General features: G+C 42.6%; 4 protein-coding genes across 5 annotated transcripts; 2 read left to right on the top strand and 2 right to left on the bottom strand.

The window, feature by feature from the left end:
- The first annotated feature begins 217 nt into the window (after positions 1 to 217).
- Positions 218 to 30,678, top strand: LOC112246818 (glutamyl aminopeptidase). 2 transcript variants are annotated; one of them, XM_024415370.2, is made up of 20 exons: positions 218 to 1,248; positions 7,493 to 7,634; positions 8,225 to 8,359; positions 10,197 to 10,317; positions 10,428 to 10,582; positions 16,451 to 16,564; positions 16,673 to 16,807; positions 16,908 to 16,973; positions 17,199 to 17,264; positions 17,398 to 17,558; positions 17,679 to 17,761; positions 17,877 to 18,013; positions 18,124 to 18,179; positions 18,285 to 18,435; positions 28,775 to 28,848; positions 28,947 to 29,051; positions 29,237 to 29,407; positions 29,620 to 29,760; positions 29,948 to 30,029; positions 30,211 to 30,678. In XM_024415370.2, exons 1-20 carry the CDS (start codon positions 614 to 616, stop codon positions 30,358 to 30,360), a joined length of 2,880 nt encoding a protein of 959 aa, XP_024271138.1. In that variant the 5' UTR covers positions 218 to 613; the 3' UTR covers positions 30,361 to 30,678. The 2 variants fall into 2 exon arrangements, with proteins under 2 accessions (XP_024271138.1, XP_024271137.1); XM_024415369.2 differs by having other exon boundaries at positions 219 to 1,248; positions 29,234 to 29,407.
- Positions 30,679 to 30,769: 91 nt separating this feature from the next.
- On the bottom strand, positions 30,770 to 36,075 carry rrh (retinal pigment epithelium-derived rhodopsin homolog). The gene is made up of 7 exons (XM_024415372.2): positions 35,668 to 36,075; positions 33,509 to 33,699; positions 32,719 to 32,818; positions 32,389 to 32,542; positions 32,113 to 32,281; positions 31,725 to 31,903; positions 30,770 to 31,575 (listed from the first exon to the last, which is right to left on the bottom strand). Exons 1-7 carry the CDS (start codon positions 35,771 to 35,773, stop codon positions 31,470 to 31,472), a joined length of 1,005 nt encoding a protein of 334 aa, XP_024271140.1. The 5' UTR covers positions 35,774 to 36,075; the 3' UTR covers positions 30,770 to 31,469.
- A 1,468-nt stretch (positions 36,076 to 37,543) lies between these two features.
- LOC112246861 lies at positions 37,544 to 44,066 on the bottom strand. Its single transcript, XM_024415435.1, has 2 exons — positions 43,997 to 44,066; positions 37,544 to 40,275 (listed from the first exon to the last, which is right to left on the bottom strand). The coding sequence occupies exon 2, from the start codon at positions 40,268 to 40,270 to the stop codon at positions 38,222 to 38,224; it is 2,049 nt and encodes a 682-aa protein (XP_024271203.1). The 5' UTR covers positions 40,271 to 40,275; positions 43,997 to 44,066; the 3' UTR covers positions 37,544 to 38,221.
- A 5,402-nt stretch (positions 44,067 to 49,468) lies between these two features.
- LOC121846996 lies at positions 49,469 to 50,735 on the top strand. Its single transcript, XM_042326257.1, has 2 exons — positions 49,469 to 49,666; positions 49,864 to 50,735. Exons 1-2 carry the CDS (start codon positions 49,555 to 49,557, stop codon positions 50,382 to 50,384), a joined length of 633 nt encoding a protein of 210 aa, XP_042182191.1. The 5' UTR covers positions 49,469 to 49,554; the 3' UTR covers positions 50,385 to 50,735.
- Positions 50,736 to 60,948: the final 10,213 nt, after the last annotated feature.

Raw genomic sequence — 60,948 nt, 5'->3', positions numbered from 1 at the left:
GTAAAAGTGGTCTAGGGTTTTAGCACCCCTAGTGGCGCAGGAGACGTGTTTTTAAAAGTGAGGTAGAATCTTCCCCCACCAGAAACGCACCCTCTGGGGGAGAGAGACAAACCCAACTGAAACATGACTTTGGCTTCCCTGTTGTTGATTAACAGGGAATGATAGAAGTTTAACCCCAACAGGGTATGCATAGCGGTGCACTGAGTTTTCTGTCTAGTTTATAAGGCTTGCCTCCAGTGTGTGGGAGTCCTTCTCTCTGTTGTGTTGTAGACTCCCCCTCCGCAACCCTCCTCTTCACCACTCCAGTTAACCTCTCTCCACCTCCCACAGGCTGCCCTGCGCTCGGTGACAGGCAGACAGAGCTTGGATCAACTCAGACCAATAGTTTTTCCTCTTAGATGTGCTTGAACTCTAGGGTCCTCTTATCAAGCTCTCCAAGAAACTGATCTGCAGTCAGTTTTAAATCAGTTTGGCTTTGTGCTCTGCTTCTGCTGCAACCCACTGGAAATCTGATCTGGAAACAGCTGTTTTCTCCCACGTTATTCTTCCTGTAGGGGATTCAGAGGATATCTGAGACCACAGCGTATGGTCTTGCGCCACCAAGCTGGGCACCATGGTTGAAAGCATGGACTTTGAAAAGGAGGAGAAGCGCTACTTCATCCGCGGAAAGCATGTGGCCCTCATCTGTGCGGTAGTGGTGGTGTCGGCCATTGCTGTTGGGCTGGGGGTGGGCCTCACGCGGCCGGACAGTACCCTGGCTGACCCGGCCCCCACAGAGGAAACCCCCAAGCCCACCCCCCCACCAGCTGACAGGGGGCCCTGCAAACCCTCCAACAACACTGACGGGGACTGGAAGAATTTCCGGCTGCCAGATTACGTGAAGCCAGTGCATTATGATCTCCATCTGGAGCCTGACCTGACCACTGACCTCTACACGGGGAGCGTGTCCGTGCACCTGGAGGTGAGCCGACCCACGAGGCACCTGTGGCTCCACATCCGAGAGACGTTCATCAGTGCAGTCCCCAGGCTCGTCCTGAAAACCCCACAGGCTCAGAGGGAGGTCACCGTGGCCATCAAGGGTTGCTTTGAGTTCAAACCACAGGAGTATGTGGTAGTCGAAGCGGCAGAGGAGCTTGTGGCCACCAAGCTCAGTGAGGTGTACATTCTCAGCCTGGACTTTCAAGGCTGGCTCAATGGATCTCTGGTGGGCTTCTACAGAGTCACCTACACAGAGAACGGAGCCATCAAGTAAGTCATTGGAGGCATGAATGTTTGGTAATAGATTGGGTGTATTTCAGTTTTTGTTTGACTCTGATGTAATATAATTTTTCAAAAATTTAACCATCCACCAGTTAGGGGAAGACAATATTTATGAAGACCGAAATTAATAAATGCATGAGAATGGTTTCAATGTAACTAAATCCCTCATGCTCAGTGTTATGTGTGCTGTATATGCTACTTTGTACCCATTTTAATAGATCTATAACCATGACTCAGATGTAAAATGTGGGAGAGGGAAGAAAATCTGCACAACTTCAGACAGATCCTCAGCCAAATTTCTTTAAGGAAAATGTCCTTTTGGGAACAAGTTTACAAGTTGTAATCTGAGTGTTGACCACTGAGTGTGTGTGTGTGTGTGTGTGTGTGTGTGTGTGTGTGTGTGTGTGTGTGTGTGTGTGTGTGTGTGTGTGTGTGTGTGTGTGTGCGTACATGCATGTGTATGAGTGCACATGAGGCCCAGCAGCTCACTGGAAAATGCCATTAATGTTAGAGAGAAATATTGTTCAATCTAGTAACTGCTGCTGCTACTACTACTACCACCATGACTACTATTAATTGTAGTATAACGACGTGCAGATTCTGACGGGAATGTACAACAATCCCTCATTGGGGATTTCCATCTTGGCAGATATGCTGCCCAGTATTCCAAGTAAATTGTTGGAACAGGTGGCAAGAAAAAGCAACTATTTAGAATGGTTAATGCAAAATACCATCTGTAAAGTGCTTTATATCACACTACAGACCTACTCCAAACATGGGTGTAATGGGATGAAACCACTGAGGGAAAAATGTACTTATTTTTCCCAGGGAGTGCAGTGATTCTTAGCATAAATGCGAACATGGTTAAACCTTGATAAGGTCAGAGTGTATCTGAAAATCCATAATTACCTGTTACAGATTGTCTGTTAAATTGCTGTTATACAAAGTTCAAATGATAGCGTCTATGATGTGTAGTTTTCAGTGTGTCAATAAGAACCTTATAGTCCAAAGGACTATATCTGACATTTTGGTCATAAATCAGTTATTCACAGAGTTGCTCTTTAGGTGGTCCTTTTACATGTGAAAAGAAAGTCCATTTATGATGTGAAAAATCCAATTTTATCTGCAATCCAATCACACAATGCTGAGTTGTCAATCAAAAATAATTGTATGTAAGGTGATACTTATTGAGTCATGAAAGAGGAAGACGTAACAAAACAGTTCTGCAATCTGGAATTTATACTCCCCTCAAAACTATACATAATTGCTGATAGTCCCTAGTCCTTGATTATTCATATCCTTGGTTCTGGTCCTCTTTCAATTACTTCAATTTTTTTCCCACCACTTTTTCAGAAGAATGACCATAAAGTAAACTCTTCATGGTAAAAACAAATAAATACAGATGATTAGAGCATGTTTAAAACCTTTAGGAGAAGCATTCCTGTTTTTGTCTTGTTCTATACTAATACATAAACCCCCTTGGAAGGAGGTGCACTTACCAACTTACCACATTTTATTGATAACTAGCAAGGAGTTTACTGACTGGGTGTCAGAGACCAGAAAAAATATCAGTTTACTCATCCAGAGCTAACCTTTAGCAATATTGCTAGTTATCTATCTGATCTAACGTTGAACAGGAATTAATATACACTAAACAAAAATATAAAGGCAACATGTAAAATTTTGGTCCCATGTTTCATGAGCTGAAATAGAAGATCTCAAATTTTCCATAAGGCCAAAAAGCTTATTTCTCTCAAATTTTGTGCACACATTTCTTTTAAATCCATGTTGGTGTGCATGTATCCATTGCCAAGATACTCCATCCACCAGAAATGTGTGGCATATCAAGAAGCTGATTAAACAGCATGATCATTACAAAGGTGCACCTTGTGTTGGACAATAAAAGGCCACTAATATGTGCAGTTTTGTAACACAACACAATGCCACAGATGTTTTATTTTGAGGGAGCATGCAATTGGCATGTTGACTGCAGGAATGTCACCAGAGTTGTTGCCAGATAATTTACTGTACATTTCTCTACCATAAGCCACCTCAACGTCATTTTAGAGAATTTGGCAGTACTTACAACCAGCCTCACATCCACGAGTATGGCTGATGTTAATGTTGTGAACAGAGTGCCCCGTGGTGTCAGTGGGGTTATGGTATGGGCAGGAATAAGCTATGAACACAATTACATTTTTATCGCTGGCAATTTGAATGCACAGAGATACCGTGACCAGATCCTGAGGTCCATTGTCGGGCCATTTATCCGCCGCCATCACCGCATGTGTACGACAGCATATTCCAGTTCCCACCAATATCCAGCAACTTCGCATAGCTATTGAAGAGGAGTGGTACAACAATCCACAGGCCACAATCAACAGCCTGATCAACTCTCTGTGAAGGAAATGTGTTGCACAGTTGAGGCAAATGGTGGTCATACCAAATACTGACTGGCTTTCTGATCCATGCCCCTACCTTTTTTTAAGGTATCTGTATTCCCAGTCATGTGAAATCCATAGATTATGGCCTAATTAATTAATTTAAATTGATTGATTTCCTTGAACTGTAACTCAGTAAAATCTTAGATTGTTCCATGTTTCCTTTATATTTTTGTTCAGTATATTTGATGATGTGATTAGAAAGAAGTAATGATATTCACTTTCATTTAATCATTAAATGTCTGTACTTTTCTATTAAAATTGCAATAATTGTAACATTCTGTGGCAGCTAGAACTTTATTGTGGAACCCAGATTGACATTTCAGAGCCATAAGGTTCTATTTGCGATTGCACCCCCCTAAAAACATGTATTTACAAATGTCTTTTGATACTCAGCACTGCAGGTACCTTTATGGGTTATGAAGGAAGAATTCACTACAAAACAGTTCTGAGATCTGGGATGTGAAAACTGTGATTGCGCAAATAGAACCTTAGTCCTTAGGTCTCGGAAGTAAAACTTGAAAGGTGGACAAGTGTAGTAAGCTACAGCATTGGCCATGATGTGTCCATTTTCTCTTTGCTTTTTAAACGTGTCAAATCAGAGGGCCTGTTGTACGGACCACTGGCAGTCTATGGGGATGCCACAAGGTTCAATTCTCGGGCTGACTCTTTTCTTTGTATATATCAATGATGTCGCTCTTGCTGCTGGTGATTCTCTGATCCACCCACGCAGACGACACCATTCTGTATACATTTGGCCCTTCTTTGGACACTGTTAACAAACCTCCAAACGAGCTTCAATACTATACAACACTCCTTCCGTGGCCTCCAACTGCTTTTAAATGCTAGTAAAACTAAATGCATACTCTTCAACCAATTGCTGCCCGCCCGACTAGCATCACTACTCTGGACGGTTCTGACTTAGAATATGTGGACAACTACAAATACCTAGGTGTCTGGTTAGACTGTAAACTCTTATTCCAGACTCACATTAAGCATCCCCAATCCAAATCTAGGATCGGCTTACTATTTCGCAACAAAGCATCCTTCACTCATGCTGCCAAACATCCTCGCAAAACTGACTATCCTACCGATCCTTGAGTTCGACGATGTCATTTACAAAATAGCCTCCGACACTCTACTCAGAAAATTGGATGCAGTCTATCACAATGCCATCCATTTAGTCACCAAAGCCCCATATACAGTGGGGGAAAAAGTATTTAGTCAGCCACCAATTGTGCAAGTTCTCCCACTTAAAAAGATGAGAGGCCTGTAATTTTCATCATAGGTACACTTCAACTATGACAGACAAAATGAGGGAAAAAAATCCAGAAAATCACATTGTAGGATTTTTAATGAATTTATTTGCAAATTATGGTGGAAAATAAGTATTTGATCAATAACAAAAGTTTATCTCAATACTTTGTTATATACCCTTTGTTGGCAATGACAGAGGTCAAATGTTTTTCCTCCATGCAGATCTCCTCTAGAGCAGTGATGTTTTGGGGCTGTTGCTTGGCAACACGGACTTTCAACTCCCTCCAAAGATTTTCTATGGGGTTGAGATCTGGAGACTGGCTAGGCCACTCCAGAACCTTGAAATGCTTCTTACGAAGCCACTCCTTCGTTGCCCGGGCGGTGTGTTTGGGATCATTGTCATGCTGAAAGACCCAGCCACGTTTCATCTTCAATGCCCTTGCTGATGGAAGGAGGTTTCACTCAAAATCTCACGATACATGGCCCCATTCATTCTTTCCTTTACACGGATCAGTCGTCCTGGTCCCTTTGCAGAAAAACAGCCCCAAAGCAAGATGTTTCCACCCCCATGCTTCACAGTAGGTATGGTGTTCTTTGGATGCAACTCAGCATTCTTTGTCCTCCAAACACGATGAGTTGAGTTTTTACCAAAAAGTTCTATTTTGGTTTCATCTGACCATATGACATTCTCCCAATCTTCTTCTGGATCATCCAAATGCTCTCTAGCAAACTTCAGACGGGCCTGGACATGTACTGGCTTAAGCAGGGGGACACGTCTGGCACTGCAGGGTTTGAGTCCCTGGCGACGTAGTGTGTTACTGATGGTAGGCTTTGTTACTTTGGTCCCAGCTCTCTGCAGGTCATTCACTAGGTCCCCCCGTGTGGTTCTGGGATTTTTGCTCACCTTTCTTGTGATCATTTTGACCCCACGGGGTGAGATCTTGCGTAGAGCCCCAGATCGAGGGAGATTATCAGTATGTCTTCCATTTCCTAATAATTGCTCCCACAGTTGATTTCTTCAAAATAAGTTGCTTACCTATTGCAGATTCAGTCTTCCCAGCCTGGTGCAGGTCTACAATTTTGTTTCTGGTGTCCTTTGACAGCTCTTTGGTCTTGGCCATAGTGGAGTTTGGAGTGTGACTGTTTGAGGTTGTGGACAGGTGTCTTTTATACTGATAACAAGTTCAAACAGGTGCCATTAATACAGGTAACGAGTGGAGGACAGAGTAGCCTCTTAAAGAAGAAGTTACAGGTCTGTGAGAGCCAGAAATCTTGCTTGTTTGTAGGTGACCAAATACTTATTTTCCACCATAATTTGCAAATAAATTCATTAAAAATCCTACAATGTGATTTTCTGGATTTTTTTTTCTTCTAATTTTGTCTGTCATAGTTGAAGTGTACCTATGATGAAAATTACAGGCCTCTCTCATCTTTTTAAGTGGGAGAACTTGCACAATTGGTGGCTGACTAAATACTGTTTGCCCCACTGTACTACCCACCACTGCGACCTGTATGCTCTTGTTGGCTCTCGTTACATATTCATTGCCAAACCCACTGGCTTCAGGTCATCAATAAGTCTTTGCTAGGTAAATCTCTGCCTTATCTCAGCTCCAAAGCAACACCCACCCGTAGCACGCGCTCCAGCAGATATATTTCACTGGTCATCCCCAAAGCCAACACCTCCTTTGGCCGCCTTTCCTTCCATTTCTCTGCTGTCAATGACTGGAACGAATTGCAAAAATTACTGAAGCTGGAGACTTTTATTTCCCTCACCAACTTTAAGCATCAGCTGTTAGAGCAGCTTACTGATCACTGTACCTGTACACAGCCCTGTAAATGGCACATCCAACTACTTCATCCCCATAGTTTTTTTGTTGTTGCTCTTTTGCACCCCAGTATCTCTACTTACACATCTATCACTGCAGTGTTAATGCTAAATTGTAATTATTTCACCTCTATGGCCTATTTATTGCCTTACCTTCGTACTCTTATTACATTTGTACACATTGTACATATACCTTTTCTATTGTGCTATTGACTGTACGTTTGTTTATCCCATGTGTAACTCTGTTGTTTTTGTCGCTCTGCTTTGCTTCATTTTGGCCAGGTCGCAGTTGTAAATGAACTTGTTCTCAACTGGCCTACCTGGCTAAATAAAGGTGAAATAAAAATTTTAAAAACCATTTCAAATCAAATTTAATGTCACATGCGCGGAATACAATTTCACACCTTACCGTGAAATGCTTATTACAAGCCCTTAACCAACAATGCAGTTCAGAAAATATTTACTAGAAAGTTTTAAAAAATAAATAAAATATATATATAATTTTTAAAAATTAACATAAAATAACAATGAGTCTATATACAGGGGGTACTGGTACCGAGTCAATGTGCGGGGGTACAGGTTAGGTACATTTAGACAGCCACAATCCAGTAAACACTGCATAGTTCAACATTAATTGCAAACAACATAATAGCAAAATGGGGAGGCTTAGTTGTTCATGGAATCATGCCATGTTTCTTTTTCTCCCAAGAAAAATTGCTGCCACCGACCATGAGCCAACAGACGCCCGCAAATCTTTCCCCTGTTTTGATGAGCCGAACAAAAAGGCCACTTACAATATTTCCATCACCCACGACAAGGACTATGGAGCCCTCGCCAATATGCCAATGGAGGTACAGTCTATGCATTAAAAAAATATCAACACAAGTACTACAAATTGCTCCTTATATAACATTCTATATTTAAGCAATAAGGCATGAGGGGGTGTGGTGTATGGCCAATATACCATGGCTAAGGGCTGTTCTTAAGCATGATGCAAAGCGGAGTGCATGTATACAGCCCTTAGCTGTGGTATATTTTCCATATATCACAAACCCCCGAGGTGCCTTAATGCTTTTATAAACTGGTTACCAACGTAGTTAGAGCACTAAAAAGAAAGGCTTTTTCATACCTGTGGTATATGGTCTGATATACCACGGGTGTCAGCCAATCAGCATTCAGGGCTCGAGCCACCCAATTTATAAAAATGCATAAATGTATCGACAACTTATTGAATGTATCACAAAACAGGTGGCATATAGTGTTACCGGTTAGTTTTCTTGAAACTGCAATGGGAGTCACACAGAGAGAGAGAGGCGAGTGAGTGTCATGAATGCAAGAGCAGGAGCCATCAATCTTCTACTCCGGGTCTTTGGTACTGAGAACACAACTATAAGATGCTGTCTGACATCTTCATTAAACCACAGAACCTCTTCCTTTCCAGGGCACCCCAGAAACGCTTCCTGGCAATAAGATCAAAACGTTCTTTCAGAGGTCCGTTCCAATGAGTACCTATTTGGTATGTTTTGCTGTGCACCAGTTCACGTTTGTGGAAAGGAACTCGTCCCGAGGAATTCCTGTAAGTACTTGCTATTTTTCTCAGCAGTCATTGGTCCTTCCATACCTTAAACTAAGAAAAGACTGACTGTATAACATGTTGTAAATCATATTGTATAGTCTACAGTTGAGAGTAAATGTTGTAACAATTTAAGCCTGTGAAGTTTAATGTTTTAAATGGTGGAAAAGCTACACTACATATTCACAAAAGTATGTGGACACTCCTTCAAAATAGTGGATTTGGCTATTTGGCAAATTGCATCTGGATGCAACGTCAGCACATGAACTGTTCGTCAGGAGCTTCATTAAAAGATTCCATAGCCGAGCAGCCGCACACAAGCCATTGATCACCATGCGCAATGCCAAGCATCAGCTGGAGTGGTGTAAAGCCATTGGACTCTGCAGCAGTGGAAACGTGCTCTCTTGAGTGATGAATCACACAGTCCGACAGACAAATCTGGGTTTGGCAGATGCCAAGAGAATGCTACCTGCCCCAATGCATAGTGCCAACTGTAAAGTTTGGTGGTTGAGGAATAATGAGTTTATTTTATTTTTACAGGGACAGTGCACTTTAATCAACGTTTCAGTAAAAGTGCCTGTTTTAGCAAGCTGGCAAATTTTCAGCCGCAGTCCCTGGGCAGGTTATTAAAAACAATTACAATATAGACAATAGCAACATAGGACAAGCAAGACATAGCATACAGACATAGAACAAAAAGCAGCAAGACAAAATTCATAAAAACAACAGTGTTTCCACTCCTCACAAGTTACAGACAACAGACATGGAAAACGGCAACACACAGCTAGGGACCATGTTCACAAATCTGATTGACCTTTAGCCATGTCTTCAAGCATTTTGTGAAAGTGTGATATGTGGTGCAGTTATGTGTGTCTGACGGCAGTGTATTCCAGACATGGGAAACTTTCACAGAGAAAACAGATTTACTAAAGGTGCTTTTCCTTAAGGGAACTATACAGTCACCTCTCATGGCAGACCTTGTGGATCTGCTGCCATATGTTTGGGTTTGGCCTGGGCTAGGCCCCTTGGGGGACGGGCTCTTCCTGTTTCAGCATGACAATGCCCCTGTGCACAAAACGAGGTCCATATAGAAAGGGTTTGTCGAGATCGGTGTGGAAGAACTTGACTGACCTGCACAGAGCCCTGACCTCAACACCATCGAACACCTTTGGGATGAATTGGAATGCTGACTGCGAGCCAGGCCTAATGGCCCAACATCAGTGCCTTACCTCACTTATGCTCTTGTGGCTGAATGGAAGTCTCCGCAGCAATGTTTTTTTATTTAACCTTTGTTTAACTAGGCAAGTCCATTAAGAACAAATTCCCCGGCCAAACCCAGACGACGACGCTAATTGTGCACCGCCCTATGGGACTCCCAATCACGGCCGGATGTGATACAGCCTGGATTCCAACCAGGGACTGTAGTGATGCCTCTTGCACTGCGCGACTCGGGAGCCCAATGTTCCAACATCTATGGGAAAGCCTTCTCAGAAGAGTGGAGGCTGTTATAGCAGCAATGGGGGGGACTGACTCCATATGAATGCATTTGATTTCGAATGAGATGATCGACGAGCAGGTGTCCACATACTTTTGTTCATGTAGTGTAAGTACAATGTTTTAAATGGTGTAGTTTATCTATCTTTGGTCTCTGATCTGCCTCACAGCTGTTAGTCTTTTGTGTTGAGTTTTCAGCCGTTAGTGACATTTTACAATGCAAATGTTTGTTACTGGACAATATAAAGAATTATACTGTCTTGATTAAATGTTAACACAAACACACTTACACATTCTGTAGTGTATACACACTTAACAACCCTGCTTTCAAATCCTTTTATTCCAGTTGCGAATCTATGCACAGCCTGCACAAATCAGGACTGCGGAGTATGCAGCGGACACGACAAAGGTTATTTTTGACTACTTTGAGGAATATTTCAACATGAATTACTCCATCCCAAAGCTAGGTAATTTGTGATCTCCTCTGTCTGTAAACTGTTGTGACCACTGGATAAAATTAATGAATAATGCGTTATACACACACATGGTTGCATAAAATGTTTTTCTCTTCTACCAGATAAGATTGCCATCCCTGACTTTGGCACGGGGGCCATGGAGAACTGGGGTCTGATCACCTACAGGGAGGCCAACCTCCTCTATGATGAGAACCAGTCCTCGTCGTACAACAAACAACGCGTGGCCAGTGTCATCGCTCATGAGCTGGTCCACCAGGTGAGAGACTCATGTCCCCAACATTCCCACAACAGAAACACTACCACAACAGAAACACTACCACAACAGAAACACTATCACTAAAGAACGCTCCAGAGTTCTTCATTATTCATGTTACAGAGGAAAACTACTGGAACACATCTTATAGTGGAAAATCAAGTCAGATCTAATATTTATAATCATAGAGGGACCCAAAGCTTTATCACCCAAGATTTTTATTACGGTATTGTGTCACCATGATGAAGCCTAAATGAGGATGTAAAGTCATGAGGCAACCATTAGCGGCAGAACTCAATGTTTAGAAAAGAGAACCACCATATCTTTGTTCCAATCAATACCTTGGAAAGGTTTTACACTGACCCTGAATTTGGTCATGAAAATACTAGTGTTCTATTGAAGTACGTCAGCCCTCCAGTTATCCATCAAACCTTTTATGATAGGCAACACAATAAGACCTTTTTCCAAGATATCATCTCTTTATTGTTCGGCAATAAGACGGTGATGGTGCTGTCCATAAAGTTTTATGAATTGTCCAAAGTTAAAGGACTGAGTGGCAAGTAAGAGCTGGCTGCTGTTTTCTTGTTTCCATAGTCTGTTAACAGGAAGGTGAATATCAGCATAGTTGCAACCAAACCAGAGTTAGAACCCAACCTGGTCTCAGAGCATTTCATGCTATTCTGTAGGTAAATCGGAGACACTCCAGCTAGTATGTGGTATGGTTACATACCAAACTTCAAGGCCTAGCAACCCAAAGTTTGCGAGTTCAAAAGTTATCACAGACAACTTCAGCATTATAGCTAATTAGCAACTTTTAAATTACTTACTACTTTGTAGCTATTTTGCAACTACTTAGCATGTTATGTTCCCCTAACCTTAACTCTTCCCCTAACCTTAACCATTTAACCATTTAACCTAACTCCTAACCCTAATCCCTAGCCTAGCTAACATTAGCGAGCTAGCTAGAATTCATGACATATCATACATTTTGCAATTCATAACATGTTTAATGTTTTGCAAATTCGTATCAAATGTTATTGGTCACATACACATGGTTAGCAGATGTTAATGTGAGTGTAGCGAAATGCTTGTGCTTCTAGTTCTTCTAGTTCTGCCAAACCCAGTGCAGTAATATCTAACAATTCCCCAACAACTATCTAATACACACAAATCTAAAGGGATGGAAAAATATATGGATGAGCGATGGCCAAGCGGCATAGGCAAGGTGCAATAGATAGTACAAGGTACAGTATATACATATGAGATGAGTAATGTAAGATATGTTAACATCATTAAAGTGACTAGTGATTCATTTATTAAAGTGGCCAGTGATCTGAGCCTCTATGTAGGCAGCAGCCTCTCTGAGTTAGTGATTACTGTTTACCTATCTGATGGCCTTGAGATAGAAGCTGTTTTTCAGTCTTTCAGGCCCCAGCATTGATGCACCTGTACTGACCTCGCCTTCTGGATGGTAGCGGGGTAAACAGGCAGTGGCTCGGGTGGTTGTTGTCCTTGAATATCGTTTTGGCCTTCCTGTGACATTGGGGCTGTAGGTGGCTTGGAGGGCAGGTGGTTTGCCCCCGGTGATGCGTTGTGCAGACCACACCACCCTCTGGATAGCCTTGCGGTGGAGGGCGGTGCAGTTGCTGTACCAGGCAATGATGCAGTCCGACAGGATGCTCTTGATTGTGCATCTGTAAAAGTTTGTCAGGGTTTTAGGTGACAAGCCAAATTTCTTCAGCCTCCTGAGGTCGAAGAGGCGCTGTTGCACCTTCTTCACCACACTGTCTGTGTGGGTGGACTATTTCAGTTTGTCTGTGATGTGTACGCTGAGGAACTTGAAGCTTTCCACTGCTGTCCCTTCGATGTGGATGGGGGGTGCTCCCTCTGCTGTTTCCTGAAGTCCACGATCATCTCCTTTGTTTTGTTGATGTTGAGTGAGAGGTTGTTTTTCTGACACCACACTCTGAGTGCCCTCACCTCCTCGCTGTAGGCTGTCTCGTCATTGTTGGTAATCAAGCCCACTACTGTTGTGTCATCTGCAAACTTGATGATTGAGTTGAAGTCTTGCTTGGCCCCGCAGTCATGGGTAAACAGGGCGTACAGGAGGGGTCTGAGCATGCATCGTTGTGGGGCCCCAGTGTTGAGGATCAACGAAGTGGAGATGTTGCTTCCTACATTCACCACCCGGGGGCGGCCCATCAGAAAGTCCAGGACCCAATTGCACAGGGCGGGGTTGAGACCCAGGGCCTCCAGCTTAATGATGAGCTTGGAGGGTACTATGGTGTTAAATGTTGAGCTGTAGACAATGAACAACATTCTTACATTGGTATTCGTCTTGTCCTGATGGGATTGCATCGTCTGTGGACCTGTTGGGGCGGTATGCAAACTGAAGTGGGTCTAGGGTGGCAGGTAAGATGGAGGTGATATGATCCTTGACTAGTCTCTCAAAGCACTTCATGATGACAGAAGTGAGTGCTATGGGGCAGTAGTAATTTAGTTATCTTTGCCTGAAACATGTGAGGAATGTAGACTGGGATAAGGAGTGATTGAATATGTCTGTAAACACACCAGCCAGCTGGTCTGCGCATGCTCTGAGGACGTGGCTAGGGATAGGCCAGCAGCCTTGCAAGGGTTAACATTTTTAAATGTCTTACTCACGTCGGCCACGACGAAGGAGGGGTGGAGTGCAGTCCTTGTTAGCGGGCCTCGATGATGGCACTGTATTATCCTCAAAGCGTGCAACGGTGTTTAGTTTGTCTGGAAGCGAGACGTCGATGTCCGTGATGTGGCAGGTTTTCCTTTTGTAGTCTGATTCCCTGTAGACCCTGCCACATACGTCTCATTTCTTATTGCGACTCCACTTTGTCCCTATACCGACATTTTGTTTGTTTGTTTGATTGATTGCCTTGCGGAGGGAATAACTACACTGTTTATATTCATTCATATTCCCACTCCTCTTTCCATGGTTAAATGCGATGGTCAGAATTCAGAATTGCGTGAATGCCGCCATCTATCCACAGTTTCTGGTTAGGGTAGGTTTTAATAGTCAGTGGGTACAACATCTCCAATGCACTTCCTTATAAACTCACTCACCGAGTCAGCGTATAGATCGATGTTCTTCTCTGAGGCTGCCCGGAACATTTCCCAGTTCGCATGATCAAAACTATCTTGAATCGTGGATTCCGATTGGTCAGACCAGCGTTGAATGGTTCTAGTCACGGGTACATCCTGTTTGAGTTTCTGCCTATAAAACGGTAAGAGCAAGAGGAGAAAGATGGAGGTCCTTGTATGCATCATGGAAGTTAGAGTAGCAGTGATTGTATTGCTCGCGTGAGTGCTGCAATCAATATTTAGGTAGCCTTGTTCTCAAATTTGCTTTGCTACAATAAATGCAGCCTCAGGATATATGGTTTCCAGTTTACAAAAAGAGTCCAGTAAAGTTCCTTGAGGGCCGTTGTGGAGTCTGCTTGATGGGGTATTTATACACAGTTGTGACGATAACTGACAAGAATTCTCTTGGGAGATAATATGGCCGTAAGGAATTCTAGGTTGGGTGAGCAGAAGGACTTGATTTCCTGTATGTTGTTATGATTACACCATGAGTCGTTAATCATGAAGCATACACCCCCGCCATTCTTCCCAGATAGGTGTTTATCGCTGTCAGTGTGATGCATGAAGAAGCCCAGTGGCTGAACCAACTCCGACAACGTATCCCAAGAGAGCCATGTTTCCGTATAACAGAGAATGTTATAATCTCTGATTTCTCTCTGGAAGGCAACCCTAGCTCTAATTTCATCTACCTTGTTGTTAAGAGACTGGACATTGGTGAGTAGTATACTTTGAAGCATTGTGCGGTATGCACGCCTACGGAGCCTGACCAGGAGGCCGCTCAGTCTGCCTCTTCTGCGGCAACGTTTTTTTGGGTCGGCTTCTGGGATTAGATCCACTGTCATGGGTGGTGGTCCGAACAAAGGATCCGCTTCGGGAAAGTCGTATTCCTGGTCATAATGTTGGTAAGTTGACGTCACCCTTGTATACAATAGTTCTTCATGGTTGTAAATAATAATTCTTAAGATTTTCTGGGCTAACAATGCAAGAAATAATACATTTAAAAAAATACTACATAGTTTCCTAAGGATTTGAAGCGAGGCGACTATCTCTATCGGCGTCACATTTTGCATATTTATAACATATTGTACGTTTTTCAAATTCACAACATAATATGAATTATAATTCGGAACATATCATACAAAATTGGGGATGGACATCCACAAATTAATACATACCATACGAAACTTAACATATACTAAATGGAGTGTCTCGGAGTTACATACAGAATAATACGAAATGCTTAGATACAAACAACCTGGATCACAATGATCACAATGTGCAGTTCAGACAGTGATCAAATCATAAAGTAATAAATACTGTTGGGGAAGCTTTTCTGAAATCATAGTTTACCAATTACTTCACACTGGAAGAAGTTAAGCTACACTTAAGCTACCCTTAAGAAAAATATAGTTTACTGAACTAAAGCTATTTTGAAAAAATGGTTCACTACATCCAAGCCACTTAGTGAAATATTATCATATCTAAATCTGAAATGTCATAGACTACAAATTTCAAGAAAATATCAATCTGGGGTCAGATGTTAACAGAATGTGTAATTTAGCCTAATAAACACAGAAAACATGTTTCAAGTGAGAATTAGGAAGGTCTGATACTTGCCTTATACTTCACGCATATTTTATTTGAGCAAAACAAGTAGTGTGTAGTTCCAGTAGTTAGCAACACCACCAAAACAAGTAATTAACTACTGACAAGACTAACAAGATTATAATTTGGTTCAACTAGTACCGAGCTACAGTAAAATGTTGTTTAATTACTAGTTGAACTACATGTAGTTCACAACTCTCCAACACTGGCAAGTAGTGAACTACATGTAAAACACTGTCATATTCAATCAGTAGCAATAAAACAAGCATGTAAATCCACACAAAAGGATATGTCATAAGATAATTGTTTAAGGTGAATGTGAAAAAGCTTGTTCGGTAGGATTTGAATTTACAAAATACCTGGTAAATACCAGTAGAAATTGTAGGTTTATTTGTGCATATTGTGCCTGTTTTTGTGCCTGTAGCTTTGTTTTGTGTTTTATATTGTATGCAGAGCCAAAGAGTGTTACACTGAATGTTTTGATATTTTGTGTGCATGAAAATGTATTTACAGTGAACGCCAAAAGTACTTGGACAGTGACAAATTCTTTGTTTTGGCTCTGTACTCCATCACTTTGGATAATCCTGAATGAATTGTGAATAATGATGAGTGAGAAAGTTAGAGGGATAAATATCATACCCCCCCAAAAGTGCTAACCTCCCCTGTTATTGTAATGGTGAGAGGTTAGCATGTCTTTGGGGTATGATATTTGTTCATCTAACATTCTCACTCATAATTATTCACGATTCATCCACATTAATGTAATAGTGTTTAGAAACATTAAATTCTTATTTACAATATAAGTGACTCCAAAATTACACAATACATTATTTACCATTAATTTCTATTGGGCACAAAATAATCTGAAGCAAAACCAAAACAAACAGCGAATGCATCCAACAAGTTTGTAGAGTCACACACTTGATGTAATCATTGCGTACTAGGAATAAGGGACCAAATGAAAAAATCTTGCCACCGTGGGTGGATGCCCTAATCAGGTTACGTACCCAATGCATATGGGTCTGGCAGATTTCTCAAATGGCAAATGTCGGGCTCCACATTTTCCTAACCCTGCCACACTCTCACTCATACACACTTGTTTTGAAATAAATTCAGCTGTCAGATAACTTTGCATGTTGGATTTTCCTGCAGTGGTTTGGAAACATTGTGACCATGGATTGGTGGGATGACCTTTGGCTAAATGAGGGCTTTGCCAGTTTCTTTGAGTACATCGGTGTAGAGAAGGCTGAGCCTCTCTGGGGAATGGTGAGTCCATCTGACAGATGCTGAATTGAGTGATCTGAAATGGAATTGTTTTAATCCCAATTCTGGTTATGAATAGATTCTACATCTACTTCGTTCTGTCTTTACCAGCGTGACATCATGATCATCAGTGATGTACTACCTGTCATGGTGGACGACGCCCTCGTCACCTCCCATCCAATCATTGTGGATGTGTCAACTCCGGCTGAGATTACCTCTGTGTTTGATGGTATATCCTACAACAAGGTAATCTAAAACCACCACGTTTCACTCTACTACATGGGATGAAATAAAATGTACTTCAATTAAATTTGTCTTGAAATTTGTTCCAAACATCTTCCTGTAGGGGGCATCAATTCTCAGGATGGTAGAGGACTGGTTGGGTCGAGACAACTTCCGAGATGGTTGTCGGGTAAGAATCCATTTAATTTGACGTAAAGTGGAAAGAAGTATCCCTACACCAAGTCTCTTGATCCCTATTCAGTCAATAGCAGAATAATTTGGTAATAGTGAGTGTTAGGGACATGCAATTACTTCCCTGTTGAATTAAAATTATGATTACTGTCAGATACGTAGCTTGCATTTTATTTATCATAAAATCTATGGATGGTAACCTGTTTTTCTCTCCCTTCAACAGAAATATTTGAAAGATTTCCATTTTCAGAATGCCATAACAGCCAACTTCTGGGCATCCCTTGCTAACGTATGTTTGTCATATCTAATTTAGTCATAGTAGTTTCAAGATATCAAAGTTGATATTATTGTTGATATTATTGTTAATATTTCAATACATCTAGTGTACTTGTGTGTTACACACTAACATTTTTGGGTTGCAGGTGAGTGGGTTGCCTGTGGCAGATGTGATGGACACATGGACCAAACAGATGGGCTACCCGGTATTGGACCTGTCTACTGCCAGTACTCAGACCAAACTCACCCAGCGCAGATTCCTGTTGGACCCCAATGCTGATACCACCCAGCCACCCTCACCACTCAGGTCAGTGATTCAACACACTATTAAGTCCCTTTGTGATCGTTGGTTGATTTCCCGATGGAAGTCAGCTATATTTCTTAGGATAAACCTGTAAATCCTAAAAGGGCTATGCTTTTCTTTCAGCTACAAGTGGACCATCCCTGTTAAGTGGCACTCAGTGGATAGTAATAAGAATATGTCCATCATGTTCAACAAGTCCAGTCCAGGTAAAGATACTTCTGTCTAAACACTTTTCTTGACCTTTTTAAAATTACAGTTCCAGCCTCTGGTGACAACATGTATTTCATTAAATTGATATTTGTCTCTCACACTAATATCTAGAGCAAGTCTTAGCTGACTATTTCCCTGCAACGGATGGACTCCTGAAGATCAATAACGACCATATCGGATTCTACAGAGTCAATCACCATGACAGCATGTGGCGCACCATTAGTCAACAGCTTCAAACAAATCACAAGGTAAATATCAATCAAATCTGCTACTATAGTATCAGAGGTAATATTACGTTTTAATCTTACCAGTTCATAGGTTGCACTTATCTTAATCGGCAGGACACTTTCTTTACTAGGAGTTTGACGCTGCTGACCGATGCAGTTACATAGATGATGTCTTTGCTCTGGGAAGGTAAACCAACATTACCGACATTCACTTGAAGTACATCTGTCAATTCAGTTGCTCTGAGCTTTAGAAAACTGTGATGAAATGTCTTGTTCTTATCGGCCTCATCAGGGCAGATGTTGTCGATTATGGAAATGCATTCAACCTGACAAAATACCTGACCAATGAGACTGAGTACATCGTCTGGGAACGTGTGTCTTCTTCCATTGCCTATGTGCGAGACATGTTGTCTGACGACACTGTTCTTTACCCTAAATTCCAGGTGGGTCTGTTTTCCACTTCATTTTTGTATATAGTGTATATATATATATATTTTTTTTTACAGGTGAATTATGCCCTCCGCTGGCCAACTAGAACACACACCAAATAATAATCTTGGGAGTTTGCTCATACAGGTAACTGCCAAAATAAAGGAAACACCAACATAAAGTTTCTAAATAGGGCATTGGGCACCACGAGACAGAACAGTTTCAATGTGCCTTGGCATAGATTCTACAAGTGCCTGGCACTCTATTGAAGGGATGTAAATAGAGGTCGACCGATGATAATTTTTCAACGCCGATACTGATTATTGGAGGACCAAAAAAAGCCGATACCGATTAATCGGCCGATTTAAAATAAAAAATAAAAATGTTTTAAAAAGTACAATAATATATATATTTTTAAAGTATTTGTAATAATGACATTTACAACAATACTGAATTAACACTTATTTTTAACTTAATATAATACATCAATAAAATCAATTTAGCCTCAAATAAATAATGAAACATGTTCAATTTGGTTTAAATAATGCAAAAACAAAGTGTTGGAGAATAAAGTAAAAGTGCAATATGTGCCATGTAAGAAAGCTAACGTTTAAGTTCCTTGCTCAGAACATGAGAACATATGAAAGCTGGTGGTTCCTTTTAACAGGAGTCTTCAATATTCCCAGGTAAGAAGTTTTAGGTTGTAGTTATTATAGGAATTATAGGACTATTTCTCTATACCATTTGTATTTCATTACCCTTTGACTATTGGATGTTCTTATAGGCACTTTAGTATTGCCAGTGTAACAGTATAGCTTCCGTCCCTCTCCTCGCTCCTACCTGGGCTCGAACCAGGAACACAACGACAACAGCCACCCTCAAGGCAGCGTTACCCATGCAGAGCAAGGGGAATAACTACTCCAAGTCTCAGAGCGAGTGACGTTTTAAACGCTATTAGTGCGCACCCCGCTAACTAGCTAGCCATTTCACATCGGTTACACCAGCCTAATCTCGGGAGTTGATAGGATTGACGTCATAAACAGCTGCTGGCAAACGCACGAAAGTGCTGCTCAGTCAGACTGCTCTATCAAATCATAGACTTAACCGTTCCATATTTTATCTAACGGGTGGCATCCATAAGTCTAAATATTCCTGTTACATTGCACAACCTTCAATGTTATGTCATAATTAAGTAAAATTCTGTCAAATTAGGTGTTCCAAACACTGACTCTGCGTGCAATGAACGCAAGAGAAGTGACAAAATTTCACCTGGTTAATATTGCCTGCTAACCTGGATTTCTTTTAGCTAAATATGCAGGTTTAAAAATATATACTTCTGTGTATTGATTTTAAGAAAGGCATTGATGTTTATGGTTAGGTACACATTGGAGCAACGATACGCACCGCATCGATTATATGCAATGCAGGACACGCTAGATAAACTAGTAATGTCATCAACCATGTGGTTATGATTGATTGATTGATTGTTTTTTATAAGATAAGTTTAATGCTAGCTAGCAACTTATCTTCGCTTACTGCATTCGCGTAACAGGCAGTCTCCTCGTGGAGTGCAATGTAATCAGGTGGTTAGAGCGTTGTACTAGTTAACTGTAAGGTTGCAAGATTGAATCCGCCAAGCTGACAAGGTAAACATTTGTCGTTCTGCCCCTGAACGAGGCAGTTAACCCACCGTTCCTAGGCCGTCATTGAAAATAAGAATGTGTTCTTAACTGACTTGCCTAGTTAAATAAAGATTAAATAAAGGTGGAAAAAAATGTTTTTGTCCAAATCGGTGTCCAAAAGTACCGATTTCCGATTGTTATGAAAACTTGAAATTGGCCCTAATTAATCGGCCATTCCGATTTAATCGGTTGACCTCTAGATGTAACAACATTCTTCCACGAGAAATCCCATAATTTGGTGTTTTGTTGATGGTGGTGAAAAACGCTGTCTCAGACACCGCTCCAGAATCTCCCATAAGTGTTCAATTGGGTTGAGATCTGGTGACAGACAGCCATGGCATATGGTTAAGATAGTTTATGCTCATCAAACCATTCAGTAATCTCTTGTCCCAGTGGATGGGGGCATTGTCATCATATGGGGGCATGGCCATGGTAGCCAAAATAATGGCCTGCCCATCATAGTTACAGAGCATTCTGAAAGTATTCAGACCCTGACTTTTTCCACTTTGTTACGTTACAGCCTTATTCTAAAATTGATTAAATTGAGTTTTTCCCTCAGTCTACACACAATACCCTGTAATGACAATCAAAAAACAGGTTTAAGATTGTTTATGCACATTTATTTAAAAAAATAAAACCTGAAATATCACATTTACATAATTATTCAGACCTTCTACTCAGTACTTTGTTGAAGCACCTTTGGCAGTGATTACAGCCTTGAGTCTTTTTGGATATGACACTACAAGCTTGGCACACCTGTATTTGGGGAGTTTCTCCCATTCTTCTCTGCAAATCCTCTCAAGCTCTGTCAGGTTGGATGGGGAGCGTTGCTGCACAGATATTTTTGGGACTCTCCAGAGATGTTTGATCGGGTTCAAGTCCGGGCTCTGGCTGGGCCACTCAAGGACATTCAGAGACTTGTCCCGAAGTCACTCCTGCGTTGTCTTGGCTGTGTGCTTAGGGTCGTTGTCCTGTTGAAAGGTTAACCTTTGACCCAGTCTCAGGTGCTGAGTGCTCTGGTGCTGGTTTTCTTCAAGGATCTCTCTGTACTTTGCTTCGTTCATCTTTCCCTCTATCCTGACTAGTCTCCCAGTGCCTGCCCCTAAAAAATATCCCCACAACATGATGCTGCCACCACCATGCTTCACCGTAGGGATAGTGCCAGGTTTCCTTCAGATGTGAGGCTTGGTATTCAGACTAAAGAGTTCAATCTTGGTTTCAGACCAGAGAATCTTGTTTCTCATGGTCTGAGAGTCCTTTAATCCAAGCGGGTTGTCATGTGCCTTTTACTGAGGAGTGGCTTACATCTGGATACTTTACCATAAAGGCCTGATTGGTGGAGTGCTGTAGAGATGGTTTTCCTTCTGGAAGGTTCTCTCATCTCCACAGAGGAACTCTGGAACTCTGTGAGAATGACCACCGAGTTCTTGGTCACTTCACTAACCAAAGCCCTTCTCCACTGATTGCCCAGTTTAACCGGGCGGCCAGCTCTAGGAAGAGTCTTGGTAGTTCCAAATTTCTTCCATTTAAGAATGATGGAGGCTACTGTGTTCTTGGGGACCTTGAATACTGCAGATTTTTTTTGTGTTCTTCGCCAGGTCTGTGCCTCGACACAAATCCTGTCTTTGAGCTCTACGGACAATTCCTTTGACCTTATGGCTTGATTTTTGCTGTGACATGCACTGCCAACTGTGGGACCTTATATAGACAGGTTTGTGTCTTTCCAAATCATGTCAAATCAATTGAATTCACCACAGGTGGACTCCATTCAAGTTTATAGAAACATTTCCAGGATCATCAATGGAAACAGGATGCACCTGACCTCAATTTCGTCTCATAGCAAAGGGTCTGAATACTTATGTAAATAAGGTAGAAATTTGATTTATATAAATTAGGAAACATTTCTAAAAATCTGTTTTCGCTTTGTCTATATGGGGTATTGGGTGTAGATTGAAGAGGATAAAATGCATTTAATCCATTTTGAATAAGTCTGTAACAACAAAATGTAGAAAAAGGAGTCAATCTTTTTGAATGCACTGTACATATACAGCTCTGGAAAAATGAGACTTCTGCAAAATGATCCGTTTCTCTGGTTTTACTATTTATAGGTACAGTTGAAGTCGGAAGCTTACATACCTTAGCCAAATACATTTATACTCAGTTTTTCACAATTCCTGACATTTAATCCTAGTAAAAATGCCCTGTCTCAGGTCAGTTAGGATCACCACTTTATTTTAAGAATGTGAAATGCCAGAATAATATACATTTATTTCAGCTTTTATTTATTTCATCACATTCCCCGTGGGTCAGAAGTTTACATACACTAATTTAGTATTTGGTAGCATTGCCTTTTAAATGGTTTAACTCAGATCAAACGTTTCAGGTAGCCTTCCACAAACTTGCAACAATAAGTTGGGTGAATTTTGGCCCATTCCTCCTGACAGAGCTGGTGTAACTGAGTCAGGTTTGTAGGCTCCTTGCTCGCACACGCTTTTTCAGTTCTGCCCAAAAATTTTCTGGTGTTTTCTGATAGTGTTCTTCGGCTTGCAAGTCACCCCCTTATTCCTCCAAACATAACAATGGTCATTATGGTCAAACAGTTGTATTTTTGTTTCATCACACCAGAGGACATTTCTCCAAAAAGTACCATCTTTGTCCCCATGTGCAGTTGCAAACCGTAGTCTGGCTTTTTTATGCAGGTTTTGGAGCAGTGGCTTCTTCCTTGCTGAGCGGCCTCTCCGGTTATGTCGATGTAGGACTTGTTTTACTGTGGATAAAGATACTTTGGTACCGGTTTCCTCCAGCATCTTCACAAGGTCTTTTGCTGTTGTTCTGGGATTGATTTGCACTTTTCGCACCAAAGTACGTTCATCTCTAGGAGACAGAACGCGTCTTCTTCCTGAGCGGTATGACGGCTGCGTGGTCCCATGGTGTTCATACTTGCATACTATTGTTTGTACAGATGAATGTGGTACCTTCAGGAATTTGGAAATGGCTCCCAAGGATAAATCAGACTTGTAGAGGTCTACAATGTTTTTTTCTGAGGTCTTGGCTGATTTCTTTTGATTTTCCCATGATGTCAAGCAAAGAGGCACTGAGTTCGAAGGTAGGCCTTGAAATACATCCACAGGTACTCCTCCAATTGTCTCAAATGATGTCAATTAGCCTATCAGAAGCTTCTAAAGTCATGACACCATTTTATGGAATTTTCCAAACTGTTTAAAGGCACAGTCAACTTAGTGTATGTAAACTTCTGACCCACTGGAATTGTGATACAGTGAATTATAAGTTAAATAATCTGTCTGTAAACTTGTGTCATGCACAAAGTAGATGTCCTAATCGACTTGCCAAAACTATAGTTTGTTAACAAGACATTTGTGGAGTAGTTGAAAAACAAGTTTTAATGACACCAACCTAAGTGTAATCTAAACTTCCGACTTCAACTGTACATTCTAAAATATTATGGCACTGCCATAATATAATATAATTAACACAGCACCAACAATCCAACCTTGCTGTTACAGAAAAGGAAGGTTAAGTATGTAACCACGGTTATGTGAGTTATTTGGATCACTCCAATATATTGGTATCACTCCGCGATACATCCGAGGTGAGGATTTACAGATTTATTCCTGTGTACACCTGTATCACGGCTGTGGTCCGCCCCTATATATAGAACCCATGGCCGCGACACACATTCTCTACATCATTTTTAAGGCGCCTCTAGCGCCGTAGTGGATTGGAGTGATCCATATAGCTCACATACGTAACCTTCGTTATGTTTCACTATATTGGATCACTCCAATATAATGGTGTACCGGTACCAGACTTAGTCGGTGCTAGAGGTAACTGGCCAGCCAGCGGCGAAGTCCCAGTGCAGGACCAAGATGCAGGGGCCGTCAATGTGGAAGGGGGGTCCCGGCACAGTCCCCGGAAGGGCAGGTGATGCCCAGGACCGCTGAACCAATCGCAAAGGGAGGTGCCACCTTTACCCGATTGTACCTAGCAAAGGTGCAAAAGGAAGCCCAGCTGGCCGCAGCACAAATATTAGCGAGGGGCACTCTTCTCATTAGAGCCCAGGATGCAGCCAACCCTCGTGTTGAATGTGCCACCACAGATCCCAGCCCTGGCCTGCCAGCCAGGCGGTGTGCTGTCGAAAACGTGTCCACGATCCAGTGATAGAGCCTCTGCTTTGATAGCCCGGCCCCCAGGACTCTCTCACCATAGCAGACAACGAGCTGGTCTGTTGATCTCACTGACTGTGTCCACTCCACATAGGCAGCCAGTGCCCTTACAGGGCACAGCATGCCGGAGGGAGGCCCAGACTCCCCCGCCACTGCCGGGGGGTCGTTAGCACACAGGATAAAAGGGATGTTCACATGCCTGTCTGACAGAACCTTTGGGAGGAATGAAGGGTTGGGGCGGAGAGATATACCCCTCCCACCGGGGTCCAACCGGGACCACTCAGAACTTACCGAAAGAGCATGGAGTTCACCCTCCCTCTTCATGGAAGTAATCGCTACCAAGAAAGCCACCTTCATAGAGAGGTGTTTCAGGGAGGCAGACTCCAATGGTTCAAATTGCGGCTTTGCCAAAGCAGCCAAAACCACATCCAGCTCACCATTGAGCGGGTCCTAGCTGGATGCAAGCAACGAACCCCTTTCATAAACCTGGAGAACAAGGGATGGCGCCCCACTGGCCTGTCCATAGCAGCCAAATACCCTCTGTGTAGAGGCTGCTAAGCCCTCATCCAAACGAGACTGCAGGTATTGGAGGACATCCTGCTCCTTGCATGACTCGGGCACCACCTCAATACCAGTACGCCAAGAGCAGAACAACCGCCAGCGCAACTGGTGTGCTGCGGTTGTAACCGGTGTCTATGCACTCTGCATGGTGTTCATTACACCCTCCTGTAGTCCTAACATGGACCATTGGTGTCTTTCAGTGGCCAAGCCCAGCAGGTCCTGTCTCAGGGGAAGTTGCCAAGGTGTCCCAGACAACAGGGACAGGAGAAGGCTGAACCAGGGTTGTCTGGGCCAGTATGAGGCCACCAGAAGCAGATTATGCTCTGCCATCCTGGTCCTGTCCAGCACAGCCTGGATCAGGAGAAAATGGGGGAATGCGTAAAGCTCCAGGCCTGGCCAGGGGCCCTGGTGGCTCTGACATGGAGTACCACCGGGGGCAGTGCACAGGGGGCAGTGCCCATTGTCCAGGAAGGCAAACAGGTCCAGCTGCGCCCTCCCGGACTTGTCCTGCAGGTGCTGCACCACCTGGGGATGTAGGCTACAGTCCCAAGGTGACGGGCCCTCCCTTGAGAGCATATCCGCTGCCACATTCAGGATACCAGGTACGTGCGCTGCGTGTAGACGTTAGACTTCCCTGAGCCTAGAGAAGGAGCTTCCGTGTCATAAGATGGAGACGGTGGGACCTCAGTCCACCCTGATGGTTGATGTATCAACCACCACTGTGGTGTTCTCCGTTCTCACAAGGACATGTCTTCCCTTCAGATGTGGAAGGAAAAACTGCAGGGCCAGCAGGACAGCTCTGACATCTAGTGTATTGATGTGCCTGCCAACAGCTGCTGGCCGACCTTCCCATGGTCACACCCCCCAGCCGATCAGGGAGGCGTCTGTGCTGATCAGCTCCCAGCGGCATATCCTCAGCATTTCCACCCCACCTGAGAGAAAGGAGTGACAGCGCCACCTCAACAATGCCCTGAGGCACTGTGTGGTCACCCACAGCTGGGGGTGACGGTGGCACTTCGGGTGCAGCCGGTGGGAGTTGAACCACTGTTGAAGAGGCCGGAGATGGAGCAGGCCCAGGGGAATCAACAACGAGGCCGCCATCAGCAAGCCCAACAGGCGTTGGCAGGTTAGGGCGGATACCACTCACCCCTGCCGAAAGTGGTCGAGGCAAGATAAGATCACCTGAACCCTTCTGGCGGGCAGGCGTGCTCTCATGAGGACTGAGCCCAGTTCCATGCCAATGAAGGCCACCCTCTGGGTGGGCGTCAGATGACTCTTCTTGACGTTTACAGTAATGCCCAGCCCGCCCATGTGGTTAAGGAGCATGTCTCTGTCTGACAGGACATGGGTCTTGTTCGGGGCACAAATTAACCAATCGTCCAGGTAATTGAAGATCAACAACCCTCGGGACGTGAGAGGTACCAGGACAGCGTCCATGCACTTTGTGAAAGTCCGGGGTACCAAGGAGAGGCCGAAGGGAAGAACCATGAATTCGCAAGCCCTCCCTTCGAAAGAGCTGGGTGAACAGGAACATGGAAGTACGCATCCTTCTGGTCCATTGTCACAAACTCTGGTCCCGGGACACGGCCTTCAACATGCAGGCCGGGGACAGCATGTGGAACCTCAGTACCTTCAAGTACCCATTGAGGTTGTGGAGGTCCCAAATTGGTCGAAACGCTCAGTCTCATTTTTGGGACCACAAAATAAGTGGAGTAGAACCCACCTAGCTGTTCTGATGTCTCGATCCTGCGAATGGCACCCTTGGCCAGGAGTGAGGAGATCTTCCAGCCACAAGGTTTTCTTTTTCAGGGGGTCGGCCACAGTGGTGACACAAAGGACCCTGAAGGATGGGGGCCGGCACCAGAATTAGAGTCGGTACTCCTGTGGATGCACACGGAGTCATAGTGTAACGCTAACGAAACAAAAACACGACAAACCACGGGCGGAAGATACAGATCAACAGAGCACAGCGAGTGGAGCACTCAAAATGAGGGGCTGGCCATGTGGCCAGCTGCTCCAGGCTGCAAACAGCCAGTTAGTATACTTCCACGTAATATATTACACATACCAGTGACTTACCAAGCAAACTTCAGAAAGTTTGTACCTCAAATCATACAGACGTCCGCCGAGAAAATGAAAGAGAACGTGTGTCGTGGCCATGGGGTCTATATATAGGGGTGTACACGGGAGTAAATCCTCACATCGGATGTATCCCTCCACCGTGGAGTGATACCAATATATTGGAGTGATCCAATATAGAGAAACATAACAACCCAACTATTGACCCAATGCCTGCAACGCAACAATTGGGTCATCAAAACAACCCAGAATTTGTTTTGTGTGTAACTTACATCTTAAAGCCATGCATGCAAGAAGCTTCGACCTTTCTGGTGCACACACATTTCTCTGTCCTCAGTTTGATTGAAGGCCTCAATCTGTATTTTTACCTTGTAACTGATTGCTTCTAAAATGAGAGAAGTAACAACAGTATCAAGATGAGCTAGCTATTATTAGTTTAAAGCAATTCAAATCTAATTGTTTCAAAGAATGAATGGGCTACATTTGAGAATAAATGCATTTGTTCACCTTATCAATCCTGTAGACAATACACTAATTTATCACAAAACTGTTATTAGTGATTGCACTACAACCATATTTCCAGGGTGTTGGTGCATCCTCCTCCTAGCTTTTTCCAACACCACGGGTTGGGGAGGAGTATCTATCCACCTGCAAAAGTTATGTTTTACCGATGTCATATCAACTCATATTGTTGCTACCTTAGTTTAGCTGTTGTGCCAGCTAACATGCTACTGATGTCACGCCCTGACCATAGAGAGCCCTTGTTTCTCTATGGTGTAGTAGGTCAGGGTGTGACGGGGGGGGGGGTGTTCTAGTTTTAACATTTCTGTTGTGTTCTAGTTTATTTTTCTATCTTGGTGTTTTGTATGATTCCCAATTAGAGGCAGCTGGTAATCGTTGTCTCTAATTGGGGATCATATTTAAGTAACTATTTTTCCCACCTGTGTTTGTGGGATATTATTTTGTGCATGTGCACCACGTAGTCACGTTTCGTTGTTCGTTCATATTAAAGATGTGGAACTCGACGTACGCTGCACCTTGGTCCAGTTCTTACGACAACTGTGACAAGTGAACCTTGACACTAGCTTATTGACATGCGTATTGGTCTTAAGACAGAAACGCATTCACCTAAAAATAAGTGTTTAGGCAAATCATTAGCTAGCTAGCTAGCTATCACAATAATTGTCCAAAAATATGATAGCTAACGTTAGCTAGCTAAGCACTAGCCAGTCAGTTGCACTGACAGAAACTGGTATCAACAAAATGTTTCACTCTATCTCAAAAAACATGACATTCCTAACTAGGCATAATTTAGCTAATAAAATGTTAAAGTTCATTAGGAAGTCTAATTAGTAAGTTAGACACTCACAGGACAACTGGTAGCTACCTAGCTAGATAGCTTGGTTTCCATTTTACAACAGATGTTTCTAATCCCCCTGATTGGTCATCAACGGTTACTGGTCTTGGAACTTGTTGCCATAAATTCAAGTTGAATCTTGAAGATAATTTTTTTTTTTTTTAACTCTGGCGAACCTTTTGCTAAAGGTTTGCAGCAGATTCACCACTAGTGACAAATATTGCAAACTTCTGGCAACATTTTGTGGCAGACTATTTAGTTTGCATCAAATTTGACACAAACCTGCGGGAAGTTTGCCTCAACAAACATATTTTTTAAGGGTTACTTTGTCAGTTACCTGTACGTATGAGATAATAATGCAAACTAGAGAATAGGTCTAAAACATGTCCCTTGTTTAGCTCCATGTCCCTGGTGGGGTGTTTTGGGGGAAACTCCCTAAGGAGGTTTCAGGAATACACTAGTCATGTCTCGTCGCTTATTTCCCCTACAGAAATTATTCCGTGAGCATGTGCAGACTATCTCCAGGCAGCTGGGATGGGACGACAAGGGAAGCCAGAGAGATAGGTGAAACAAGGAGAGACAATCTACTGTATTTGATAGATCATGGGCGTATATGCTGGATATTGATCGTAAAATGTATTGTCTATATGGGTTTTGTATAGGCTGTTGCGTGAGACAGTCCAGGGAATTGCTTGCCAAATGGGCGACCAGGAAATGCTAAATGAGACATCTGTTTTATTTGACCAATGGATCTCAGGAAACATCAGGTAAATATTAGTCTTGAATTAAATCATTCAATGACAATGATCTACTTACTAATCCAGCTGCAGTACATGCTTATGTTAGGCCTAAACTGATGGACACAACTAACTACTTTATTAGCGTTCCTATTCCTAAAAGCATGTTTATTCCACTAAGCCCTAATGATAACATGACCTTTGACCTCCAGCAGTGTTGGGGTGAACCTGCGCCTGTTGGTGTATCGCTATGGCATGAGGAACTCGGGCACTGAGGCGAAGTGGAACTTAATGTTTGAGAGGTACAAAACAGAGACCTTGGCCCAAGAGAAGGACAAGCTCCTGTATGGATTGGCATCCGTGGAGAACATCACTCTTCTGTTCAAGTAAATAAAAAACATTAATTATCTTTAGAAATTATTTTTTACATGCATTATTCAAAATTGCTTTTAAACATAATCCAGTGAAAAGTTATTTCTAGAACCCCAGTACATTTGTTGGCAAGAGTGTGCAAAATTGTTTCTAGCAAACATTTTAGTTTATTTAGCTAGATATGACTTGAGATAATGCTGCTTGTTAGAATGCCGTTGTTTTTCAGCTTACTGGAGATGTCCAAAGATGAGAGTATTGTGAGGACTCAGGATTTGTTCACTGTGGTCCAATATGTCTCTCTGAATCGCTACGGCAAGACCATGGCCTGGGACTGGGTCACCCTCAACTGGGACTACCTAGTGAACAGGTGAGCCCATTCTCTGAGTCACTTCTCTGAGTCTGAATGGAGAGTTACTGAGTCCAGAGTCATTGAAGTGATAGTGAATGAATGGAATGCTGTAAGTAAATTTACTGAATCAGTAGCAACTGAGCCTAGAGTGACTGAATCATGTAAATACTGTGACAGTTTTCAATTTCCTTTTGTTTTGTTACAGATACACTATCAATGACAGGAGCCTGGGGCGCCTGCTGACCAGAATCAGCACCACCTACAATACAGAGCTACAGCTGTGGCAGGTTAGAACAGGGACATACTACTCATAGAATTAGAATAAGTAAATCAAACAATATACCACTTCAGTTGAGACTAGCACTGGTGTGCTTGAATTTAAGATTGACCGTGATATCTGTTGTGGATTGTCTTTTTATGGTGACTTGATTTATGACTGACTATGTTGACTGTGTGGTTGTGTTTTAGATGGCACACTTTTTCAAGCTGAACCCTAATGCCGGGGCTGGGGAGATGCCTAGGCAGCAAGCTCTAGAGACAGTGAAGAACAACATCGAGTGGGTCAGGAGAAACAAGGCAGAGATCAGCTCTTGGCTGGAGAGCAACGTCGCCTACTGATGACATCAGGTCAACAAGACTAAAGAACCCATGCCTAATCCAAATATAAAACCTTCATGCTGTTTCCATTCATGAATGAATTCAACGGCAGTGAAAGCACACCACAGGACTGCCTTTCTAAATCAAGTATCAAGTCCCTATGTCCTGCATATGCTGTTGTGCAAATCAAACACACTTTTGATGTGATTGTAACTCAGTGAGCCGCTTACTCTTTACTCAAGTGGAATCCATTTACAGTACTTAGTACCTTTCCTGCATTACCTATGGTATATTTGTGTTAAATTAAGGACAAATAAAATTAAGGACAAATAAAATAAACATTTTGACATACAAATATTTCATTTCTTATTAAGTGCTTGGACAGAATTTGAGATGTCATATTCAAATAACCATGATTACTTTTAATCTTGGGTCAGGTATATTGATCTATATGTACAGATGCATTTCTAAATAATGTTTCAAACAATGCAAAGTTTACAACTGTATATACTTTTTTAGAATGTACAACTGTATTAGAAAAAAAGAAGACCGTATATGCACTTACTGGGAATACTGCAGTCTGGATAAGTGTTGCCACAGGAATGGAAATAAAGAAAGTGTAATGTTGTACACAAACATACTTTATTGTTTGTTTATGCTAATATTACACTAAGGTAAAACACATTGGGAAGACAATGGCTAGAATGTCATAAAAATAGCAATTTACATGGTAAACCCCAACATATCAAAATAAAATCCAGTTAATATAGAAGCACCTACCCACGTGGTCCAGAAACACTGGTATTGGACAGACTCTTCATTGATGTACAGCAATGTAGGGCAAAACTGTAAGGTTGATGATGTCTGTGTCTCCAATTACATAAAACGACTTTCGTATATTTTGAGGTACCTATAAATAATGGGTGACTTGGGATGTACCTCAGTACTCTTGAATTTAGTATTTTCCAGTTCTCTCATGACCACTGGTATGGTCTAAAAAGCTTGGTAGGTTGGGATCTTTTAAACTTTCTTACATGTATCCCATCCTCTAACAGTATACTCAATGACAAGTGTAATCAGAGTTTGGGGGAATAAAATCATCATAGAATGTAACATCTAGCAATCCTCCCTCATTGGGTCAAAGGGAGCTGGGAAATCGTCATGGGAACCTGGTTGTTGATGGTGATCCGTTGTCGGGTTTGACATCGGAGCATTCCTGTGATCGCTCTTCTGAACCTGAATAGAAAGTATACAAGGACAGGATGTTAATAGGTTGTAACTACTACACACTGTGTACCTATACTGTAATTACACTTTAAATACACATAGGTATTATGGTCACTTCTATAAAGTGGGATCAACAAGAAGAAGGGGCGAAAGCTTACTTTTTGTTGGCAATAACGTAGATGCAGGGGTTGTAGAAGGTGGAGGACTTGGCAAAGAGAGGACCAATGATAGCCATGGGGGCAGGAATCTTTCTGGGGTCCCCAAAGGACGCCCATAGGCACACTATGGAGTACGGCGACCACGCCACCAGGAACATGACAATCATCACTATCGACATCTAGCCAGCAACGACAGATCAGAGAGAAAGATTCATGTAGATGTAATATACTGTACATAACCTTCTGCAGATTGTTATAACCATAGAATCCTAGAATCCTGCGTGTCAGTCAAACTGTGAGGTTAAAATGGTCCATATTGAGAGGCAAAGCTGGGTTAGAAGAAGAAACATGTGAACACACAGGACTGTATGGAGAAACACTGGCTTACCTTAGTCACATCCATCTGGTCTGACCAGTCCATGTTAATGCTGTCCAAGCGGTTGCTGGCTTTGTATCTCTTCATGGTGACAGACACACTGTAGTAGCAGTAGAACATCATTGACAAAGGGATGAGGAAGTTCACAGCGATTACTGCCATGGTGTAGGAGACAAAGCCCCTGGAAAAGAGTCACTGTATATGTTTAATGACATAATATTAATTTTATCTTCACGCCATATAATCCTTGAAATTACCCAAAGTTATTTTAAGTGCGTCCCAACTCACGCATCATTATTTCTCCAGTTGATGGTGCAGGTGGCACCAGTTGGGTCAGGGGCATAGCCGGCCCAACCCACCACGGGCATGGACGACCAGAAAACTGCGTTGAGCCATGCAGCCAGAATGAGGAGTGTGTATGAGCGGGTGGTCATCTTCTGCCCTGGAGACCAGTAGGAAAAGCAGGGAAAAGGCTTAGAGGTCATGCAGATGTATTAGCCACTTGTCAGTTCACAGAGATTAGCCTATCTTTTACCAGGTCAATAGTAGCTACTACCAAGAGACTACAGGCAGATGAACTACAAACCTCCATGGAAAGTAATAGAAGACTGTAAATACCTATGTCAGGTCTACAGATGGTTAGGTAGCGGTCAATGGCCACCACTGTCAGCAGTCCAATACTGGCCATCCCAAAGAAGATGTTCAGAGCTGCATAGATCTGGAGGGGAAAACAGTCAGCAGCATCCCTCATTTCAGAATCTGTTTAGCAGGATAAAAACATTGGTTTCACGTGGTCTGAAAACAAAGAACAGGTGAAATTGAGTGGATACCCCCACAGATTTGACTTTCTCCTGTCCAGGTCTTTCAGATCTCCTAAAGGAGATTAAGAGGAAGTCTGTTTACACTATTGAGATACAACTTGGGAGCGCTCCTCATAACCACAGACTGGACTTGGGCCTCAGTCAGCATATCTAATCAGAAGGCCATTGTCAATTTCACCAGCCCACCTCATGTCCAATATGTGGTTCTCAAACTCAAGGCTTCAGCCCCGGATTAGTGTCACATGGCACCGAATTCCTGATTTCACACAGCACCTCCTAAACACCATAACCTCAGATCATTAGAGAAGTCTAGAAAATGTTGTAAGAAATGCTATTTTTGGCTTGGCCACGTGAGGTGTTAAACACTGAGGGGCAGTTCAAACCAATCCAGCAAACGTTAAATCCATGTTCCTGCACTTGATATAGAGTTAATATGTGATATAAAGTTAATACAAAGCATATGAAGTTTGCCTGATTTTATTTCGTATATTTTCATAGAGTACAAATATTTTTTTCTTCAAGTTTTTCAAATGGCAGGTTCATTCAAACAGTACCATTAACTAGCACAGTGGGCTCATTACACCAACCTGACATCCAGTGTAGCCAAACTTCCAGCTCCCGTGGAGGTCAGAGGCAGCAGACATGGGATAGCCAATGCCAGCCACTCCAATGTCAGTGAAGGCCAGGTTGATGATGATGGCATTGGTGGCATTTCGCAGCTCCTTGAACTTGACAAACATCACCAGTACCACAATGTTGCTGGCCAAACTGATGACACCTGGTGAAGAGAAACCTACGCTTGAAATGTTTATGTTTCCCAATCAGGGCCGAACTGGGAAAAGAATTCGGCCCTGGTATTTTTTCCAAACCATCCCACATCACTGGGTGAGCCACCAATCTAAAGATTTAGGCTATTTTGCAAATTAGGGCCTGTCATATGTGTTACCCTGTCAACATAGGACTACAGAATTTCCAGATTATTTTAGTTCAATGGAGATGAATTAAATACATCTTTATGTGTACTAATTTAAATTTGGGGTTCAACAGCTGAGGAAGTAGAAACTCAAAACACATTAACTAGATTGCTAACTCTAAATATAATACCCACTGCTAGTAGCCATGTATTCATCCAACAGTAAGTGTTATGCCCTAAAAAAACATTGCAGTTGTAGGCTATTACCCGTGAGACCTAGCTGCCCTCCTAATAGCCATTGCACATTTTGCGCACGCTTGCAGCTCCATATCTCAAAGCCAAATCAAATATCTTGGTTGTAAAATAGTTGCTATTGAGCTGAATATTGAAAGTTGAGAAGCTTCCAAGGCTGTGTTTTTCCTGCAATTGCATTTAGAAATGTTATACCATCAGAACGCATTTTTCTCGAGCGTATGGGAGGAGGAGGGTGCCTCACTCATCACAGCAGCAGCCCCCAGCAAAACAGACACAGTGGCAGGGCAGACACTTTCATTACAGGAATCATGAGGATAATGCACTTAACCAAAAATAGGACATTTTTGAGTGAGGTGACAATGTAGAATGTGCTCTTTCTAAGTTTATCGGCACCAACTTCCCGTTGCTTAATATCCATTATCTTGGCTGTCTAATTGATGACAGAGTCGGAGCAGGTCTCTTTGATAATGCTGCGTCTAACTTCAAATGTGAGTTTGTGTGACCTCAGCTCAGAAAACTGATCATTCAAAAGCTCATTGTATTTTGTTATAACAGAGAAATTTTGCAAAAATCGTAAAAAAATTATCTTAACAGGCCCATGACCTTTCTGATAAATGGGTGTTAGCCTACTCAGCCTACTCAATTGAATGGCTCTGGTGTCATCTTTATTATTCTCGAAAATTGTCCCTTCTGGTCCCCTCTCCCCCCATAAAAAACACCTTCTGTTCTAGTGAATCAGACTAGAATCTCAGGCCTAGCTATACCAGACACAGCAGCCATTCAAGTGATGTTGCCCAACAATAGTTGAGCAAGACTGTTTCACAGGTAAATTAATGCCAACTCATGGGGAAAACTTATTTCAAAAGGCCACACTTGCTTGGTAGGCCTACTTGTTACATAATGACACCAGCCGCCTGAGCAGTAAGAGTGTGCCAGAGCTAGATTGGCCTCTTATGAATGAGAAAGACTGTGTGGGGTAGGCCTCATTGAGAAATGCTAACAGCACCCAGAGACAAGAGACATCTTTGGCCCACACACACTGATGAAGTGCAGAGGTCATGTCAGGTGATTTACCATACAGAGGGGAGAGAACACGCATCTATTTGACAGCTGCACCTTTCCAAAAAAAAAAAACATTTTGGTTTCCCAGTGATACCACTGCTATAGCAATCATCAATCCATGTTGAAGTAACTCTAAATCACTTATGTAGATTATAACAGTAGTATTACATTTTTTGACTAATATTGTCATAACTTGTCACACCAAGGGAGAGATGCTACAAAGGTATATTATTCAGTCAGGCATGAAGAGTTTACAGTACTGTATAAATCAATCTAAGAAGACATCAACAATCCATCATCTAAACTCTATCACAGAGGGAGCTGTTTTATCATCACAACAATTATGAATTATGTTGGAAAATAATTAGAATAGCAGTTAGAGTAGCTTATAAATAATTCTGAGAAACACATAAACACACAGAAAAACATGACAAACAAAAGACAAAACGACATTACCTATCCTAAAATAATTCAGTTGATTGACAGTGTTGTGGATGCTATGCAGTGCATTTGTACCTGCAGTGATAAGGTATGCCGCCACTATGTTGTGCTCCAATTGTGAAAAGGCACTTTTTCCTCCGTAGGGAATGACATCCCCTGTGGTGTTGACTCCAGACTCCATTCCAGTGTTTCAGTTGCCTCAGTGAAAAACACCCTATACACTAACAGTGAAATAATAGGAATATTCTACACCAGCAAGATACCTTCCAGATTCTTTTTGAGTCCACAGTAAAAAAGTGGTCCATGCAAAAGGATGGGAGCCTGTGAATAAGAAAGCTGAAACCAACGCTACCTCTCCTCCAAAAACAGAGAATGAGGGAGATTCTGGAAAGTTTTTGAGTCTCCGAATAGTGTGTGTGCATGTATGCATGTGTGTTGGGGAGTATTAAAGGATTAGAGCGAACTTTCTCCCCCTTCTTACCAAATACTGGGGAGGTTGTTGTTTGTGCGTAACATGGGTAAGGGGAACACAAGAGAGGCTTACAAGTCACATGGAAGCTTTTCATAATGGAATTGAAACCCACGTGAGTCCTGACTGAACATTAGAGCTGCATAGGGGAACAGAAATAAGGCAACAATTGCAGTTGTGAATGCAGTGGAGTGATATTGTGTCTGAAGAGCCTTGTTATGCAAAGTTATTTAAATGGGTGGCTGTATGTGTGGGTTCAGTTTGGGCCCTGACCAGTTTCTGTGCTTAACAACCCCCAGTCCCTTTCTCTGTGACATATAGCAGGATTGTATTTGCAGATCAAAAATGTGTGGGGACTAAATGTCGTAATACTATAATGCAGAATTCACTACCATGTATCTAACACTATTGCTATGGCTATTGTTACTACTGCCACAATGATTACTGTTTGTTGTTACGACTGACTTTTTAAAGCAGGGAACCAATATTGATGTTCTGATGATACAGGGTTGAACTCACAGTTACTGATGACTAAAGAACGACCATTACAATAGACTAGGTGCCCCATCAACAATATTGGCCTTGCAGTGATGGCTAACTAGGCTTGAGGCCGCTGGATAGCTGAGTGTCCAATGAGAACAATGACAGGTGAAGAGGACGGGACACTTTCATGATGGATGAGCATGGCAGTTTGGCAATTTGGCTCAAACCAGTTGTTAGGAATTTTATGAATAATGACTAAACAATATCTACATTTTAAATAGAACTATAACTAATGAAACTTATACTCTGTTTTATTATATGTGATTAATAATATTAATTCATAAGGAAGGGATTGTGGAGCATAAAACAGGAGGTAATTCAATTAAATAAATACCATTCCAACCAGGTTGGAGAAGACTGGAATTGTGGGGTTTTAAGTAAGCAAAAAGGGTCTTTAACCTATGGTTGAACCGACTCAACTTAGCTCAGGGATGTTTAGATAAGGCAGAGAGTGTTTTCCTGGGTTTTCCATTATCTGAAACTGTCTTCTAAATGGTGATGGATGAAGGTGAAGATTCCAGAAGTTAATACATAAGTGTGTGTCTGGAGTGAGCGAGCTAGTGGGTTGGAATTAACTTTTCAACTTGTTGGGTCCTGGTTGATAGGAGGAAAAACGTTTTATACCCTATGACGTCATATTTTGTATATAAACTGTTGTTCGTGGGAGCGCATGGGAGCGCGCTCCGAGAATAAATACTATTATCTCATTTTGATAAGACTGGTCTCTGTCTATTTTATGCAAATAGGAATCTTACAAATTCTTATAAAATAGACTGAGTGATTTAATTAATGTATAATTAATAGGAATGATGAAATTCCAGGGACACCGGTATACTGTCTGAATAGAATTTATCACCAATTACAACTGATACCGCAGCTTTAACACTTGACTTTATTGAACATGCATTAAGCAATAAATTCAACATCCGTGACATTGTTAATCTTTTTAACTACATCCTCCCCACAAAAAAAACAGATAACAATTTATTAAACACACACACACACACACACATACAACATATATCTTACTTTAATAAGAAAATAAGTGTTTTTTTGTCATTGAAATAAAAACAAATATTGGACTAAAATTGATTTATCAGTAGAAATAATACAATAATTCAAGAAAATAAATGTTGACAACAAACTAAGAGACTAAGCCATGGAAGATGAAGGCTGGGCATCTACATGACACGTTTCATTGGTTTGGCATTTTATAAAGTTTTATTTTTGAACAAGGGTTTATTACCAATAATCATATAGTTGGAGTCTCCTGCCTTAATCATATTCTCATTGGCTATTATTAGTATAGGAAGATATATAGTAGCCTACTTGAATATTATCCAAATGTTGTCCAAACAGCAACAACAACAAAAAATGTATAAAACATTCAGATTTTTGCAAAAGGCACAGCTAGTTTCCATAAAGCAGTTCCAGGCACTGATTTTACAGAGAGACCTCAATTCTGATATTTTTCCACAGATTGGTCTTTTGACCAATCAGATCAGCTCTTTCACCAATAAATGGGCAAAACATCAGAATTGGGCTGCATGTGTGAACACAGTCTTTAAGGCATGGGATGGGGGGGGATTGATTAGACTCAACTACCTCCATAAATCTTCATTCAAACTGATCAATATCCTCTGGGTTGTCCTGGAATCCAGAGGCCACTATCTCTCGCAGTTTATTTGTTTCCTTTTCAGATGGTGGGGGTAATACTGCATTTAGCTCATATTCAATTTTCTCAAGTCTTGCTTTGGTCCTTGTCTTGTGAAGTTCCTTGTTCTTCAGGACAAGAGCTTTGATTTCATGTTCGGCGTCATCACAAGATGCAGCCAATATTTGCCGTTCAGCTTTGAAACGTGGGTCTTTGGGATCCAAAGCCATGAGTCTTCCTAGGCTGCCAACTCTGTCCATCAAGTACTTGCTGGAGACCTCAGTGTAGGTTCCAGAGATCATATTCACCAAGTGTGCAATGTTGGAAGCTTGAAATGCCTGTTGGTATATCATGTCCTTCAAGAACATACTTGAGTCATATTTCAGGTGTGGATTCCTGGCTGTTTTGGCAAAATCCTGCAGGGATGTCTTCAGACAGGTGTCAATGATGTTTGACACCATCTGGAAGAATTGCACCATCTTTTGCCATTTCTCCTGCAGCTCTCCCATTGCATTTAGACCTTCAGCCAGCATCCTGATGGTGGTGTCAAAGTCAATTTCCTCTACTTGAAGTTCTCTCATTTTGTTGAGGGTTTCGGCTAGCCTTATTTTCTTTTCCTCCATTTTTTCCAGGGATTTTTCACACATCTCGCTGGCTAGTACAAGCTGAGCTTTCATCTGCTCTATGCGGAAGTGGGCATTTTCTGTCGCAGCCTGACTTGCAGATCCTGAGCTTGCGCTTCGTGCTTTGCTCATTCCGGGCGGATTAACAGAAAAGGCAGATGTTTTTGTGTATTTTTTTCCTGAGGAATCAAACTTCTGTGCAGAGGTCATTAGCTTCCTGATTCTCTGGATCAGTTCTTTGTTCTTGACCTCATCGTCATGCTTGCCCTCAGGAGCCAATGCACTTAGGTCAGAGCAGATGGTAATGCCCTGTTCACAAATTTTCTCTGCCTGAGGTTTTGCGGGACATTGGTCTACGTCTTTTATTTTTGACAGCACATCTTCAATTCGTGTCTTCAACCAATCAGGAATCAACTGTCCTGTCTTTTCATCTGAAAATGTTGACCATTCGATTTGATCCTTTTGAATAAGGCCAACTAAGGATTGGGCAATAGTAAGAAGCATAGAAAACTTGCTAACTATATTGTTTGTTGCAAACATGTCTTTTGGACTTCCTGATGTATCATATTTTGTATGTGTATCACTACTGTCCACTGCAATTGTGGCATTTATTGCTCCTACAATTAAAGAGTTAACACAATTGGTTAATCCCTCTACAAAGTTCATTCCGATGACGTCCCATCCTGACGGCATGGAGTCGATAGCCTTTTGGAAGTTTGTATTAGCCTCTTCAAGCTTCTTGCCATATTTATTAAATGCCTCTTCAGCTTGTCTATTTTCCTCCTGTAGCATGGTTTTCTTGCATTTTTCGTTCTCCAGCATCTCCCTAACCTCTTTCAGGTGACTGCCATATTTCTGTTTGGCGCATGTGCAGGTCTCTAGAAGCTCTGTAATCAATTCAGTGACATCAAGGAACTTACTTTCAACAGATTTGGCCAGTTCTACACAGCTGGTTGATATGTTGGCAATGCTATCTAATGTATCAGGGAGAAGGCTTTTAACAAGTACATCATCATTCTGGAGAAGTATCTGTAAAGTTCTCTTGATGTATGTTGGCACATTTTGTGTGTGTAAGAAAATCTGGTCCATGCTCTTGTGGGCTTGGTTAAAGGCTCGCCAACCTGAATTGCACACCTGCATGAGACAGGCACGGAATGAATCAGGATATTTGATTAACTTGAAACCACCTTCTGGATTTCCATCCCTGATAGAGAAGTCTTGGTTGGAGGAGATGAAGACTAGCTCACCCAAGAAGGCTATTGACATTGGGGCTGGAGTCAAGTAGTTCTCCCAGTTAGCATGAGCTTGAGTAAGGATTGCAGTGTCCTCTCTGCATTGAGATGCCTTGGTTAAGCTACTTGTAGCTTTGATGAGCTCCTTGGATGCCATGGATCCTAAGGATATATAACAACTTATTTACTATTGACATTTCTATTTACGCTGCGAAGAAGCAAAATCGGTATCACTTTATAATAATGTTCGGTAATAAACCATGTATAAGGCATTTACAAACTGTGTGCTCACAATGTACTAATCATTACTCCCACATGTGTTATGAAGCTAGTTATTCACACATTTATAAACTACTTTTAAATTATGCATTAACGACTCATAAGATCATTCATAAGATGTTTAATATAGGTCTTTATAATCCATTTACTAAACATTATCAGTCTGTTTGCAGTCCCTAGTCTATAGTAAGCTCTACAGTATGTATACTTTATAAAGTCTTTATTAACGTTTTGAATGTCCAGTGTAATTTCTCACAAAAAGATGGATGAAAAAAACAGGTTATTTGGATCCTGGATGCTGATTGTTTGACAGCAGGGAGTTATTCATCACAATCCCGCAACGCCTGTTAACAGTTCCATTTGATTTATCAATACGCATCCACTGTCCCACAGACCAGCCAGGCAATTTAAAAACTTAATCTCCTCTGAAAAGAAGCTTCTAGACAATATTTATCCATGCTACTTGTTGTCTAAACCTTACTGCATGCCTCTCTGACCTGTGCAAGAATTAGGCAGGTTTTTTTTGTGATCTCCCCCATACCATGCATATGATAAGACTGACAGCTTTTCTCAACTAAGGCGATTCATTTATCAGGATCATTATAATTGATATATCCAAAGAAATGGCAATAGAAAATGCATAACATTTGCTGTAATTTTAGCTGCTTGATGTGATTGTGTGTTAGCTTTAGTTGGCCAGCTAGCAAAGGAGAAGTAGCTAACCTCCATAGCAACTTTTTTGCTTAGAATGTCCATGCCAATACAATGGACAACCAGCTCATTTGGCTGGCAACTTCAGAATCTCAGAAGTAACGACTGGATTTTGCCTGGACTATATCGTAGGGTGGAAGGATTAAGTAAAACAAATTTACTCATTAAAATAACGTGATTCATGAAAACATGTCATTAATCTTTTTATAATAAATTGGCAATCGTTTTATAAAAGCAATAAGGCCCTCGAACCTGGGAATTATCGTGAATAACACCCTCCTTAGGGTTGTTTCCCCCGGACCTCACTTAGAACAGCCTTAGAGCAGCCCTTAGTCGGGAGTTATTCACACAATAATTACCAGGTTCTCATGACTTATTGCTTAATTTTATTCCAAAACAGTCACAATGTTGTAGTAGTGTGATGTGTAATTTCATACACACTATGCTGAGTAAAGTTTTGTCTGAAAATGCTAACATTAGCATTTGTTGGCAGTGACTTGTGAAGTGAAGTGGAATGCAGTCACTCCTTAGAGCAGTCCACAGACTACAAGGTGAGGAAAAAATATCTAAATACATTATTTTGCTGAACTATCCCATTAGCTTGAAGGGTTACTACCTTTAAAGGCCCACTAAAAGTGCAGTCCAACAAAGCAAAGTGTGAAAATACTCTGAGGTCAAAAGACTGAAGAACTGGAAGTATTTCAAAGTTAGGCCTACGCATGTACTGTAACATGTCTATCTGCAAATACATGTACCTTTAAATGGCAATCACATATTAGTACAACCTAAAATAGTTTTTCGGCTGTCCTCATAGAATAACCCTTCGAAGAACCCTTTTTGGTTCCAGGTCGAACACCTTTGGGTTCCATATACAACCCTTTCCACAGAGGGTTATACATCGAACCAAAAGGGTTCTAGCCGGAACCAAAAAGGGTTCTAGCCGGAACCAAAAAGGGTTCTCCTATGGGGACAGCCGAAGAACCCTTTTGGAACCCTTTTTTCCAAGAGTTTAGTAATGAAGGAATAACAATCCACTAGAGAAAAACTGGCCGGTCTGGCCGGTTGTTGTCTGTAGGGAGAAGCATCATGCCCACAAGGGACACGTGCCCCCTCAGATTTGTCCTGTTTTAAAAATGTTCAGGTGTTAAATTAATTACTACTGTACTTAACTTTTTAAGCCCACGTTTTATCATGATATTTTTTAAAAGATCTGTCAGTGGTATTTTGCAGAGGGGGCACACTGTATCTGATACCTGATGCTCCTTAAAGTCATTGGCGTAACATAGTTTCTCTGACCCCCCCTTGCAAGGGTGGAGTTCGCTCTAACCCAGTTGTAACTAACCTGATTCAGCTTATCAACCAGCTAAATATTAGAATCAGGTGTGCTAGATTAGGGTTGGAGCGGAAATCTACAGGACGGTAGCTCTCCAGGAACAGGGTTCCTCTCCAGGAACCCTGCTCTAGTGTGTGCAGATTGCAGGGAAAAAAAACTTTTTCACCTGTTTGAAAAATGAAAAATGATCCTCCTATCTCTCCTCCATCCTCACTTACTTCATGCCCTCTCTAAAATAATGGGTGCATGATGCCCCTGTGTGTAGGCTGCATTTCCCTGTTTTATGAATAGTTTGCGTTCTGCGAGGTGATACATTAGCAAAACCTTTGCAATACAACACTTCTTCATGTCCTTGCAACAGTTGTTTTACAACAGCTTTAGTGAATAAAATATTTTATACATTTCCTTACACATCCTGTGTTGTGTGATTAGTCTATTACCTTTGATATGTTCTAGGACATTTTTGAGACCTTAATTAAGGAACATCAGGTACTGCTGGAATGTCTACCAGTGGCATGTCCATATTTTTGTGATAAATTACACTGGTCACGCAAAACATTTATAAAGTACTTTTAAAGTAATAAATAACCCTTACTTCAGATAAGGGACTGCAAAATCGTTATTAATAATTAGTAAATGGTTTATAAGGACTTACATTAAACATCTTATGAATGATCTTATGAATCATTAAAACATAATTAAACAATTGTTTACGAATGTGTGAATAACCAGCTTACTAACATTTACAAATATGCGAGTAATGATTAATCAATTGTGAGCAAACTAAAAATGTTTTACAAATGGTTTATTACTGAACGTTATAAAGTGTTACCACACAATTATCTAAATGTATCATAAACTTGAACTAAACCATGGTTAACGGAGAATGTTCTTATTCTTTGACTTAAAATGATGATAGATGGAAAATTAAACATTGGACTGTATGAACTTAATGATAAAAGTATTAAACTTGGTCCACTAATGTTAGACATCGTTAAGAGTTAAACATTAAAAAAAGAAATGTTTGTACTGTCTGTGTTTTTTCTCTACAAATATCTAAACATTTTCGCTAATTTTCAACTTTTCCTAGGATGCTGTTTCATACAACCCATTCTTAAATTTGTTAACTGGTTATTCACCAATATCCAGAATAACCTGGCAAGGAGTTTGGAAATATCGTAATGCTAGTGGAAAAATAATTTATTAGTCATAAATTGGTCTCTCAAAAGAGACCTGGACTGTGAAGACTGCCAACAAAAGTAGTTATCATTATGTTGAAATTCTTAACAATTTGCTTTGATAACAGACGTTATATTCCTAATTTTAAGCATTTCACAGAAGCGAAAAAATAACTAAATAGCTTTGAACTGGATACACTTTGCAAATTGGCAAATTGTGTGGCAAGCAGTTTAACTGCAATAGAAAAGCAATCCATCTAAATGCAGAACATGACAGTTGAAACAGCGCAAAACAAGCCAAATAGCCAGCAAGATAGTCATGCTATAAATTATTGATTTATTCTGTTCCACGTGTTATTGTTTATTGGCTATTCCATCTTACCACTAAGCAGATCTCTTCTCCAGAGGATTTGCGATTGTTGGTCTTGATGATCTAGGTTGTGGGATATTTTCAGTCCACACTGATTATATACCTGCCATAAGGGGCATTTGCTCATTTAATATACCGAGGTAAAGCCAGTTTCAAGTTGGATATTCGACGGATATTCGCGCTTTCAAACCTCAATAGCTTTCAAACCACTGAAGCCACAGCCTCCAAATAAGTGTCATGATGTTGGAAAAATTGCGCACAACAATGCACAGGTTTTATTTTCACGATTTGGACATTAATATGCTTTCCAAAGCTAATAAACATGTGGAAATGTGAGCAGCATTTTGTATTCCAAGTTGAATTAGTTAGGAAAGCGTAAACAAAGTGCAAACCTTTTTTACATTAACATATCAATACCTCCTTGGTCATGTGACCTGGTGACTTCAAACAAGGTTCAGAATGTCCACTGACTACCCTTCTATATTGCACACCCTTTAGTTTGTCAATTTTCATCTAATGTGGTTTTACATGAATTATTCAAAATGTAGAATTTCAATAGCTCCTTGGTCATGTGACCTGGTGACTTCAAATAAGGTTCAGAATGTCCACTCAGTGGCCCTACACATAGCACCACCTTTCGTTTGTCCATTTCCATCTCATATGGTTTTACATACATTTTTCAAAATGTAGAATTTCAATAGCTCCAGCATGCCAACTGTGGTTCCATGTGCTGTGCCTAGGAATGAAGACAAAATAGTTCAACAGAGCAAAGAACACAAACTGGAAGTGCAGTCTTTGTTGTTGAAAATGTATGCTATACCCCATCCACACTGAAGAGGCTCTGAAATGTACATCAACCAGAAAGTTAAACTGTGAAATGTTTCATACTTAATTGAAGTTAAGTGTCTGTTGACATTTTGGAAAAGATTAAAGGTCTACAATTTCTGTTAAATATGTCAATAATACATTTTTATTCATTGATTTACTGGCCACCATTACTGTGGTTACATATTCAGTATATGTATTGACCAGCAAACCCACTGCAGCCTACCTCACTATCTCACTCTCCATCCCTGCTTTGGACAATGCTTTGGACAATGACTCTCGTACTTTGCACTTTTCCTTTATGGTTGATATTAACGACGAAATAAGATATTATCTGTCTCTCTCCTATTGTGTACCACAGTTAGATACTGTGGAAAAATAACAAAAACAGGGAAAATAAGTACTTAGAATGACCAATTATTGTAGATAAATATTAAAAGGGTAAACAAAACACTGGACTGAACCCCCTAATTGTCATACTAATATTAATCTACAACAATATAGAAGATACATGACTAGAGGTTATGCAAACTGGGTGTATATCCACTGCATGCTTCTTAGGTGTGAAATTCAAATGACCAAGGATCTATTGCAAATTTGAAACTATGAAAAATGTACGTTACACCTTGAGATTTTACAGTACACAAACAAGAGTGTGCAATATAGAAGGCTATTCAGCGTGCATTGGGTCACATGACCAAGGAGCTATTGAAATTCTAAATTTTTAAAAATTCATGTAAAACCATATGAGATGAAAATGGACAAACTAAAGGGTGTGCGATGTGTAGGCCCACTGAGTGGACATTCGGAACCTTGTTTGAAGTCACTAGGTCACATGACCAAGGAGCAATTGAAATTTTACATTTTGAAAAATGCATGTAAAACCATGTGAGATGAAAATGGACAAACCAAAGGGTGTGCAATGTGTAGGGCCACTGAGTGTGTCACGATCGTCGTAATGATGAGACCAAGGCGCAGCGTGAATAGAGTTCCACATTTTTTTAATGAACTGAAACTCACCAAAACAACAACCAACTGAAACGTGAAGATACTAGTGTGCACACAGGCACCTAACTGTAGACAAGATCCCACACCAGAAAGTGGGAAAAAGGGCTACCTAAATATGATCCACAATCAGACACAACGATAAACAGCTGTCTCTGATTGGGAACCTAATCAGGCCAACATACAAAAACCCTAGACATACTTCCGGCTTCCTACACTGATCCCTCCGCTTCTGTGGAACCGGACCGTGGATCATCGCCGGAGTCTCAGAACTGGGAGCCACCGCTGGAGGATCTGGACTGCAGCGAGTCGCTGAAGACTCCGGACTGGGGACCGTCGCTGGAGGCTCCAGACTGGGGACCGTCGCCGGAGGCTCCGGACTGTGAAATGTCGCCGGAAGCTCCGGACTGGGAACTGTCGCCGGAAGCTCCGGACTGGGAACTGTTGCCGGAAGCTCCGGACTGGGAACTGTCGCCGGAAGCTCCGGACTGGGAACTGTCTCTGGACTGTGGAGGCGCACTAGAGGTCTGATGCGTGGGACCATTACAGGTGGCACCGGGCTGATGACACACACCTCAGGGCGAGTGCGGGGAAGAGGCACAGGACTTACTGGACTGTGTAGGCGCACTGGAAACCTGATTCGTGGGACCGGTATAGGTGGCACCGGGCTGATGACACGCACCTTAAGGCGAGTGCGGAGAGGAGGCACAGGACGTACTGGTCTGTGGAGATGCCCTGGAGACCTGGAGCGTAGAGCTGGCACAATGCGGCCTGGATGGATGCTCACTTTAGCTCGATATGTGCACAGGACGCACTGGGCTGTGAAGGCTGTTCATGGGATTTATATGTTTAAATGAATGATTAGAATACTCCACCCTGAAACTATATAATTGTATGAAATTGATTAGAATCATAAAATTATAATTAATGATGTGTGTAGTTTTAGTCAGTAAAACAATACATCTGTACATTATGTCTCTATAGCATCTTAAACACAGACTGTCTGAGCAAAATTCGGTGCTGACCTTGGCTAGGGGCCACTGATAGATTTGGTCTCATGGCCTCCCCAATCTTGGGGGAGGATAGGGAGTGCTTCTCACGGTCTCTGTAATCTATGTCGCCTGGGTAGGGAGACAGTAAGTGCGCAGGATACCTACTGTTTGTTTGGAAGTATGTGCGCCGCTATAAAATGGATGTCTTTGTATTGTGGACTTCAGAACGTTCTCGTGAATAAACATTTGACTATTAGGCTGGGCCACTGTCTGTTTTCATTTCGACCAGTATCTTACAAATTCTGGGTTGCAGACTGAGTAGTTTATGAACATTGAGAACATAATTCTCTTAACAAAAGTGTACTGGCGATACAGTACGTAGAGCCGGCGCAGGATATCCTGGTCCGAAGAGGTGTACTGGAGAACAGGAGCGGAGCCGGCACAACCTATCCTGGCTGGATGCCCACTATAGCACGACAAATGTGGAGAGCTGGAATAGAGCGCACCGGGCTCACCTCGTGATGAATGCGCACTGGAGACACCATGGGCATCACTGCATAACACAGTGCCTGACCAGTCACACGCTCCCCACGGTAAGCACAAGGAGTTGGCTCAGGTCTAAACCCTACCTCCGCCAACCTCCCCGTGTGGCCCCCCCAAAAAATGTTTTGGGGCTGCCTCTCGTGCTTGCCTCGTTGGTAATACTCCTCTTAACGTTGCCGTTCCACTTTCGCTGCCTCAATTTCCTCCCTCGGACGGCGATACTCCCCAGCCTGTGTCCAGGGTCCTGCTCCATCCAGGATCTCCTCCCAGGTCCATTCCTCCTGAACACGCTGCTTGGTCCTTTTGTGGTGGGATCTTCTGTCACGATTGTCGTAATGATGAGACCAAGGCGCAGCGTGAATAGAGTTCCACATATTTTTTATGAACTGAAACTCACCAAAACAAAACAACAAACAACCAAACGAAACGTGAAGCTACTAGTGTGCACACAGGCACCTAACTGTAGACAAGATCCCACACAAGAAAGTGGGAAAAAGGGCTGCCTAAATATGATCCCCAATCAGAGACAACGATAAACAGCTGTCTCTGATTGGGAACCATATCAGGCCAACATAGACATACAAAACCCCTAGACATACAAAAACCCTGGACATACAGAAAACCGTAGAGATACAAAAACCTAGAGTACCCACCCTAGTCACACCCTGACCTAACCAAAATATATAGAAAACAGAGATATCTAAGGTCAGGGCGTAACAGAGTATTGAAATTCTACATTTTGAAAGATTCTTGTAAAACCATGTGAGATGAAAATTGACCAACTAATGGGTATGCAATGTGTAGGGCCACTGAGCGGACATTCTGCACCTTGTTTGAAGTCACCAGGTTACATGACCAAGGAGATATTGACATTTTACATTTTGAAAAATGCATGTAAATCCATGTGAGATGAAAATTGACAAACTAACGGGATGTGTGTCTATGCCATCGAGTTAGCTACAACCAATTTTGAAAGTGTTAGGAGTCTATTGAATTTGACAAATTTGATTTGTCACTATGTTGACGGTCCCTAACTGCTGTTGGTGGACGTAAGGAAAACTACAGGCGAATATCCAACCTGAAACTGGCTTTACCTCGGTATTTATATTAAATATTAAATATTTGCATATTTGCAGTGTCAAGTCAATTCTACTTTTCTAGAAATGTTTACATTTTGCTGAATGATTGAATTAATCAATATATTTGGTCACTTGAAAAGTACAATGAAATATCCACCTGTATTTTTTTGTCTTATGAAGTAAGACTATTAAAACAGCAACAAAACAATAGCAGTATTTGACAGCAAAGTGTACTGACAGCAAAATAGTTTCAAATCTTATTTTAAATGTATGATTTAAATATAGTATAATTTTGTGAACTATAGTTCATAAGCTTTCCACACAAAACTGTATGAGCATTTATAAATCCCAACATGATTGGTTAAACTGTATTGTACATATTATACAACAACCACCATACATGCAAAGTATAAAAGCTGTTATCATCTGGGCAATACATCTCACACACCATCCTCACCAAAAGAAGGGAACAACCTCTACTGACTGGTGAGTCAAAAATAATAATTGTCGTCTTTCTTGCCTTTTACTAACGTAAACTTGTCACTTGATAAGTTTAGTACTTTTGATGTCAGTACAAAACACTTTTGAATAACTCAATTTGTAAGTGTTGTTTAAAAGTGGATTTATTCAAAGTAAATTACAACTATTTTATATGTGTTGTCATCATTCCTTAACAGTACCTAGTCCATGATTTCTATGATGTCATGAAAAAAAGGGTTTAATGTTTGAACTGTTATCACTTTCCCTCTAAACAGACACCATGCTGTCACAAAAAAGAAGAGAGGAGGACTTTTTGAGAGAAGTTGTCCCTAGTTTGATGAATGGAATGGTTCATTTCAGAGAAATTGCAGATATTCTACTCAATTTTGATAAAGATCAAACAAAGGCCCTACAGCAAGAGATTCAGAAAGGACTAAATAGCTTTCTGCAATCTGAAGCTGCTGCTGATCGACAACTAGCACATGTAGACAAGTACTATGAGGAGCTGACATGTAAGAAAGGACAGTTTGAGTCTGAGGATAGATGTCTGAAAACCTGTTTAGCTAATCTGGAGAGTCAACGTCAAGCTATCAACGATTCCTTGCAGAATTACAGTCATGCCTTAGACAGAGCTAACTGGAACAAGATGTCCACCCAGAATGCTCTGGATGAGTGCAGGGACAGGGCAAGTTACAATGAAGGAATAAGGAATGCTGGGATTGGGATTATGTTTATTCCCATCCTAGGCCTCATCGCAGGTAAAAAGGCTATTCTTTGATATATTTCACACAGAGTTGATAAAAACACATTTGTTTATCAGATAATATGTTAACTACTAACTACCACACATAGTAATACTAATTTTCCATATTTTTTACTAGCACTACTACTGTACTAACATCAAAATATTAGAAGTAATCATGATAAAAATGATAAAAACGACTTTCCCTCTCAGGGTCAGTGATGGTTGGTGTTGGAGAAGTAGAACTAAATCAAGCTAATAGGCAGGCACAGCAAGCACAAGAGGAAGTCAACCGTTTTCAGAACTTGGTTAATTCCTTCACCTCACAGTTAGCTACAAAGAAGCAAGAGAAGACTGAGCAAGAAAGGATGATTGAAGAATGTCAAGGCAACATCCGGAAGACCCATGTGAGTCTCAAGGAGATGAAGAGTATGCAGATGAAAATACCTGGCTTTCAGAAGAAGTTGAGGGACGCTGTCCACTTTCTAAGTGTCTTGGCTGGCAGAGCTAATGTTGCCATGATTGTGAGTTCTCAATCTGTCATCTTCCTGGAGCCACTGTGCACTGCAATGGCAGCGATTGTGGGCCTCTTTTATCAAGCTGTAGGTGGGAAGGGTAATCAGTTCCTGCAGGACATGGACATACAAATGGCCATTCAGTGCCTGCAGGTTGTCCATAAACGAGTCTCAGCCGTTACTGGCGAGCTTGGTCTCCTAGAGGATCAGTTTCTTTAAGCAAAGCATGTCTTACCAATATCATTTGTAAAATTAGACATTTGTGCTTTGTGTGGAATTAAATATATTAATTTAGATTGAGATATTAATATATTAATTTAGATCCTCTGCTGATTTGTAACAGTATTTACTGTAGGTCTACATCTTGACATTTTCCTTGCTTTTGTCCTGATGATATTGCCATTAATTATGAGAGAAAGTTAAAAAGATATTTGTTTCCAACCTGTCACTTACTAATCGTACATGCATACCAGTATTGTGCTGTCACAATTGTTTTAAAAGTTTAAAATCAAGAGTGAAACATTGAGTATGTATTATGAAATACCTGCGCCTTTGCTTTTTGAAACAATAAAAGTTTTCCTCTTCCTCTTAATTGATATTGTTTCCATTGTTCATATTATTTTATGATTTACATACTTAATAATGATTGATAATATGACATTACTGAAAGTAATTACAACTACAATAAAGTCTGTGAATCATTATTAAAACAAACGGGTCATGCCTGATATTGACATTCGACACAATTGTTTACTCGCTCAGTAAAGGGCGTCAATTAGTGTGTCATTACATAGTCACACATCTAGAGCAGTGGATCTCTATCTTTTGTGATTACTGTACCAACCATCACATTTTCTCTGCCCAGAGTACCACCAATGTATCCCCTCGTGCATTTGACCAGTAGTCCTATGATCTTATGAGTTTTTACAAGTAGCCCCTGTGGATAGGCCAAATTCCCTCAGAAAACCACTGATCTAGAGGTTGTATGTTCAAGAGAAAACTGTTTACACAGCATTACTTGTTTATTGTCCTAACATTTCAGTGTTTCTATAGTCAGTCACTGTGGGAAAATGTGCAATATTGCAACAATTTCACATTTGAATTAATATGAAATGTGTGAACTACTGTAGTGCCAGAAATATAGGCATACATATTAGCTTAAATGCATTTCTAAAACAAATTATATTCACTAATACTAAAAGCACTCTCTACATTATTTTCTTAAAGGTCCAACTTCACCAACAACTGATCATGACATTGTGATATGGTTACAAGGTCACCGTGTAATAGTTTAACACCAAATGTGTCCTTCATTCCCATGGCATGCTTCTCAAGCGTTCAATAACAAGTTGATACTTTTAAATAGGATATGGATACATGGGCTCATACTGAAAAGACTGTCGAATTATACATTGACTATTTTCTGGGGGAGGAATTTAAGCATGAAAAACTCAAGTGAGCAGATACAGTACCAGCCAACATTTTTGACACACCTACTCATTGCAGAGTTTTCTTTATTTTTTATGTTTTCAACATTGTTAAACTATGAAATAACACCTATGGAATCATGTAGTAACCAAAAAAAGGGTTAAACAAATCAAAATGTATTTTATATTTGAGATTATTCAAAGTAGCCACCCTTTGCCTTGATGACAGCTTTGCACACTCTTGGCATTCGCTCAACCAGCTTCATGAGGTAGTCACCTGGAATGCGTTTCAATTAACAGGTGTGCCTTGTTAAAAGTACATTTGTGGAATTTCTTTCATTCTTAGTGCGTTTGAGCCAATCAGTTGTGTTGTGACAAGGTAGGGGTGGTATACCGAAGATATCCCTATTTGGTGAAAGGCCAAGTCCATATTATGGCCAAAACAGCTCAAATAAGCAAAGAGAAACGACAGTCCATCATTAAATCAAATCTAATTTTATTGGTCACATACACGTGTTTAGCAGATGTTACTGCAATTAACAATATATACATATTTGGACGAGCGATGTCAGAGCGGCATGGACTAAGATACAGTAGAATAGTATAGAATACAGTATATACATACGAGATGAGCAATGCAAGATATGTAAACATTATCAAAGCGACTAGTATTCCATTACTTAAAGTGGCCAGTGAAGTAACAAAGGTATTTATTGAAAAACAGGGGGAGATGAAGTGCAGGTCAGGGGAAGCTCGGGCGGGTTGCTGGAAACCAGGTGCTGGAGGCTGAGGCTGGAGCAAGATGGGTTGAGACAGGGTAAGCAGGTCCGGAGGGGAATCCGAGGGAGTAGTAGAGTGGGGAATCCAGGACAGAGTAGCAGGATGATGAGACATGGGACTGGAGACAGAGACCAGAGTCAGAGCGGGCAGAACTGTAGCGGAGAGGAAAACAGTGTCAGTGCCTTGTTCAGGGGCAGAATGACAGATTTTTTACCTTGTCAGCTCGAGGATTCGATCCAGTAACCTTCAGTTACTGGCCTAACACTCTAACCACTAGGCTATCTGCCGTCCTGCTATATACGATCACTCCTTTCTCCTTGAAATGTTTGGCCGCGGTTCTGAGAACTTTCTCTCTGTCCTTGTACCTCAGGAACCGAACGAGGAAGGGTTTTGGGTTCTGATCAGGGGATGGACGAGGGGCGCGTGACCTGTGTGCCCGTTCTATAATCAGGGGTTATGTTTCACTCTATTGTGGCTCTTGCTGCCACAAACTGTAATTTATCTTACACAACTTGCCGACTGGCTTGTTCTATGTGTGTGTTGTAAATTGCTTTAATGCTTTAACATGCTGCTCCCCATGCCATGGGCGTGGGTTCTGTGCTAATTACCCTGCAGGGTGTTAAAGTATCGTGGTGGGCTTTCCACTACGTTGAGACATTAACTTTGGAGTTCCTTAAGGGAGTTACTCCATCATATAGTTCTATTTTTACTGCTTGGATATTAAACCGGCTAGGTAATATTGCAGTTGGTGTAAAACAAAAACAAAAATATAAAAATCAAAACCATTACCTGGTTGAGTTTTTTTTATCTGCCTGATTTTCCCACATGGGTCTTCTCTGTTTTTTTGCAGAGGTACTGGGTAATTTATCCTTCACCGGGGTTCCTATTGCTCCTATTCCTACAATGATGGTCTACACCGGCCAAACCCGGACGACGCTGGGCCAATTGTGCGCAGCCTTATGGGTTGTGATACAGCCTGTGATACAACCTGTATGCAATGCCTGGGTTTGAGCCACGCGGAGAGGGCGGTGGAGCGCCCTACTGGATGCCTGTTTTGTGTGGTGTTCTCAGAACGCCTGCGCCTGGCGCGATTGGAGGCCATGCGCGAGTGGGTCGGCCAGGTTCGGGCTCAGGCTGGGGACACCCTCCCTCAGGAGTGGTGTGCCAATTTTCTATTAGTCCCTCTGCTGGGCCCAGTACCCCTCCCAGGAAGCGTGGCCGGAGCCACCACAGGCAGAGCCCATTTGCTGCCAGACCTGGACGGGGGAAAGAGTCGGACCGCTGGGACCACCTTGAACGGAGGGCGCATGCCCTGCGTCAGGAGGTTGATACCCTCGATGGCAACGACAGCTGTTCCCTGGTGGCCAGTGATAGGCTGTTCCTGGGGGATGATGCGGGCACTGTTCACCACCTTGAGTGGTGCTACCAGGCTGACAGGCCATCAGAAGCCGGCAACAGGGCTTCATCGCCCCCAGCGACTCGAGAGGCTATGAGGAGCCTACTCATTCGGGTAGCCACGGGCACTGGACATCAAACTGGTGGACAGTGATGACTCTCCATCTGTCCCCATCTCTGCTGAGTTCCGCGAGGCCTTGCTGGAGAGCTGGGCCTCTGCCGTGTGGCACTTCCGACTCATGGAACATGGAGTTATATTGCTCTGTGTGTGCACGGTCAGTGAGAACAACAGACCAGCTCTTTGTCTGCTATGGTGAGAGAGTTCTGGGGGCTGTGCTATCAAAGCAGAGGCTCTCTCACTGGATCGTGGACACAATTACGACAGCATACTGCCTGGCTGGGATTTGTGGTGGCACATTCAACACGAGGTGTGGCTGCATCCTGGACTCTATTGAGAGGAGTGCCCCTCGCTGATATCTGTGCTGCGGCCAGCTGGGCCTCCTCTGGCACCTTTGAGGTTGGTTCAGCGGTCCTGGGCGTCACCCCCCCTTCCGGGGACTGTGCCGGGACCCCCCTTCCACATTGATGGCCCCTGCGTCTCGGTTCCATGCTGGGACTTTGCCTCAAGCTGGCCAGGTCCCTCTAGCACCAACTAAATCTGGTACGGGTATACCAATATGTTGGAGTGATCCAATATATTTAAACATAACAAAGGTTACGTATGTAACCACTGTTATGTGAGCTATATGGATCACTCCAATCCTCTCCATTGCTAGAGGCGCCTGAAAAATTATGTAGAACGGCCATGGAGTCTATATATAGGGGCGGAACCCAGCCGTGACACAGGTGTACTCAGGTGTAAATCTGTAAATCCTCACCTCGAATGTGACCCTCCGCCGCGGCGTGATGCCAATATATTGAAGTGATCCATATAGCTCAAATAACCTTGGTTACATACGTAACCTTCGTTCAGCAAATTTTTCTTTGTCCAGTAGGGAGGGGATAATGGCAGCAGAGAAATCAATGGGGTCCGTCCCCTCACAGCCCTCGTGGAGACCGATAATTCGAATGTTGCTTCGTCTACTGTAGTTTTCCAAATGGTCGACCTTATTCATCTGCTATTCATTGTTTTCGCGCAGTTTCTGTAGTTCCGTCCCCATTCCCTCTAGCTTGTCCCCAGCACTGCTGAAGCGCTCTTCAGCTTTTTCCATTCGTCATCCTAGCGTGTTGATAGTCGTTGTCAAACCTGAGTTTTTGATTTCAGCCAGCTGTGCTGAGATGGAGCAGCTGAATTCAGCCATTTTCAAGTTAAATTGTGTTGTGAGAGTGTCAATGCCTTCTTTGATCACTTTGAGGATGTGAGCTAGCCTAGCTTCTTCCTGAGATGTCACGAGGAGGCCATGGTCAGAAGTTCTTTCTCTGTTGTTTCTTGGTCTGTTTCAATTCCTTTTTTTTGTGCTTTTTTGTCTGGTAGGCATATCACCAATCTTGGCTACAGTGTAGTAATAAGTATGGGTGTAGTTATCAAGATTTAGGATACATTTGTAAAACATTTATCGGGAGTTTCTTCCTAGCTTCGCTGTATCATGTGACATCCCGCTCATTAATGTCTTAATCGAAATTACGGATTGCCTGTTATCCGCTTGTAGACCCCATATGCCATATTTTGTACATCTCACTTTTCAGTAGATACCACATTTGTTTAGGTTTTGTAGGTTTTTACAGCCTCCCTACCTAGGTTTTTATAGTCTCCCTACCTAGGGCCGTGAGTTCGGATATGCAAAAAACACATTTCCAACAGGACAAATATAAGCACCCACCAAATTATTATATTGAATTATTATTATGTTATTACCCCTGAAGAAAGGATTATGACACAAGAGAAGAGGAACACCATTCACTGGAGACAGACATTGCATAGAGAGCAAAAACACTTTAACACTTGTCAGGGAAAAATTACATAATTACCTGATTTGTTTGCTATTAATAGTAAATGATTATATATTAAACTAAGAGTAAGACTGACCTGCTAATGCTGAGTTTTTATCGTGTCCACTCTAGCTTCCTGCAGTTAGTCTGGGCATCTAGTTAAGGAAATGGGTTTTGCTAGGGATGGCTTGAGCTGACAATGACTTGGTGATAAAATTCTAAAAGCTGGCATTCTATAGACAAGATGTTTGTGTGTGACCCGAGATAGAGATAGCCTAGAAGAGTTTAGAACCATGTATCATTGTCTCATCTTCCTGGCATCTGGGACACTAAGCCGGGTTGGAAGTAAAACAACATCCCGTGCAGATAACCAGGAGATGGACCAAGGTGGCTTATTGGAAAGGTAGAAATGACCGACTGAGCAATTAGGGCCTATATAAGATCGCTGTTTTTTCATGATCAGTTAAACTCTCTGCAACACAACCTAGAGTGTGCTGTCGACGGTTTCATTATTGCAATAATTAATCGATGTTGAATAAAGATGATTGTTTGAATCATTGTCCAAGTCTCTCTCAGTACTGAAATTTAAACCAGCACACAGGTTGAGTGAAAGAACAGTAGTCCAGCAAGGTCTCTGTCACGTCTACTCAAGGTGGGTGGAATCAGGCGCAGAGAGCAGATAGCAATATGAAAGTTTATTCTCTGGTGAACAAGAAACACGGTCAACCCAAATACACACAGGGTGAACAATCCAACACAGGATAAAAGACGAACCAGAGAAAATAAGAACTCAAGACACACCGACAGACATAGATGACAAAATAAACAATCCCACACAAAACAAGGGCGGGACAACCTACTATATATACACAGACACTAATGAACTAAACAACACACAGGTGAAACCAATCAGACAAAACCAACAGATACACGAAAAGGGATCGGTAGTGGCTAGTAGGACGGTGACGACGACCGCCGAGCACCGCCCGAACGTGCAGGAGAGCCAACCTCGGCGGAAGTCGTGACAGTACCCCCCCCCCTGACACGCGGCTCCTGCAGCGCGCCGCCACCGTCCTCGAGGACGACCCGGAGGACGGGGTGCTGGGCGATCCGGGTGGAGGCGGTGGAAATCTATCAGGAGAGAAGGGTCCAAAATGTCCCTCCCCGGAACCCAGCATCTCTCCTCCGGGCCGTACCCCTCCCAGTCCACGAGGTACTGTAGGCCCCCCACCCGGCGTCTCGAATCCAGAATGACTTGAACTGTGTACGCCGGGGACCCCTCGATGTCCAGAGGGGGCGGAGGGACCTCAGGCACCTCACCTTCTTGCAGGGGACCAGCCACCACCGGCCTGAGGAGAGACACATGAAACGAGGGGTTAATACGGTAATACCTAGGAAGTTGTAACCTGTAACACACCTCGTTTATTCTCCTCAGGACTTTGAACGGCCCCACACACTGCGGCCCCAGCTTCCGACAGGGCAGGCGGAGGGACAGGTTTCGGGTCGAGAGCCAGACCCTATCCCCCCGGTGCAAACACGGGGGGTCTCACTGCGGTGCTGGTCAGCGCTCCTCTTCTGCCGTTCTCCCGCTAACCGTAATGAGTCCTGAACGGCTTTCCAGGTGTCCTTGGAGCGCTGTACCCATTCCTCCACCGCAGGAGCCTCGGTCTGACTCTGATGCCATGGAGCCAGGACCGGCTGGTAACCTAACACACACTCAAAAGGAGACAAGTTAGTAGAGGAGTGGCGTAAGGAGTTCTGGGCTAGTTCGGCCCATGGAACATACCTTGCCCACTCACCAGGCCGGTCCCGACAATAGGACCGCAGAAACCTGCCCACATCCTGGTTTACGCGCTCCACCTGCCCATTACTCTCGGGGTGAAAACCTGAGGTTAAGCTAACCGAGACCCCCAGTCTCTCCATAAACGCCCTCCACACTCTGGACGTGAATTGGGGACCCCGATCAGAGACAATGTCCTCAGGCACCCCATAGTGCCGGAAGACATGGGTAAACAAAGCCTCAGCAGTCTGCAGCGCCGTAGGGAGTAACGGCTGTAACGCGATCATCCTCCATCACCACCCCGGAGGTGGAAATACGATACCCCAGGAAGGAAACGGACTGTTTGAAAAACTCACATTTCTCCGCCTTGCAATACAGGTCATGCTCCAGTAGTCGCCCAAGTACCTTACGCACCAGAGACACATGCTCCGCGCGTGTGGCAGAATAGATCAAGATGTCATCAATGTACACTACCACTCCCTGCCCGAGCAGGTCTCGGAGAATCTCATCTACGAAGGATTGGAAAACGGCTGGAGCATTCTTCAACCCGTATGGCATGATGCAGTACTCATGATGACCAGAAGTAGTACTAAATGCGGTTTTCCACTCATCTCCTCCCCGGATACATACCAGATTATACGCGCTCCTCAGGTCCAGTTTTGTGAAGAAGCGCGCCCCGTGAAATGATTCCATTGTCGTAGCGATGAGAGGTAGTGGGTAACTAAACCCTACTGTGATGGAATTTAGACCTCTATAATCAATACACGGACGCAGACCTCCATCCTTCTTCTTCACAAAAAAGAAACTCGAGGAGACGGGTGATACGGAGGGCTGAATGTACCCCTGTCCCAGCGATTCAGAAACATATGTTTCCATCGCAACTGTCTCCTCCTGGGACAATGGATACACATGACTCCTAGGAAGTGCAGCGTTTTCCAGAAGGTTTATCGCGCAGTCCTCTCGACGATGAGATGGTAATAGGGTCGCCTTCCCTTTACTAAAGGCGATAGCCAAATCGGCATATTCAGAGGGAATGCGCACGGTGGAAATTTGGTCTGGACTCTCCACCGTAGTAGCACCAACGGCAACTCCTATACACCTACCTGAACACTCCTCTGACCACCCCTTAAGAGCCCCCTGTCGCCAGGAAATCACCGGGTTGTGTTGAGCTAACCAGGAGACCCCCAACACCACTGGAAACGCAGGTGAATCTATAAGGAACAGGCTAATCTGCTCCTTATGATCACCCTGCGTTACCATGTCCAGTGGCACCGTAGCCTCCCTAATTTCTCCTGACCCTAATGGTCGGCTATCTAAGGAGTGCACGGGGAAAGGTCGATCTAACGACACCAGGGGAATCCCTAGCCTTAACGCAAGACCACGATCCATAAAATTCCCAACTGCGCCTGAATCGACCAGCGCCTTATGCTGTAGAGAGGGGGAAAATCCAGGGAAAGAAATCAATACAAACACATGACCGACAGGAAGCTCTGAATGAGTTTGGTGCTTACTCACCTGGGGTGATCGAGCAGTGTTCTGCCTGTCCTCCCGACTCCTAGACGAGTTCCTCCAGCACCGGTCGGACGTGTGCCCTCGTCGACCACAACTGGTGCAGGAGGACACTCCTCCTCCGGCCCCCCTCGAAGCCGTACCTCCTAATTCCATAGGGATAGGAACAGGGGGGCTGGGGATAGGAAACGACAGGACCTGATCCGAACGCCCGCGAGCAGCCAGCAGGTTGTCGAGACGGATAGCCAGATCGATAAGTCCATCCAGTGTGAATGTGGTGTCCCGACATGCCAGCTCCCTGCGGACGTCCTCCCTGAGACTACATCTAAAATGATCAATCAAGGCCCTGTCGTTCCATCCTGCTCCTGCTGCCAAAGTCCTAAACTCTAAAGCAAAATCCTGTACACTCCTCGTCTCATGACGCAGGTGGAACAGCCGTTCACCCGCCGCCCGACCCTCGGGTGGATGGTCAAAAACAGCTCGGAATCGGCGGGTGAACTCTGGGTAATTATCCTTAGCCGAGTCCGGACCATTCCACACTGCGTTGGCCCACTCGAGGGCTTTCCCAGTCAAACAGGAGACGAGGGCGCACACACTCTCCTCTCCAGAGGGAGCAAGACGCACGGTAGCCAGGTATAGTTCCAGTTGAAGGAGGAAACCCTGGCTCCCAGCCGCCGATCCGTCATACACCCGTGGGAGTGTCAGCCGAAGAGCCCCGGAGCCAGATGTGGTCGCAGAAACAGGAGGTGCTGGAGAAGGGGTTGCTAGAGATGAGGTGGGGAGACCACTCCTCTCCCATCGATCCATTCTCTCCATCATTTGGTCCATAGCAGAACCAATCCGGTGAATCACGCTGGTATGATGGAGGACCCTCTCCTCCATCGATGGGAGAGGAGACGCTGCTGCTCCTGCTGATTCCATGGTGGTGCGGGATTCTGTCACGTCTACTCAAGGTGGGTGGAATCAGGCGCAGAGAGCAGATAGCAATATGAAAGTTTATTCTCTGGTGAACAAGAAACACGGTCAACCCAAATACACACAGGGTGAACAATCCAACACAGGATAAAAGACGAACCGGAGAAAATAAGAACACAAGACACACCGACAGACATAGATGACAAAATAAACAATCCCGCACAAAACAAGGGCGGGACAACCTACTATATATACACAGACACTAATGAACTAAACAACACACAGGTGAAACCAATCAGACAAAACCAACAGATACACGAAAAGGGATCGGTAGTGGCTAGTAGGACGGTGACGACGACCGCCGAGCACCGCCCGAACGTGCAGGAGAGCCAACCTCGGCGGAAGTCGTGACAGTCTCACTGTCTAAGCCTTGTAGCAGCTCTTATTGAGAACTAATTCAGTTACAGGAAAAGAACTCAGCAATGGCCAAGCCACAGAATACACCAACACAAATGACAGAAAAAAATGAAGCATTCATTAAATGCCATCTTCTGGTTTACAGTAAGTGTGTTACGGGCAGAGGCTGTTAATGTATTTCCGTTCAGTGTTTGCAACTTGACCTGCTGGCTGGTTGGCTGAACGGGGGGAGGAAACTACAGCCTCACCCACAAACAATTTGGCAGCATGCCCAGTATATTGTTCTGGGTACTTGAGAAGTCAGTTTCGAGTTTCGAGAGAAGAGATATCGATCAGTCACATGCAGGAACCAATTCCTACGGTGCAATCGGAAAGTATTCAGACCCCTTGACTTGTTCCACATTCTGTTACGTTACATCCTCATTTTAAAATTGATTTAAAAAAAATGTCCTTTATCAGTCTACACACAATACCCCATAATGGCAAAAAGAAAACGGGCTTGTAGAAATGTTTGCTAATTTATTTAAAATAAAAAACAGAAATACCTTATTTACGTACGTATTCAGACCCTTTGCTAAATTGAGCTCAGTTGCATCCTGTCTCCATTGATCATCCTGTAGATGTTTCTACA

This window comes from Oncorhynchus tshawytscha, linkage group LG08 (assembly GCF_018296145.1).
Source record: "Oncorhynchus tshawytscha isolate Ot180627B linkage group LG08, Otsh_v2.0, whole genome shotgun sequence".
In the NCBI taxonomy this organism is placed as follows: domain Eukaryota; kingdom Metazoa; phylum Chordata; class Actinopteri; order Salmoniformes; family Salmonidae; genus Oncorhynchus; species Oncorhynchus tshawytscha.
The sequence above is the reverse complement of the archived record's forward strand: the minus strand, read 5'-3'. Positions and strand labels throughout refer to the sequence as shown.

Bases quoted from the DNA above. Each gene is read 5' to 3' on its own strand.
- rrh (XM_024415372.2), bottom strand. From the start codon at position 35,773: ATGGAGTCTGGAGTCAACACCACAGGGGATGTCATTCCCTACGGAGGA. The intron at 32,543-32,718 runs GTATTTACAGTC...ACTGGTCTCCAG, and splicing joins CATCTGTAGACCTGACATAG to GGCAGAAGATGACCACCCGC. The intron at 31,904-32,112 runs GTAAGCCAGTGT...GTTGCTGGCTAG, and splicing joins ACCAGATGGATGTGACTAAG to ATGTCGATAGTGATGATTGT.
- LOC112246818 (XM_024415369.2), top strand. From the start codon at position 614: ATGGTTGAAAGCATGGACTTTGAAAAGGAGGAGAAGCGCTACTTCATC. The intron at 7,635-8,224 runs GTACAGTCTATG...CTTCCTTTCCAG, and splicing joins TCGCCAATATGCCAATGGAG to GGCACCCCAGAAACGCTTCC. The intron at 18,180-18,284 runs GTAAACCAACAT...CGGCCTCATCAG, and splicing joins GATGTCTTTGCTCTGGGAAG to GGCAGATGTTGTCGATTATG.
- LOC112246861 (XM_024415435.1), bottom strand. From the start codon at position 40,270: ATGGCATCCAAGGAGCTCATCAAAGCTACAAGTAGCTTAACCAAGGCA.
- LOC121846996 (XM_042326257.1), top strand. From the start codon at position 49,555: ATGTCCACCCAGAATGCTCTGGATGAGTGCAGGGACAGGGCAAGTTAC. The intron at 49,667-49,863 runs GTAAAAAGGCTA...TTTCCCTCTCAG, and splicing joins CATCCTAGGCCTCATCGCAG to GGTCAGTGATGGTTGGTGTT.